This window comes from Salvia splendens, unplaced genomic scaffold, assembly GCF_004379255.2.
Source record: "Salvia splendens isolate huo1 unplaced genomic scaffold, SspV2 ctg1061, whole genome shotgun sequence".
NCBI classification, from domain to species: domain Eukaryota; kingdom Viridiplantae; phylum Streptophyta; class Magnoliopsida; order Lamiales; family Lamiaceae; genus Salvia; species Salvia splendens.
The window spans coordinates 1-58,167 of NW_024598605.1; the positions used below are offsets into that span (position 1 = coordinate 1).

At 41.1% G+C, this 58,167-nt stretch overlaps 5 protein-coding genes and 2 pseudogenes across 7 annotated transcripts; 5 read left to right on the forward strand and 2 right to left on the reverse strand.

Annotated features, from left to right (window-relative positions):
- Positions 1–131: 131 nt before the first annotated feature.
- LOC121788504 lies at positions 132–1,087 on the reverse strand (the record flags this gene model as incomplete). Its single annotated transcript, XM_042187161.1, has 2 exons — positions 845–1,087; positions 132–803 (listed from the first exon to the last, which is right to left on the reverse strand). Coding segments are annotated over exons 1-2 (915 nt in total), but the record flags the coding sequence as incomplete, so codon positions are not given.
- A 7,441-nt stretch (positions 1,088–8,528) lies between these two features.
- Positions 8,529–11,232, forward strand: LOC121788505 (uncharacterized protein At1g01500-like). 2 transcript variants are annotated; one of them, XM_042187163.1, is made up of 3 exons: positions 8,529–8,647; positions 9,234–10,008; positions 10,768–11,232. In XM_042187163.1, exons 2-3 carry the CDS (start codon positions 9,286–9,288, stop codon positions 10,993–10,995), a joined length of 951 nt encoding a protein of 316 aa, XP_042043097.1. In that variant the 5' UTR covers positions 8,529–8,647; positions 9,234–9,285; the 3' UTR covers positions 10,996–11,232. The 2 variants fall into 2 exon arrangements, with proteins under 2 accessions (XP_042043097.1, XP_042043096.1); XM_042187162.1 differs by lacking the exon at positions 8,529–8,647 and adding an exon at positions 8,725–8,863.
- A 1,032-nt stretch (positions 11,233–12,264) lies between these two features.
- Positions 12,265–18,365, forward strand: LOC121788509 (probable receptor-like serine/threonine-protein kinase At4g34500). Its single transcript, XM_042187166.1, has 8 exons — positions 12,265–13,083; positions 15,366–15,470; positions 15,551–15,673; positions 16,793–16,963; positions 17,047–17,176; positions 17,312–17,521; positions 17,796–17,945; positions 18,089–18,365. The coding sequence occupies exons 1-7, from the start codon at positions 12,536–12,538 to the stop codon at positions 17,916–17,918; spliced, it is 1,410 nt and encodes a 469-aa protein (XP_042043100.1). The 5' UTR covers positions 12,265–12,535; the 3' UTR covers positions 17,919–17,945; positions 18,089–18,365.
- A 798-nt stretch (positions 18,366–19,163) lies between these two features.
- LOC121788508 lies at positions 19,164–22,709 on the forward strand (annotated as a pseudogene).
- A 2,429-nt stretch (positions 22,710–25,138) lies between these two features.
- Positions 25,139–27,984, forward strand: LOC121788506 (glucan endo-1,3-beta-D-glucosidase-like). Of its 2 annotated transcripts, none has more exons than XM_042187164.1 (7): positions 25,139–25,358; positions 25,662–26,036; positions 26,129–26,412; positions 26,778–27,101; positions 27,330–27,480; positions 27,654–27,712; positions 27,781–27,984. In XM_042187164.1, the coding sequence occupies exons 1-7, from the start codon at positions 25,292–25,294 to the stop codon at positions 27,883–27,885; spliced, it is 1,365 nt and encodes a 454-aa protein (XP_042043098.1). In that variant the 5' UTR covers positions 25,139–25,291; the 3' UTR covers positions 27,886–27,984. The 2 variants fall into 2 exon arrangements, with proteins under 2 accessions (XP_042043098.1, XP_042043099.1); XM_042187165.1 differs by having other exon boundaries at positions 27,657–27,712.
- A 9,684-nt stretch (positions 27,985–37,668) lies between these two features.
- Positions 37,669–40,666, forward strand: LOC121788511 (guanine nucleotide-binding protein subunit beta-2). The gene is made up of 6 exons (XM_042187168.1): positions 37,669–38,014; positions 38,146–38,240; positions 39,179–39,603; positions 39,710–40,067; positions 40,168–40,281; positions 40,441–40,666. Exons 1-6 carry the CDS (start codon positions 37,909–37,911, stop codon positions 40,474–40,476), a joined length of 1,134 nt encoding a protein of 377 aa, XP_042043102.1. The 5' UTR covers positions 37,669–37,908; the 3' UTR covers positions 40,477–40,666.
- A 212-nt stretch (positions 40,667–40,878) lies between these two features.
- On the reverse strand, positions 40,879–44,163 carry LOC121788510 (annotated as a pseudogene).
- Positions 44,164–58,167: the final 14,004 nt, after the last annotated feature.

Here is a 58,167-nt window from a genome sequence, read left to right on the forward strand (position 1 = left end):
ATGGATGGCCATACATCCTTTCGAATTCTCATTTGGCTGGCTTGGGAACTGCCCAGGCTTGTGGTTCATACTCACAGCCTGAGCAATCTGGCTCAGCTGTGTGTCTACGAACTTCAGATGGGTGACTATACTTGCACATCTTTCTCAACTTTCTCCATCCTTTGATTGTTCTGCTCCATGAGCTTGTTGGACTGTAGCATGAAAGACTTGAGTATGTCTTCCGTGGTCATCTTCTTCGGATCATTAACCACTCCATCAGTAACTGTGAACCCTGGGGGTGGTTGCAGAGCATTATTGGGGTTCTCATAAGAGAGATTGGGATGCCCCGTGTTCCCGTACTGATTATATCCTCCACCATGAAAGTTGGGGCGTGGATTATTGTAGTACCTATTGTTGCCCCCTTGATTCATATAGTTCACGTCCTCCATACTTCCTTGGGGCTCTTGAGAAGGTTTCCCCATTATCATGCAATCAAATTTCATGGTCAAAGCATCCAACTTGTTGGATAGGGCACTCATAGGATTATGATCTGTAGTAGAAGCCACTCTATGCACCTTACTCCTTTCGTTGCTCCATCCTTCGTCATTAGATGCGAGCTCCTCAATCACTTCCATGGCTTCATTCACTCCTTTCTTGAGAAAATTACCGCCTGAGCTCAAGTTCAACTCCCGTTGTGCTTCAGGCACGCATCCCTTAAAAAATGTAATGACTTGAACTGTCGGGGTTAACCCATGGTTGGGACATCGCTTCATCAAGGTTTTGAATCTCCCCCATGCTTCTCTGATATTCTCCGCAGGGTTCATCTGAAAGGCAATGATCTCATGTTGCCTCTTAATCGCCTCACTGGGGGATAAAACTTTTCTAAAAACTTCTCTTCCATAACATCCCATGTTCTAATCGATCCTGGCTCCAAACTCTCCAACCAATCCTTTGCTGAATCCTCTAATGAGAAAGGAAACAGCCTTAGTCGAACCTGCTCATCTGTAACTCCATTCATCTTTGTTGTGTTGCAAATCTGGATGAACTTGGTGATATGCTTGTTAGGGTCGTCAGTGGATTTGCCCCTAAAAGCAATGTTCTCTGCCATCTGGATTAGTCATCTTTTCAGCTCAAAAGTATTAGCCGCGATGTTGCTATGGACAGTCGGGTTCGTCTGGCCTTGGTATACATATTGATTCTGCACAGGCACAGGTGGTCCGCGGTTAACCTGTTGACGCAACTCCTCCAGCTGTCGTAGAAGCTCAGCATAATTGGGAGGAGGTGGACCGTTGTTACCCTCTTCGTACTCCATCAGAATAGGAGGAACGGGATCAAACAGAAGATGGTCCTGAACTGGTGATCGGATGGGTGAAAGGTCCCTCTGAACTGAGGATGCTCCTATGCGGTTAGGCGAAGAAGCTTGAATTTTCTGTGTGAGTCTCCTATAGGCGTTCCTCTTCCGGTTTGTTGCTTCGATCTCCGGATTGAAAGGTTCTAGAGGCAAGCCTTTAGAACGCGTGTGCATACACCTGAACAAGAAACAAAAATGTGAGAACTAAAAAAAAATTAAAAGAAAAATAAAGCAATAAAATCTGAAGTAGTAATCTTGATTATTATCACGATATCAAGTTATGTAACACAAAAATTGTCCCCGGCAACGGCGCCAAAAACTTGACTCAACTTTATTTTACCCAATTAATACCCGCAAGTTTACGGGGTTATTGTAGCATTTAGCAAGCAAGAGTATATCGTATCCCACAGAGACAATTAAGTGTAAACCTAAGTACCACGAACAAACTTCAACTACTATCCAGACAATCAGGAATTTTGGTTTTGAAACTAACAACTAATGAAAACATGTAATGCAAAGATTAAAATAGAACACTTAAACAAGAAAGCAAGGAAGCAAGTTGTGTAAGATGATGGAGAAATATGCAGAATTCAAGGATCCGATGCACAACTCATAGCCTAACCCAATTAAAACCAATTTACCATTTAAAGTCTCTAGAATTGTTGAATAAATCACAAAGGTGGATTAAACCCCCTCCCGAGGTGAGAAATATGTAGATTAGGTGTAATAAGTGAAGTCCCCTTCTAAATCTTAGACCTAACTCCCAAAGGTTTGATTAGATTAAAGATCCCACTCATAATCTCAACTCTCCCGAGTTTTATTGAATTAAGGTGTGAATTATTCTTCTTTCAAGATTAATTAATTCATCTCCCGATTACTCTAAGAAATCCTAACACTCCCAATTGGTGATCAAGCAATTGATAGGAAAAAGCACAAGAATAATTCAAACAATTACAAGAGCAAGATAAAAACGAACTTAATTGGATTAAAACTATGAATCAATGCATCTTCACCAAGAATTCCACATAAAGGGTTTAGTTACTCATGTTCATGGCGGAAATCAGACAAAAACTAAGAAAAACAAGAGAAACCATGATACGAATTACAATTGGCGGAGGAATCGAAGCTTGAATCTTCAATCTTCTTCCAAGAGTTCTTCATAGAGAAGGAACGTGTGTTTTGCGGCTGGTAGAGAATGCTTTTTCGTTGCCCTAGCTTCTCTCTCTTATTTTTCCCTTCAGAAAAATCGCGTCTGGGCTAAAAAACGTCAGTCAGACGGACCCGGCCGGGTGGAATTATTGCACATAAAATCCACCCGGTCGGGTAGAAGTCTCTGGACTCTTTATGAACAAAATTGGCCACCCGGCCGGGTGGAATTATTGCACATAAAATTCACCCGGCCGGGTAGCTCCCGGCAGTCCGCGCGGCTTTCGTAGATCGGCCATATCTCTCTCATCCGAACTCCGATTGGGGCGTGTGAGGTACCCACGCGAAGCTCTTTCGATGATGAAGACAATGATACTCTCAAAATAGGATTCGAACCCCATATTGATAGGCAGATTAACGTTTGAAGCAGACCCCAGTCATGGCTTGGCTCATTTTAACCCTTTTTTACCTATTTTAACTTCAAACACTTGATAACTCATCAAAGCACCTTTATAGTGAAATATGAACGTAAACTCAAGTAATATGCATTTAAAAACCAATTATCACCACGTTTAACGCCCAATAAAACAGTTAAAATACGAGTTTATCAAAGGGGGACGAAATTGGGGATAGAGAAAAATAGAGTTAATATTAGAGAAAGAGAGGAGGAAGAAGTTCCGGTCAACATCCTGACGATCCGTCTCCAAATCTCGAGTCCACTCAACGAGAGCTCGAATCCTACGGTTTTTATTGCATATTTCACAATGTTTTTAGGCTAAGCTCTCTATGTTGCTCCAAGTTGTAATTTAGGATTTGTAAAGATGTTTTTACACCATTGAAATCATTTGTTTGATACCAACAAGATGTTTAATGTTTGTCACTATGTTTTTGGCTAATAACGTAATGATGTTAATTCCTTTGCTATTGTCTCTTTAACATAGTTTGGGAGTGATTGATTGTTGGTATGCTATAAAATTAGAATTGTTCAGAGGATAATTTAATAGTGGATTAGGTAAGTTCGCATAGTAGATGATCTTTAATTCCCGCGCTTCCGCAGGAATTTAATATCTTCGAAAATTAATTCATGGAACAAGTGTTCAGCTGACTGTGAATTATACGTCGCAAACATGTTCAGTGCACGCGATTAGGTTGATTAATTAATCCCAAATATGTGCTTTTAATATAGGTGTAGAACAATACAAGCCTAGTAAGCAACTTGGAGTGACATATTTCCCCATTCAAAGAGTCCGTCTTTCGTTAACTTGTAGCTTTAGATCATCATTAATTTGTAGAAATCAGAACCTTCGAATCAAGATCATTTTTAGTATGCTTTTCCTTTGTTTTGGAGTTAGATATCCTACGCCTCCCTGTGGATCGGCACTCGAAGTACTACAATCGGCTCTGTATTCTTGCAGATTCGTTGTAATATTAGAGTCAATTTATTAAACTTGATTGATCTTGCATATAATATAAAAGCTCTAAAATTACACATCAAGTTTTGGCGCCGTTGCCGGGGAGGCAACTGGTTATTTAATTAGGATTCTTTTTGGTTTTATTTTTGTATAGTTTTCTAACATTTTAATTTTTTGTTTCAGAGTTGTAGCTAGAAGACTAAGTCGAGCCAACGACTTTAAACAAAGGCGCTAGTTGGGAGGCAACCCAATGAGTTTTTAGTTTTCTTTATTTTCTCTTAATAAATCGAGGGTTTTGTTCGCTCAATTCTTTCCTTCGATGTATTTTTATGAATTGAGTATTTTTGTTTTCTTTTTGTTGTTTTAATTTTTCTTTTTGTAGGAGCAACATGGAGATAGGATTCACATTCGAGCTTAGAAGGAAGCACACCTACAAAGGATTTTTACACCCACCCTCCCACCCGAATGTACTATTGATGTCATGACAAGTTTGGGGGAGTCTTCTTTCCCTTTACTTTTTATGTTCTCTTTTGCATACATTGAGGACAATGAAGCATTCAAGTTTGGGGGATTGTGAATGATTTTTAATGCATGTTTTTGGGTGTATTGCATGATAAAGGTGTTTTGAATCATGTAATTGACGGATGCATGCGAGATCTTCGGCTTTCTGGTTGGGAATTCCTGCTTGATTTTACTTGATCTTTGAAGCTTATGATGGATGGAATTTGTGCATGATTTATTTGAAAGAGCATGTTGTGATTACATCCGATTTCTTGAGTTGAGGAGAGTATGAAAGTCACATGTCTTGTGGAAATTACCTTGGATTGATTTGCTTTATCGAGTTGCGTGCTTGCATTCATTTGTCTTAATGATATGGGAGGATAAGGCACTAGGATGAACTTCATGGCCAAATGATCACATGCCTAGTCCTATACATGATCCCCTAGAAGCCACGTTGAGCTTAATTTCCTATCATTTGTGTAAACACTTAGCCAATCACTTAGCTACTTAAATAAGCCTCATTTTAGCCTCATCGATAGACCTTGCTACTATTTGGGTGCTAAATACAAGTTTGAGCTTTGTGGTTTGAGTTTGAGTGTTGGGTGGTGAATTGTAAAGTGTAGACATTTTTAGACATGATGTAATGTACAGGTGAAAAGAATGAAGTTCTTAGAGAAAAAAAAAGAAACAAAAAGAAAGAAAAAGACGACCTCCAAATTTGCAAGAGTCGAGGTCTTATTTAGAAAAGAAAAAAAAAGGAAATGAAAGAAAAAAAAAGTTGTGAAATAAAGTAAGAGCTTCTATTTGTGTAATATGTAATCTTGTCTAGATTTGATCTCAAGTTTGGGGGAGTGAGAATTTGGTTGTAATATTTTGTTGTTTAATCTTTGGAAGGAAGTTGTAGGAGGGAAGAATTTGGCACTCAAATGTGTAGCTTTTGAGCTCACTATCCATATTTATCCTACCTCATCCCTAGCCCCATTACAACCTTTAATAAAGACCTTGGACCTTATTGTTGATGCACTGTGGATGTTTTGTAAATAGCTTGGTATAGTTAAAGAAGTTTGATTTGAAATCCGCGAGTCTATGTGATAAGTAATGCTTGACGAGCCAATGATGACGGTTTGAGTTGTATGATCACATGCTTGGACTTACTTTGAAATGCACCTTGACTTGAAGTTCTTGGTTGATAAGTGATGGTTCATGATAGTGGGAAATCTTGATTGGAAATGTTGGGGGTTTAGATTTTGTCATTCACGTCCCTATATGATTCGCTCTTATGAAAACATTTGGAAAAACTTTTGTGAGTTGAGCTTTAAAGTTTTGTGTTTTATGTGATCTTGCTCGAGGACGAGCAAGCAAATAAGTTTGGGGGTATTTGATGCGAATCATATTGAACATTTTTATTCCTCTAACTTTACATGATTTATATAGTTTGATGCTTGCAAAAGTATGTTTTATGGTGTAGGAAGAGGAATGAATGGTGAAACGAAACAAAGAATGAAGCTCGGATGGTGAAAAAGTTGTGCAAAATTCCTGCCCGGAAAGCTCTCAAAATGAGGCACCCGGCCGGGTGTATTTTATGCCTAATAATTCTACCCGGCCGGGTATGATGTTTAGAACACGAAAATTCCAGCAATTCCTCAAAATTGGTCACCCGGCCGGGTGAATTTTATGCCCAATAATCCACCCGGCCGGGTGGATCAATTATAACTGCAATATCAGTTAAAGGCGGCAGTTTCCTTTCCCAAGAAGAGAAAAGGCAGAATGAGATTGAGAAAAAGGGGGGAAGAGAGAGAGTGATGTGACGTTATTTTTGGGGAGATTGAAAAAAGGTGATGGGACGGTTTCTGAAGAAAAAGGGGGACGAAATTGGAGATAGAGAAAAATAGAGTTAATATTAGAGAAAGAGAGGAGGAAGAAGTTCCGGTCAACATTCTGACGATCCGTCTCTAAATCTCGAGTCCACTCAATGAGAGCTCGAATCCTACGGTTTTTATTGCATATTTCACAATGTTTTTAGGCTAAGCTCTCTATGTTGCTCCAAGTTGTAATCTAGGATTTGTAAAGATGTTTTTACACCATTGAAATCATTTGTTTGATACCAACAAGATGTTTAATGTTTGTCACTATGTTTTTGGCTAATAACGTAATGATGTTAATTCCTTTGCTATTGTCTCTTTAACATAGTTTAGGAGTGATTGATTGTTGGTATGCTATAAAATTAGAATTGTTCAGAGGATAATTTAATAGTGGATTAGGTAAGTTCGCATAGTAGATGATCTTTAATTCCCGCGCTTCCGCAGGAATTTAATATCTTCGAAAATTAATTCTTGGAACAAGTGTTCAGCTGACTGTGAATTATACGTCGCAAACATGTTCAGTGCACGCGATTAGGTTGATTAGTTAATCCCAAATATGTGCTTTTAATATAGGTGTAGAACAATACAAGCCTAGTAAGCAACTTGGAGTGACATATTTCCCCATTCAAAGAGTCCGTCTTTCGTTAACTTGTAGCTTTAGATTATCATTAATTTGTAGAAATCAGAACCTTCAAATCAAGATCATTTTTAGTATGCTTTTCCTTTGTTTTGGAGTTAAATAGCCTACGCCTCCCTGTGGATCGACACTCGAAGTACTATAATCGGCTCTGTATTCTTGCAGATTCGTTGTAATATTAGAGTCAATTTATTAAACTTGATTGATCTTGCATATAATATAAAGCTTTAAAATTACACATCAATAAACCACGCGATTTCAAGCACCTATGCATTCACTTTCTTTTCAATTCATCACTCACCTTTTTAGCTCATTTTTTCATTTCTTAATCCCAAATTTTGGCTTATTTTCATCCAAACATTCAAAAAATTGATAATCCATGTGTTATGGCCAAATGTTTGGCCTCAATCCGCTGTGTACTAGACGAAATCGAAGCTGATAATCTAAATTCCCTTGAGAAAAAGTTTAGAAAATAGATTTATAGAACAATGAAGTTTCAACCAGTTTCCCCCCTAAAGATTTTCAGTGTTGAAACTTGAAAATCATATTTTCGCAGGAGCGAGTAATAGATGGCAACTGCTTGTGGAATTACCGCAATGATAAATTTGGGTTTGGCTCAACTCCCTCTTAAAAAAACCTACGTCCTTTTTTATATCCATCATCAGTTGAAGCTCCAACCTTGTTTTGTGAAAATCCTTATTCAGTAGAAGCAGCAATTCTCGAGGTATTCAAAAATCGAAAATAATACCAAAAAAAAAATCAGATTCCCAAAAATATAGCCATTTTATTACATTTTTTTTATTTTTTTAAATTTTTTTAAAAAAATTAATCCCAAAATCATCTATAAATACACACATTCATCATCCATTTAGACGAAATTCGGCCACTTATGAATTTAATTATATAATTTTAAATTTTTAGGATTTAAATTATGAAATTTTTAATTTTTAAGACTTTAATTATGAAAATTTTAATTTTAGGATTTTAATTATGTAATTTTTAATTTTTTAGTAATTAGTAATAGTATTTTGGGTATTTTTAATGCATTTTAATATTGTGGAAATGTTTTTATTTAAATTGAATAATAGAATGGTGAGACCCTTGAGCATGTCATTGCGGAAGAGCACGGATGTGGGTGTTGTGCTCCTGCCTAAGAGTAGGGAGTAAAAGTGGGTCCGGGCCCACATACGTGCTCGTTGGCAAGAGCACAGATATGGATGCTGTGACTTATCATTCATATATAGCGTAAATCATTACGTTTACAAGTCTAATCTTTGAGGAAAGCCTGCAAAACTATCGAACACATTGTTCGCATCCTTTGAAACATATTTATTTATCATAGTAATTTACCTTTTCTCAAATTAATATTGTTTTGTCAAATTCACTTTATTTGATTGGATTTCAATGTAAAATTAAATTCATCAATTCTATGATGATGTTAGAATAAATGTTAAAACAATCAAGTACGGAGTATGTGTATTGTATTGTCAACGTATGCACTTTGTAGCGCTAAATCGTGCTACTACACTATTTATGTTGTCATGATTCGGGTGTTTGTTTTCTTCCCCAATTAGATATTCGGCGGTATGAATTTAATCTCTTGCAAAGGCCATACCCAATTAAAAATTAAAAATAAAATATCCATCGTCTATTTAATTTGCATGGTACTGATAATGGATATGACTCCGGGTGTATCTCCTGAGCGTGGAGGTGGGGGGCAGAATTTGTCTCTTTAGGCATCAATCAATCACAATATTATGTATTTTACTCATTCATATACTCGTTTTTTTCTTCTTTGTTTGCGTATTAATTTCTGTTTTTTCGTTCCCTCGCTGCCGAGGTCCAATCTCAATTTTTGCTGCTTTTTATTCCATTCCTCCTCCATCACCGTCTCATGCTCATCAATTTTCTAGTATTCATTTTTTAACTCTAGTTTCAGCTTAATAAAGCCAACCGCGCACCAATTATTCAACTCGTAATTTTCACTCTCAATTTTTTTATTTTGCTATCGTTATTTATGTGTTGGTTTCTTAATCCGGATAATGTAGTGCACTGCAATCCATGTCCTATTATCTCGATTTTCTTTTCCAATTGATTATCATTGCATAACTTGCACTGTTTTATTGATAGAATTTGCTCAACTTTTCATTTCTTTACCCTAATTTGGTTGTGCTTCCTTGTATTTGTTGCCTAATTTCTTAAGTTTTTCCATTTTGTAGGAGTAATTGCTGGTTTTATTCTCTATTTGATTGAAATTTCTTTTCTTTTCTGGTGTGTGTGTTCTTGAAATGTGTGGAACTCTTCTTGTGGATCGCTTTCACACTGCCGTTCTGTCATGTTTTCAGGTTTATCTCACTGATATAGCCCATCACTTTCCATAACTTCACTATCTAAATCATGGATGTCAATGGAGAGGAGATGCTGATTTCTCTTAGAGAAATGGGGGATTCCTATGAGGAGCTACATGAAAACGGCCACCACACCGTCACGAGGCACCCCTCCTACCAGCATAGTAGTGTGCAGTGGCTTGATTTGAGAGTGTTCTATGTTAGAGTGAGCAAATGTGTTGTTGATGATGACTCAACGCCCGAGCACCTCACGCTAAATCACGTCCCGTTGAATCGCGACACTCTCCTAGAGGTGAATGGTGTGAGGACTAGCATATACTCTGATGGTGTGTCCACCCTGTTGAAAAGGGACAGGCTGGATAAGCAGTCCGAAATGATCACGTTTGTGAGCACGGACAGCATTAGGGTGACGGGGAGTGTGAAGTTTGAGGTCTTCCGTGAGAATGTGCTCGTGCTAATGGGTAGGTTAGAGCTTTGCCATAGCAATGGATCTTTAGGGGAGCATAGGCATCAGGGGCAGATTTGGAGCATGAGTTGTGAGTCGGATTTAGTTGCAGGCACTGGATTTCTCAAAGGGAACCAGAATGCGTGTGCACCGGCTGTTGAAGTTTATGTGGCCGGTAGCTTCTCGGGTAGTCCTATAATACTGACTCAGACTTTGCACTTCAGCCACCACAGGAGGAAGCAGATGAGGAAAGGGATGCTGGAAGCTATACCAGAATATGAGATGGCGTTTAGCCATAAAGAGGGTCCGTCCACGCTCACAATGCCGGTATTGATCTTCTCATTTTTTACCTTAGCACTTTGTGATGCATCCATCTGTTTGATTGCTACATTAAAATGGGGTGCTGTTGTTGACTTGCATAAATTTTGGCAATATATTAAACCATATCCTGGATTGCTAGAGGCTGGCACAGGTTTCTATGCACTCTGTGTGTGACCACTTCTTTATATATAGCGTGAGATGTTGCAAAATTCAAGAGGACCAGAAGTGGATAATAGCATATTCTGATTCATTAATCATTAGATGAACACATTTTTTGAACTTAAGCACCTTATCGACTTTGTCTTATCCTCTGGTTTCCTCCTCCAATTCCCCGAATCCATAGGAACTTAGAGCTCGCCTAGTGCGGTTAAGAGGGTGAAGAGTGCAGAGAAATGCACGGCCGAATTGAATTTTTAAATATCTCTGTGACACATAACTCTGCTAAAAAGAATCAAAACTCCTTCTACCTATCTGATTCTCATCATCTTGATTCAAGAAAGCTTTCTATGCATGATCCATGACTTAGAAGTATTTCCACATGATAGACTTCCCCACACTTAATGCAGAAGGTTTTAGAATCCTCAAACTCCATTGGCCAAATCTACTCAACGTTTAGCAAGTGAGACGAAGAAGGAAAATGCCAACCTCTGTACGGAGTAATTTGATATTCATCTCCCTATAATGATGAAACCCAAAGCGAATGAATGTTTATTCAACTCTTTGTGAATTGTGTGTGATCTCTTTTTCTTTGCAATAATTCTTCAGCTGAGGAACTTTCAAGATTATAGGCAAGAAGAGGAAGGGCACAGCAACGCCTATTATGGTATGGAATATTTAGAGGGCGAAGATGGGGAGTTATCGTGGTTCAATGCCGGTGTAAGGGTAGGAGTTGGAATCGGCCTTGGGATCTGCCTCGGAGTTGGGGTGGGAGTGGGGTTGCTGGTTCGGACATACCACGGGACTACAAGAAACTTCACGAGGCGCCTTCTGTAATGAGTTGCTGCAGAATGACTAATCTTACCGCGTTTTTTTCTATGAATAACTGCTGTGGATATTTGCACTCGGGTCTAGCCTAGACTGATGCAGATGCGCACCGTGTTGGTGAATTCTCAACAAAATTAAGTCGATGGCACGAAGTTGGTGCAGTTTTTGAGCAGTTGTTTGCGTTTGATCTAATGCTTGTATGTTGTTTTATGAAATGAGATGTGTAAACTTTGGCTGATGCGTTAATCTTACTTGCTACTTTCATTGAAGCTGTAGAAATTGCACGAGCATCAAAGTTATGTTTATAAATTGAATGCATAAATGCAAGGGCAGAGCCAGGATATGCTGTTGGGACCAAGAAGAAACGTAATAGACTTGTCAAAATTCAATAGTATTTAATTAAATGAGTGTTTACTTTTATTCAGCATTGGATCCCATAAAAATTGAGAATTGATGCATACTGCATTTGTTGTTCTTATGCAGTTAGCACTCGTGAATTAAAGCGAGCAATTAATTTAATCATTTAGCAATTACATTTGGAACTATGTCAAAACTTATCTAGTCTTGTTTTATTTGGTGGTCGCAATCGTATACATCATTTGTATATATGTCTACAATAATAATCCAAACATAAGATATATGAATTTAATTCACACAAGATGACACGCCTATAACAGCCATATTTATTATGGTGTAAAAAGGGAAAGTCACTTGAATATAAAAAAATAGTCTATCTGTCCACTAAAAATTACTCATCATTTAGTTTGTCACCTAATATTTGTCATTATATATTTTTAAATTACTACTCACATTAAATTTTGTGACAATTTTTTTATAAAAGAGTATTTGACTCCCTAACCTAAATATAACTCATCGATTGTTTTGATATGTGCTTTGAAGTGTTTGAACTACTCCATTACCATATAACTCTCTTGTGGATTTATACCCAACTTTTAAAAAATACTACTAATGCATCTTATAAAATAATTCGATCATTTATCCAATGGAGTTTTGAATCAACACTATTTATTTGAATAATTTTATTAACTCAAAAGGTAATATAAATTCTAGTATAAGTAGAATACCATTCAAACGTGTCTAAATAAGAAAATAAATAAACAACTCTATTATCATCATAGTAATTGATTCAACAGAACACGGGGACAGATATGTCATTTCACAGGCGAACGGTCGGCAGCACGCTCCTCTCTCTCACTATAGCGTGCACTCTATTTCCCTCCATTGCTCACTCACAGTGGCAATTCCGTAAAATTTTCAATCTCTTAAGCCCAAATTCAAACTCACTAAATTCAATATTTCATCACCATCATCTCCCTGCACTCGCTCATTTTCATCCTATATCCGTTGTGGTTGAATGCTACCAATCCCTATCAACTAATATGCATATAAATCACTGTTTTGATATCCCAATTATCATTTACACCTCCATTTTTTCAATTAAAATTTAGTCTCGCATTGAATTCAGCCTTTGTGGTATGCACTGACGTCGTCTTCCACACACGCAACAAACTCCGCATTGCCGCGATCTATGGCGGATTCCGGTGACTCCGACGGCGGGAGCGCTTTCACCGCCAAAACTCCAATTCTCCACCAGAAGCTCTACGTAGTCATAATCGTTACCGTCCTGCTCGCGCTGGCGGTTTTCATTCTGGTTTTCATCTTCCTCCGCCGCCGGAGCTGCACGCGCCGCCGTACTGGCGCAAAACGCGGTGCCGGACTCATTCCCCTGGTTAATGAGCCGGATCAACGTGCAGCAGATGAAATTTCGAATGTCGTCGAGAAGAAGGTGTTTGTCGTGGAGAACGTGGTGAAGGCGGAGCAGATTGAGTCGGAGAGTAAAAAGGCGAGCTCGGTGAGCTACGAGTCGAGTACGACTCGAAGCGAGTCGTCGTCGGTGTCAACCGACGGTTTGGGGAGCTTTGGGTGGGGGAAGTGTTACAGCTTACGGGAGCTTCAGACGGCATCGAATCAGTTCTCCGATGAGAATGTAATCGGAGAAGGAGGATACGGCGTCGTTTACTGTGGGGTTTTGCACGACGGATCTGTGGTTGCTATAAAAAATTTATCAAATAAGAGGTAAAATCCACCGACACAATTACTCTTTCATTTAAACCTTGGAATTCTTTGCATTTATTTCCTTGAAAGCTTAAATTATCTTAAAAAAACCGTGTCGCACTGCAACAAATTGTGCATATCGACATAAAAATCAATAGTTACAGTTTTAGTTGCTGTTGCAGATTAATCTGTTACGCTTTGAGTATGCATATGACATCCCTTCTATGCCTGGTTATTCGGCCGGTTCCGATTCTACCCGGTCCGGTTGACCGGGTACCCGGTTACAAATTATCATGAATCTCGGAATCGGAACCGGAACCAGTCGAGTAAGAACCGGTCGGTTCCGATTCTGAACCGGAACTGATTTATAGTTTTAATTTTAATTTATTTGAATAATTCAATATCTAGAAATATAACCATGCCTACAAAATTTAAATAAACACACAAAAATACAAATCAAAATATTGAAAATCTTAAATATTACAGTAACTTTTAACATGAGGTAAAAATATAGTTCTTGACCACTAATTATGTGATTTATGCCCAACTACGTCTCAAAAGTGGTATACAAATTAAGCCTAGTCCACAGATTATGGAATTTCAATTCTTTAATATCTTTATTACATTATTATTCGTATTCACTCAGCAAAATACCTTCCAACAAATAAAACAATAAGAAGGAAAAATGAGTCATGAAATTGATTACTTCAATGATTGAGATATTCACAAAACTAGTAGTTTTATTATTTTTAATTTTCTATATGCTAGCCTATTTTCACCCACGTATATGTATATAGTCTGTGTATATAAAGCTTATAAATCAATATAATTTCAAAGTAGTAGTATTTGATTTTGTCGTATACTACTATTTCTTAACGATATAGATGTGTATCAAAATATACACTATATATGTTCGAAAAAAATTGGATAAACTCTACAATATGTTAGTAATTAAAAGCATATAAAACGAATTTATATTTGAAGCACATTCTTTTGATGTATTTCTAACTCAATTGAATACACAAAAATGAGGAGACATCAAATGAAAAATATGTACTCCATAGTTGCTGGCTCCTTAGGAAGTTAGGATTAATTTTAATTTAAGTAAAAAAACTAAATTTTATTAAAACTAAAATTAAAAATATGAAATTAATATATTATCCGGTTCCGAAATTTTTTAAAAAATATTAGAACCGGTACGGGAACCGGAACCGGTTCTCCGGTTCCTCAATTACCCGGCCGGTTCCGATTCCGGGTACCCGAGAACGGGAGAACCGGTTAAGCTGGCCTAATCCCTTCTATGATTATTTCGTAGTTATATTATCAGTATATAATGTAGCATAAATCATGTCATTGTAAATTGAAAAATGATTTGAAATTGCTATGAAGATTAAAACATTTACTACTACTACTACTATTATGCAATAAATGGTGATGATGTATATAAGTTGGTGTGGATTCTTATAGACCTACTAGGTGATTTTTATCTTATTAATAAATTATAGCAAATATTGTAATTATTGCTTGTCGAAGAGAAACATGTGTTTGGTAGGGATTCTTTGATAGAATTGCATGAAATCACAGCTTTGTGAATTATGTTGAATTGAGTGTGTGGGGAACATAATCTTTTTGTCTTTGTTGACTATGGATTACCGAAAAACAAAGTAATCACTAATCACTAGCTTTCGCTTCTTTTAATTTAATTTAATTTAATTTAATTTAATTTAATTTAATTTAATTTAATTTAATTTAATTCTATTCTTATTTATCTTATGCGGGGCCAACTTTGACTTTACACTTTTCCAAGCGGTCAGTATTATCTATAGATTGTTGAATTGCTTTATCTCATTCTGATTAACTTATCTATATGATCTTTTTTCTCAATCAAGCACCGATTAATTGTGCTTCTTCTTTCTGATTAGTTTTTTTTTAATCTTTACCGTGTTTTATTATATGCTCACATTGTGTTCTGCTCTTGTTCTACTTCTACATTTCATCATTCATGTTATTCACGGGACTTTGGACAAAGTACAATGTTATAGAATGATAGGAGTATGAGAATTGAGATGAGGTGATATATTTGGTTGGTTTTATGTTACCAGTACATATTAGCTTAATGGCATGTGTGTATAATTCTGTAGATATAAAAGTATTTTTATCTTATGCATATTATTGAACAGTAAAGGTTATTAATGGGTATATCCAAATTTGTGAATGTACGCAGTTCTAAACAGCAGTAGAATAGTTAGATAATCAAGAATTGAAAACTTGATATACCATATGTTTTCATCGTTCCCCGTCAGGGGCCACGCAGAGAAAGAATTTAAGGTGGAAGTTGAAGCCATTCGGAAAGTAAGACACAAGAACCTTGTGGGTTTGATAGGTTACTGCGCGGAAGGCACTGAAAGGTCCGTCTGTTCAGCCACTTGTTACCCCTTTTTTTCAGCATGCTTTTATTAAATAAACTAATTTAGTGCTTCCCTTTCAGGTTGCTTGTCTACGAGTACATTGATAATGGCAATTTGGAGCAGTGGTTGCATGGTGATGTAGGCCCTGTCAGCCCTCTAACATGGGGGGTCAGGATGAAAATTGCAGTAGGAGCAGCCAGAGGGTGAGTGAATTTCTACATGCTGCATGCTAAAATCTAAATTCTGCGAGTTACCATAATTGTGCGACATATCTTATTTCCTTCTTGTGGCTATTTCACTACTTGTTTCTGTTTCTAGTCTTCTATTCGTGTTGAATGCACATGTGTTCAATTCTTTCTGCTGTTTCTAACCAATGTACATAACTCCAAGTTAAGTTCTAAGATCCATTATCTTAAACAGACAAGTGATGGGAGCTACCAATGGCTTTTATTTACGTTATTAGGTTTGCAAAGAAAGCTATTTAAAGTGGCAGTTGGTTTCTGTCAATCAACGTTTACAATCTACTGTGCTGTATATCGATAGATACTACGATCTAGTTGTGAGGGCTTCCTAAGATAAAAAACAAGTATTTTCTGTGAAACGTAATTTGTTAAATTGCTCCTATTGTCATTCACGTGTCGACCTCTTTATATGCTTGAACATGTAATATTATTGTGTGCTTAATCCTTGGGTATTTAGTCTTCTATTCTTGTTGAATGCACATGTGTTCAATTCTTTCTGCTGTTTCTAAACCAATATACTACATAACTCCGAGTTGAGTTCTAAGATCCATTATCTGAAACAGAGAAGTGATGGGAGCTACGGCTACCAATGGCTTTTATTTACGTTATTAGGTTTGCAGAGAAAGCTATTGAAAGTGGCGGTTGGTTTCTATCAATCTAACTTTACAATCTGCTGTGCTGTATATCGATAGATACTACGATCTAGTTGCGAGGGCTTCCTAAGATAAAAAAGCAAGTATTTTCTGTGAAACCTAACTTGTTATATTGCTCCTATTGTCATTCATGTGTCGACCTCTTTATATGCTTGAACATGTAATATGATTGTGTGCTTATAATCCTTTGGTATATAGTAGTTGCTTATGTCTAACTAATCAGCATTTTCTGTCTTGGGTTGCATATTGCCATGTTAAAATCTTACATTGGAAGTCAATAATTGTGCATGTCTTTTCTACTAGACAATGTCTTTTTCAAAATAGCTGCTCAAGTTCTACTGTTAAATGTACTAGTATTTACTTTAGTATAATCATGTCTGTGTTACTCTTTGGTACTGTACTAGCTAATTTCTTAAAATTTTGCCAGACTCGCGTACTTGCATGAAGGACTGGAACCAAAAGTTGTTCATCGTGATGTAAAATCAAGCAACATACTTTTGGATAGGAAATGGAATACAAAAGTATCAGATTTTGGACTTGCCAAATTATTGGAATCTGATGCTAGCCATGTCACCACTCGTGTGATGGGAACATTTGGGTTTGTTTCCCTCTGAACCTCACCTGTTAGGAAACAAACAATAACCTTCTTTTGCCTCACAAATGTTTCTTTAATCACCGCAGATATGTCTGCCCTGACTATGCAAGTACCGGCATGCTTAATGAAACGAATGATGTCTACAGCTTTGGAGTTCTACTCATGGAAATAATCACTGGCAGGAGCCCGGTAGACTATTCCAGACCACCTGGAGAGGTGAAACAATTCATCCGTCATTGAAAAATGAACTACGGCTGTAGCTCAATTTATTTTGCTTGATTCCTACAAACTGGCATATTAAACAAGTAAAAGCAATTACATTTTCTTCATTATTTTCCTTCCTTATTTCAGACGAACTTGATCGACTGGTTCAAAGCGATGATAGCAAGTCATCGTGTCGAAGAGTTAGTGGATCCGCAGATCAGTGTTCCTCCTCCCCCAAGAGCTTTAAAGAGAGTATTACTACTTTGCCTGCGCTGTATAGACATTGATGCCCAGAAACGGCCAAAGATGGGGCAAGTTGTGCACATGCTCGAGGCAGATGAATTCTCTTACCGTGCTGTGAGCTACACACCTCTTGTTTTTCTTTGGATTCTTTAATTCTAGCATATTTCGACTATGAGACTGTATTTAATTAAGTATGCATGCCTGGTACCTTTCCCCTTCCTCATTAATATCTGAAGAACATGCTGAAGTGGATATAACATATAAGTGCCATTCATACATGCAAAAAGACTTATATTTGGTACCCGTTAGTCGCTTGTTGAGGAGTTAGATTTGAATTTGGCATTAGGTGGTTCTTTTTCATCAAGATATCAGCTATTTTACTCTACAGGGAACCCGATTTGCTCGTGATACAGCTCCGTTACATCATCTCCAAGCCAGTAGCAGAAATGAAATTCCGTCTGCACAAACGAAAGTGGTGAATGATGGTGGAGAAAGACCAACGGGGAGCTAGATGATCGTATTAAAGATGCATAAAAAGGTATCTAGTTTTCCTCTTGCATTAATGCACGATGCATACGAGTATATATATGAATTCCAAAATTCAACACTGTTTAGACGTAGAACGATATTTTGTCATGCTTAGCTTAGGCAAGTCAGCATTTTCATGGAAGATATTTGCAGGTTTTTTCTGCCAACACCCAATCGTGAAGAAATTTCATTTCGACTCTAAACAAGATAAGTTGGAGAATTTTCTTTTTTAACTTTTCTTCTCCTGCGTCGGCATTTAAAGGTTAATGTGGATATATATATAGTGTGATATTTGTGATCCATGTATTTTCTTCATAATACTCCCCTCCCCCTTTATAGGTGATATATACGCGAGATATAGAAACAATGTACTGTATTTGACAAAACTTTGATTTATTTATATTGTTTTCACAGATTTTGAACTAGTCTATTTTCTGTGTTTTACTTTACTTGCTTTGACAACCTTCTCCTGTGAAAGCTCAAGTTGTAGGAAGGATCCAGAGGCAGCAGTGGGGATTCTTGAAATTTTTTACAAGTATTTTAAATTTCATAATTAGCAATGATAAATAAAAATAATCAAGATTAGCATTATAATTTCAGAATTGAAATGTGATACGGGGGTCTCATCTCATCTCATCTCATCTAGTTAAAGGGGTAATGTTTAGTACTAGTATATTATGATTTCAGTGAGATTCAAGCAAGTTCTCACACATGTATTTTATTTGTTGCTGCCTTGATTCAAACAAGAACGATCTCCTATGTCACACCCTTTTCTTGACATTTATTTCTCATTGCTTTCGATATCCTTCAACTGCTTTTATAATTAATTCTTTCCAACATTATCAAAATCATGATCCCCTCAAATTGTCTTTTAACCTGTCGACAACTATAAAGGTGGCCTTATTTAGATGTCAATTCGAACTAACACTCTTCTCCCTCAGTCCCCGAACATCTGGATTGTAGTAAAACTTAATTAGGCAATATTCACAACTTCAAACATATTACAAACAATTTACAATTTTGATACTTATGCAAATGCAATCGGTCGAATCCAAGCATTCAAGATTTCTACCTTAGGCTTTTGCCACAGGTGCTCCACAACACTGACCTCACCAATAAACAACCGACACGTATATCCCCACATTCCCTCCACTCAATTACACAGAAATAAAAATTAAATAAATCAGATATACTTATATCTTTTCCGGAAAAAAATAATTATCTGTGATTTCCGCAACTCAGACCATAAACGTACCAGTTGGACTTCACCTCCTCACCTCACCTCACCTTTTGGCGAAAAAGAAACAAATAAAATTCCTTGAAAAATTCGACGAAATTTGTGGAAGACACACACACACCAACGAACTCGTGCGCGCACCAGATCCGTTGTGTATGACTTGTGCTGATTGAAGATTTTTGAATTGACCGACTATTGAAAGCTGTAATGGACGAGAGTTTGGTGAAGAGGCTCGAAGCCGCGGTGGTGCGGCTGGAGTCGCTTTCGATCGGAGGATCCCGGCAGGTTACTGCGCCGGAGGATGGCGGAGATGCGGCTGCGACGGATCCGTCGATTGTGGCGTTTGATGATCTGATTTCGCAGTATGTTGCCAGAGTTACCAGCGCTGCGGAGAAGATCGGAGGAAAGGTTCTAGATGTGTCTAAGGCTATTGCAGAGGCGTTTAGTGTGGAGCGGGAGCTACTTGTTAAATCAAGCAAACTCAGGTTAGTTGCTACCTATCGGTTATATCGCTTTAGATGCTTGATTTTGGAGGCTCCGAAGTGTTTAATTTACCGTAAGATTGGAAGCTGATAAGATTTTGATTGACGCATTTAATTTCCGCTTATTTCTCTGTGTAGCTATTTTGAAGTCATGAAGAACGCGATAACAGTCACTCGTTTATTTCATAAATTACTTGATAATTAGTAGTGAAATCAGTAGACCTAATGCTTGAGATTGAATGTGACTCTGTTTAGTTCCCTCTTTTTGATGAGGGGTGCAATCAGGCCAACTTAGTAGAAAGTAGGAGACGATCCCTGATTGGGATGCTGAGAGGCCTGATTGGTATTATGATGAATGCATCGTAGTTTTGAATACTGCTTCAAGATCTTAGGTGTCAATGTGGTATAGAGCTCTATGATTGTGGAGCATCCCTATTTCTGGTGGATGCTGGTTGTGATGAGATAAACATCCTTGGATCGCTACCCTTTTTATTTTTATTTTTTGGGGGTAATTTTGAGGTGCTTCATGTTGACATAAGTAATAATATAGCTAGAATGTCCTAGAATAGATGCTTCAGTATCCAGACTTGATGCCAGCCTAACCTCTCTCGCTATGTGTGTGATTTGTGCAGAAACCTGATATGGCAGGTCTGATTGAATTCCTTAAGCCATTGAACGAGGCGATTGGCAAAGCATCTGCATTGGCTGAGGGAAGGCGATCTGATTTTTCGCACCACTTGAAGACTGGTGCCGATAGTCTGTCTGCTCTGGCATGGATTGCATACACAGGAAAAGATTGTGGTAAGAGAACCTTACCTGCATAATTCATTCCATTGCCTTTGTATAAAAAACTACAACTAATATGCTATCTCGCTGTAGGTATGAGCATGCCTATAGCACATGTAGAAGAAAGCTGGCAAATGGCTGAGTTTTATTGCAATAAGGTACTAATACTTATGAGCCTTCCATGTTCAAGAACATAAAGAAAAGATGAGCTAATGGTTTATTCATAGGAACTTTTTCTATTGTGTGATTTGTATTTTCATTATCTTAAGTTGATCTTCCTCTTATGTCCTACTTAAATCAGCAGCAATTGTTCTGTTGTGCTAATAAGATTAGCCACAATTATCTGACGGAAAGTTCAAATTCTTTTTTATTTTGTTCAGGTCCTTGTGGAATACAGAAACAAAGATGTAAACCATGTCGAGTGGGCTAAGGCTTTAAAAGAACTTTATTTGCCAGGGTTGAGGGATTACGTGAAGGCTCATTACCCACTTGGGCCTGTATGGAACGCCACGGGTAAGATTGCAGCCGCTGCCCCAGCAAAAGCAGCTCCGACCCGTGGCGCTCCTGCTCCTGCTCCTCCACCCCCTCCACCTGCTTCACTTTTCAGTTCTGAAACAGCTCAACCTTCTTCTACAGCCCCCAAGGAAGGAATGTCTGCTGTCTTTGCAGAACTGAATTCTGGAAAGCCAGTTACTTCAGGTAATTATCAGTTTCCAATCTCTAAATCCATACTCGTGGAAATTTTTGTTTATTCTTCGTTTTTATGTGGGATTTTTTTGTACTGGAGGTTTGAAGAAAGTCACAGCTGATATGAAAACCAAGAATCGTGCAGACAGAAGTGGCATTGTCACTGCTCCTGAGAAGGGAACTCGTGCTGGTTCATCTTCTTTCTCAAAGTCAGGACCTCCAAAATTAGAGCTTCAAATGGGTCGTAAGTGAGTAAAAGTTTATGCTTACCCAAAGGCATATTTCCTGCTTTTGAGATATTTGACAACTAACTGTCGTGATGTGCACAGATGGGTTGTTGAGAATCAAATTGGAAGAAATAATCTAGTAATTGATGATTGTGATTCAAAGCAGACAGTCTATGTGTTTGGCTGCAAAAATTCAGTTCTGCAGATTCAAGGTAAGTAACGATTGGCATTCATTTTAAGTTCAGCTCTTTTGTTGCAAGTCATCAAAGGCTTAATCCAGAATACCCGCAGGCAAAGTAAACAACATTACAGTTGATAACTGCACTAAAATGGGGGTGGTCTTCAAGGTTGGTGAAGGAATTGTATCAATCCTGCTGCTTATTTAGCTCTCTTTAAGCTTTAGCCAGTAAGGTCAAACTGACTCGTTTTCTTAAATTTGGGGAATAGGATGTTGTGGCAGCTTGTGAGATCGTCAATTGCAGCGGCGTAGAGGTGCAATGTCAGGTAAAAACACTAACATTCTTTTAGGTGTCTACTTGTGAGTCGTGGCTACTAATGACACACGCCTGACTTCCTAGAATGTAAAATGAGCCATCTACAATTCCTTGTGTAGGGTTCAGCTCCAACAATTTCAGTAGACAATACTGCAGGTTGCCAGTTGTACCTGAGCAAAGACGCATTGGGTGCTTCTATTACGTCAGCAAAGTCGAGTGAAATCAATGTATTGGTGCCTGGTTCTGAACCAGACGGCGATTGGGTATGTTTCGATGCTTTTCTGTAGCTGCCTAGCACCAAACTACTCTACTAAAGCTGGATCAATCCTCCAAAAACACCATTTTATTACTAAAAACTAGTACTCCGTATAACACTATCTTGAAATATGCACAATAGAGTTCCAGATAATAATAATATCCTACTCCGTATAAATTATTGTATCATAAAAATTACTTAACTGTGTAGAATCAATCAAAAAGCTACGTGTTCTCTTTGCAGGGTGAGCATGCTTTACCACAACAGTATATCCATGTTTACAAAGATGGCCAATTTGTGACAACTCCCGTCTCCCACTCTGGTGGCTGAAAAGACCATCGAGCATCGCTGAAGCTGCCTTCTCCGTCACCCTTTCTTTTTAAAGGTTGGGGAATTTTCAAGTGTTCTTCTTCGGTTGATTGCCCTGCCATACCCATTCAATATTTGTTTGATTATCATTGTTGTTTTGTGCTATTATGCTCTGCCCTCTAGTTTGCTTCTTCTTGAAGAAGCTCCGTTTTCTTTTTCGGGGCACTAACAATTTTTTCTTGTTTGTTTGGTGTTTGATTCCTTTAGTGAAAATTCATTTCCAGAATTTGGTTTTACTTACCGTTGTTCTCCTCTAATTTAAAGATTTTTTTTAATTTTGAATGTGTATTTGTCGGTTGTCCAATATTTTATGTTAGTGTGAAAGCAGACATGGATTAGATTAATGATCATAATAGAGTTACATTATCAGACAAATGAATTGACAATAAAATAACTCAACACACGTGTTAACATGATGATCAGTTGGTCTTCATTATTATATTATTGAGATAATTATGGTTTTTGCCCTTTGGGTGAATCACAGTTGAACTTAGTCGTGCAGCATCTTGCCATCCCACCACGTAGTTATGGATTCTAGTGGTTAACTGTAATAAAATAATTAGTGAATACTTAATACTACTAATAAATGTATTTAGATGTAGAGTTAGACCATCTTCAATTATACTCCAAAAATAAGTTTTGGTGTAGGAATCTTCTCCAACCATACATCAAACTAAAATCTGTTTTTGGTGTTTTTTGTGAAACAATACTAAATATGGTGTTACTGCAAAAATTTTGTGAGACAAAAACTTAAAATGGTGTAAATTTTAAATTTGGTGTAAATGGTTGGAGTAAAATTACTTTTTGGTGTGACGTATACTCAAAAGTAGATTTGAGTTTGATGTAAATGATTGTATTTTTGTGAGACAAAAACTTAAAATGGTGTAAATGGTTGGAGTAAAATTACTTTTTGGTGTGACGTATACTCAAAAGTAGATTTGAGTTTGATGTAAATAATTGGAGAAGTATCGCAACTGCTTGTCATCCCTAGCTTCGATGGTGGGCTTCTTTGTCATTTTTCTGTACTTGATTACTCCTCCAGCACCTTTACATATTTACAGGTGATTCAGATTCCTTGTCCAATTTGAAACCTAAATGTATAAACATTAATAAAGTTAAGATTCAAATTTTGCTTCCAACTTTACTAAAAATATTTAATGTTAATGCCATTCATCAACTCTTTTAAAAAAAATTCAAATTGCAATATACTTAGTACTATCAGAGGATAGTGTTCGAAAATTTTGAAGTATGTTTTTTAATAATTACCTAGCATTAAATGATGCCCAAAACATGGCCTAACCTTTTGTTTGATTTTTGAATTTTGGTCTGTCGAAACTTTCAATATCTGCCACTGCCTTATGTTTGTACTCATTTTTCAGACTGTGTATTCATTTTTCTGCCCAATCTGACGTAATAAAGATATTAGGTACACTCGAACCAACTTTCTTTTCTTGGCAAATTTAGTTCAGGGTCTACATTAAGCTTTCTTTCAAACAATAAAGGAGGAAAACACTGTTCCTTTTAAAGAAGAATAAATATTGAAGATTTAAAATCCATAAGATAGATAGCATATTCAAATTCGAAAAACATAAGATGGTGTTTAGAATCAATTTATTGAAAGATATGATAAAAGAATATTCGAAAACCTAAATGCAAAAGTTTCTTATAAATACTCCTAGAATCTAATGGTATATCTTTAACTTAGGATAGTGAATGATTAAATTCATTCAATTTATGGTTGAATGGAAAAAGCTTATAGTAGCCCTACTCTAATTATGTTGATAAAGTGAGTCCTCAAAAAAGATAGATAAAGAAGATCGTTTACTTAGTGTCCAAGTGCAACGACTTCAACTTGGCTCATTATTTGCTGTAAATGTGTTCAAATAATTTATAGCCAAACATACTACCACTCCACAAACAACATCCAAATAATTAACTAAATCGCAACACTACCTATTAAAATGCCTCTTTAATCTTATTTGTTCCTTTTATATTCCATTTTCATTCTCACATAAGTACAACAAAGTTACAAATCAATGCCATTTAAAATTGCTTTTATTTTATTCCGGTACTTAAAGAAAGGGTTTGAATGTGTTCCATAAAGCAAATCCAATTAAAGTAGTCATTAATTTCCTTAGATGAGAAGTATTTGAAAGAACAAAAATACTTTTCTCCATTGCTTCAACTTTCCAATTCTACCCCTCTTTCTTCCACCTAGAGATGCCCAAGGTTTTCGGTTCCGGCGGTTAACGGCAGAATCGTACCGCCGGTTCCGGTTCAGGTTCCGGTTCTGAACCGGAACCGTGACTTTTTTCTTGAATCGGAACCGCCATATTTTGAACTGCGGGCAGATTCATGTTCCAAATTTTATGAACCGAAATCGTGCCGGAACCGCCGATTCTGGACGGTTCCAAATCGGAACCGTGAAAAACCTCGGAAAACCGTGAAATCTAGCCGGAACCGCGAAAAACTGCTGGAAATCGGCGGTTCGGAACCATGAAAAAAAACCGCCGGAGAACCGGCGATTTGGAACCGGAACCCCCGGTTTTCAAACCGAAACCGTGAAATAGCCTCACGGTTTGGTTCCGGTTCCACATTTCTCGAAATCGGAACCGCCAGTTTACGAACCGGGGGCATGTCTACTTCCACCATGTTAACTACCCAATCTTCCACGTTTCTATTTTCCAAACCCCCTCTCTCACTCCAAATTTATGCTGCACTTCTCTTACTACAATACACACACCTCTTCTTCTTCCTCTCATCTTTGTCCTCATTCCCATCCCCTCAAAATAAACACATAGTCATTACACAAACACCCATGGCGTCAGAGGTCCAGACATATTCTGCAGTTTTCTGTTTTTTACTGCTTTCATTTCACTCTGCAAGTAAGTCTAACTCTCTCTCTCAGCTGAACTTCAATGGTGTTTCTTTCATTCTTGAATGAACTTGTCAAGATTCCTTTTTTAACACCGCCCATTTTCTTGAATGAGATAATATTTTATAATTTCAAATTTCCATCATGTTTGAATCAAGAAACTGTTCATCTTTCTCCCAAAAATTCCTTGCCATCTTGTAAAGCATAAGCAGCGTTTCATGTAATTTATTTATCAGTAAAAGAAAGTTTCTATTTTTATGCAATTAAAGAAGACTTGTTTTTTACCAAATTTAAAATTCATTTATTTGTGAAGATTCGGAGTCGTTCATCGGAGTAAATTACGGGCAGGTGGCGGACAACCTGCCGCCGCTGGAGGCGACGGTGAAGCTCCTGCAGTCGACGAGCATCGAGAAGGTCCGCCTGTACGGCGCGGACCCGGCGATCATCAAGGCGCTCGCCAACACCGGCATCGGAATAGTCATCGGCGCCGCCAACGGCGACATTCCGGCACTCGCCTCCGACCCCAATTTCGCCGGCAATTGGGTCAATTCCAACGTCCTGGCCTTCTACCCGGCCAGCAAGATCATCGTCGTCACCGTCGGCAACGAGGTCGTCACCCTCACCGATCAGTCTCTGGCGGCGCAGCTCGTGCCCGCCATGCAAAATGTCCAAAATGCCCTCAATGCTGGTATTCATCACCACCACATTCAAATTTGATCAAATTAATTCGAGTTTTATTGTAACAGAGTTGGAATTTTTGATGATCTCACAAAATGGCAGCATCATTGGGTGGGAAGATCAAGGTGTCGACGGTCCATTCGATGGCGGTGCTAAGCGCGTCGGAGCCCCCGTCTGGAGGGGCTTTCGGATACGGAGACACGATGAAAGGGTTGCTGCAATTCCTCAGCACGAACGGCGCCCCCTTGATGATCAATCCTTACCCCTTCTTTGCATACCGGGACGACCCCAGGCCCGAGACGAAGGCCTTCTGTTTGTTCCAACCGAATGCTGGCCGACCGGACGCGAACACCGGCATCAAGTACATGAACATGTGGGATGCTCAGGTAAATTTCTTGGATTTTTATCATATATCTATGTTTTTATCACCTAAATCTGGTGTTGGATTTCATGATGTTGTGATGAATCATGAATGTGTTTCTTGGAATATCTATCTTGTTATAAATGTGAGCTCACATATTTTTGTTACCATGATTTTCCCCTACAATAGTTTTTACTCAAAATATCTTCATTCATGTAGAGATATGCCATCAAAATTTATTTCAAGATTGATATGCAGCTTTGAACTTTTCTTCTTGTACTACTCTGTTCCATATGAATTTGCTTTTGTTTCGTGTGAACCAACACCACACCTTTCTTTCGAACTTCTCCTCCTCCTCGGCTAAATTGTACTATCTTCTGTTGATCTTAGCTTGATGCGATTTACTCGGCCTTGAAGTCGTCGGGGTTCAAAGATGTCGAGATTGTGGTTGCCGAGACAGGTTGGCCTTATAAAGGAGACTCCAACGAAGTTGGTACTACTTTGGAAAACGCGAAAGCCTACAATGGGAACTTGATAAACCACCTAAGGTCGAAGGTCGGGACACCCCTTATGCCTGGAAAATCCGTGGATACCTACATATTTGCGCTCTATGACGAGGATTTGAAACCCGGCCCTGCCTCTGAGCGCTCGTTCGGACTCTTCATGCCCGACCTTTCAGCGACCTATGATGTTGGACTCGCTAAGAGTACACAGGTGAGGCATATCTTTCTTGTTATAGTGATTTTTACTTTGAATGATATAAACTGATGTGTTACATGCTTTTAGGGATATTTTATCATGAGGTTTCTTTATATATATTCAATCCTATGAACCAATGTAATTTCTTAATTTCCGTGCTGAAAAGAAACTTCTCAACTAAGTTGGGACGGAGGGAGTAGTATGTATTGTCAATCTGATATAGTATTGGTTGATTTTGGTCAGACTCCGGCCCCGACCTCGTCAACTCCGGCTACGACTCCGGCACCAACGACAAGTCCTAAGACTCCGGCTCCGACGACGCCGGTGGCGACCCCGGTGAATCCGGCTCCGACGACTCCGACGATCAATCCAGTACCGAGCCCGGTTATAGCAGGTTGGTGCATGCCTAGGCCGGGTATAACCGATGCTCAGCTGCAAGCGAATCTCGATTATGCTTGCGGTTGAGGCATCGATTGTGGGGTCGATTGGGCCCGGTGGTGCATGTTTTGAACCTGCAAATGTTGCATCACACGCTCTTATGCTATGAATTTTTTATCAATCTTATAGCAGGAGTTCCGGCGACTGCGGCTTCAAGCAGACGGCGGCCGTCACCGCTATTAATCCTAGTGAGTTAGCTAAACTCTCTCCCTTAGATATATGTATAATGTGATGTGATGATTTGTGTGTTTTGCAGGCTATGGTTCTTGCGGCTACCCTTCTCGGAGCGCACGAACACGAACACGATACGAAATTATTTCGGAGCTCGATTGAGGTAATTAATTCTATTGTGGCAAAATAGTACTTTTAAGAGGTGTGTATATGTTATTTGGGGGATTGAATACTCTATCCATGTAATTGTTGATGTTTTTTTATATTAATTTTTTGTTTTTGTAGTAAATTTAGTTTTAATTTTTTGTTGTTTTGGCTGATTAGGGAAAACTGGTCCAAGTATTTGTTTTTAAAGTTGCAATGATTGAAATATAAAACAGAGTGTGGTAATGATGAAGTAAAGAACCACATAAATATAATTTGATCATAGATAGTATCTAGTACCAGTAGATTGTTGGAAAATAGAGTAAAAATTAAAGAGTTCCGTTAGAATTATAATTTCTAATTACTTTTAAATTATACCATTACCAACCATCGTACCTTGACAACTTAATGTCTAGTACTTTATTTGTTTGTTTATTTATTTCAGTCCAACTACTCTCAAATCAGATTATTTTCAAGTTAAGGCCCTCCGCAACGCTGTCTCTTATCCGTCTCTTAATCGTCTCATCCCTTCACTATTCATGTGCTCCACTGTACTTTTCATCTCATCTTTTAACTAAGAGACAACACCTGCAACCTTCTATCTCTTAACCATCTCATCCCTTAACTATTCATTCAATTTCATTTTTTATTTTTTATTTCCAACAAATTCAATTAATAAAAACACACTTCATTAAATAAAATAAAATTACAACTTAAAATTAAAAAAATAAAAAAAGCACATAATTAAAGTCGTAAAAAAAAATAAAAATTACATAATTTAAAATACAATTTTATAGAAATTGAGTATAACTACTCTGCCGGCGAATCATCCCCCGAAGGCGGTGGCGGTGCACTCAAGCTACCTGGAGGCGGAATACCAATTTGTCTTGCCATATACTCAATTCCGGCAAGATGGGCTTGATATTGAGGAGGCGTCATGCAGGAAGTGTCAGCCATCGTGGCGGTCAAGTACATGGACAATAGGGTGTTCGAGCCTGAGACCGAGCCCGTCTGGCTTGATTCGCCTCAGCCCCTCCTCCCTCTAGCCGCCTTTGCCACCTTGGTCCCTTGCGGCCGACGATGCCCACGAGAGGAGCCCCCGGCATCGGTGGTCGTGCCCTCAACCTCTTGTGAGGCGTTGCCTGACCCGCTCTCATTAGACGAGTATTGGCCACCCGCCGCGTGCTTCGTGCGTTTCGAACTCGAGCCCGTGCTGGACTGGACACCACCGGCCCACCTTTCAACGCCTTTGACGGCCTCCCAAACATCGACATGTTTGAATTTTTTGCCGTTGTCGTAAAAAATGACTCGCATAGCCGCTCTCATAATGTCGGCTTCACTGGCTCCGCTTTGGTATTGAGCCTCTTCATTCTTGTAGATGCCGCAAAAATTTTAGACATCTCTGTCGACTCGGTCAAAATGACTGCGGAGCATCTTCATGGTGCGGCGGCGGGACCGAGACTGCTTGTTCTCGTTATAGGCATCGGTGACCTTTTCCCAAAAACACTTGCGGGTTTGTTGATTCCCGATGATGGGATCGTACGAGACGCTGACCCAAGCGTTGAACAGAGTCATCGTGTCATTGCGGCTGTATGGATGACGACCTATATCCTCCTCCTCCTCCTCGACCGCCTCCTCCTCTTCCTCCACGGAGTCGAATGCGCGACCCCTGGAGCTTCCACCGCCTCGTCCTCCTTCCGGATTGGGTTCATCTGGAAAATCCTCCCTAATTTGGGATAATCCCTGCAATTGCCCATACCTCGGGGCGGAGGGACGAGAGTATGCATCCACATCAAAATAGGGTGGTTGGTACGCCGCCTGCCCACCGGCGTCGACGAGCCTTGGGTGCCCGGCGTCGACGAATCGGAACCGGCAGCACCCAAGACATTGTACATGCCCCCCAGACGCCAATTGTGTTCAAGCCATATCCGCCGGAGCCGCCCTCGTTTCCGTTGCCGGACATTTTGAGATGAAAATTTGAGAGGTGAGATGAAAATTGGAGAGGAAAGAGAGATGATTTGAAAGAATAGATGTGTGTTTGTGTGTATAATGAGGATGAAAGGGGAGTATTTATAGAGTAAAAAAAGAAAAAATAAATAAATAATAAAAAATACCATTGAAAAAAGTAAAAAAACGGTAACATTACCGTTTTTTTTAAATTAAAATAAAAATGACGACGCCCACTCGCGGGCTGGCGAGTGGGCGTCACGCCTAGTGCCAGAGCGCGCCACGTGGCGCTGGCGCGTGGCGAGCTGTGGCGCCAGCCGTCCCTACGGGACGAGACACCCGCCGAGACGTATCCCTGCAACGCCGTCTCGCTGCCGTCTCGTCTCTCCGAGATGAGATAGAGACAGCAACGAGACGCGTTGCGGATGCTCTAAAGAACTATCATCATTTAAGCTTTTGAATTGAGAGATTAAAGACTTGATTTTAATGAGGCTTACTAACATTTTAACATATGAATTGATGTTCAATATTAATTGAATGTTAGTACTCCCCCCGTCCCGGCTAAGATGTCACATTCCCTAGCCGACACGGGATTTTAAGAGTTATTGGTGAATGCGTTTAATTGGAGAGAAAAAATGTTGGTGAAAGTATTAAAATAGAGAGAGAAAGAAAGATGAATATTTTAATAGGGGTGGAAAAAAGTGGTTGAATATATTAATTAGAGAGAGTAAGGTTCCAAAAAAGGGGATGCGTCATCTTAGTTGGGACAAATTAAAAAGAAAAACATGTCATTTTAAGTGGGACGGAGGGAGTAGTAATTACTAGTACTAATTGAATATTCATATCTTGCAAGTGTGGTGGTTGCCATTGAAAATGTTGTTGCTTGAAAGTGTGGTGGTTGCCATTGAATATGTTGCAGCTCTCAATAATCGAAATGATTCACCGATTGTAAATAGCAGAGCATATATAATTCGTAAACAATAATTTTGTTAAATTGGTAGTTTGAAACTTCAAATGACGCCATGGATGCAATTTAGCTTTAAAAGTTGTGCCTTCAAATGTAACTAATCCAAAATTATACTCCATTTAAAATGTGGAAATTATTGTTGAAATGATCAAATGAATGTCCATTTAACAGTGTTTGATGGATAAGTGTAGAATGAATTTTACCTCTTGGTAAAGTAAAACGATTAATCGGTCTTGAAATAAAGTTAAATGGATGTGTCCAAAATGAAATTAACAGTGTTTGATGGATAAGTGTAGAATGAATTTTACCTCTTGGTAAAGTAAAACGATTAATATGTCTTGAAATAAAGTTAAATGGATGTGTCCAAAATGAAATTATGTGGTTTTGCAGTTTTATCTTTTAAAAATGATTTGAGTTTAAGAGCATCCGCAGCGGTGCTTGCTGGGACGGACAGCATCCATGCCGCTGGCGCGGCACAGCTGTCGCCGCTGCTGCACTCTCGCCGCTGGCACGGCGCTGCTCGATGCATCGAGCACATCCGTGCCGCTGAACATGCTACGTGGCGCGTTTCTATTGGACAACGGATTATCCGTTGGAAATTCATTTTTTTAATCGAAAAATAATAGCAAAAATTAAAAAAAAATATTTTCAGATTCCCAAAAATGTGGCCGTTTTATTACCGTTTTCTGAATTTTTTTTATTTTTTATTCCCAAAATCATCTATAATACACACATTCATCATCCATTTTTCACATCAAATCATCTCTCATTCATATTTTTTCATACAACTTATCTACATCTTCCTTTCTCACTCAAACCCTCTCAAATGGATTTCACCGATATCATGGCAGAAGCGGAGCGCGAAGAACAAGAATACTATGAACAATATCGTGCCGTATATGAAGCCTATGTCGCCGCCACTACCCCCGCCCCTCCTCCTCGACCAACTAGATCAATTCGCCGCTACATCCCCCGTGACCGGGAGGGAGCCAACGAAAGGCTAGTTGCCGACTATTTTTCCGACCAGCCGCAGTTTCCGGAAGATTACTTTCGGCGCCGTTTTCACATGTTAAAACGGTTGTTTATGCGTATTGTCAACACATTGTCCGCTCGTGTTGAATACTTTCAATCAAGTAGAGACGCAACTGGTCTGCAAAGTCTCTCGGCGTTGCAGAAGTGTACTTGTGCCATCCGACAACTTGCTACTGGGCAAACAGCTGACCTCTTCGACGAGTATTTGCATGTCGGTGAGTCAACTGGAATCCTATGCCTTAAAATTTTTTGCGACGACGTTCGTTCTGCTTTCGGTGAGGAATTCCTTCGGGCACCCACCACCGATGATTGTCAACGGTTGCTTCGTCTTCACGAAACAGTCCACGGTTTTCCCAGTATGCGTGGCAGCATTGACTGCATGCATTGGAAGTGGAAGAATTGCCCGACTACTTGGAGGGGGCAACACTTAAGCGACCACAAAGGCGGCGGCCCAACACTTATCCTTGAAGAACGACAGTATGCTTTGGCATGCATATTTCGGTATTGCTGGATCCAACAACGACTTGAACGTGTTCTATTCTTCACCACTATTCAATGATGTTTTGAATGGTGTAGCACCGGCGATCGACTTCACCATCAACGAAAATGCATACCACATGGGTTACTATCTCGCCGATGGTATCTACCCAAGGTGGTTGACTTTCGTGAAGACGTTCAGCAATCCTCAAGACCCAAGACAGGTTCTTTTTGCGCAGCGTCAAGAGTCTGCTCGGAAAGACGTCGAAAGAGCTTTTGGGGTCCTTCAAGGCCGATTCAACATTGTGAAGGCCCCGTCTCGGCTGTGATACGTTAAGAATATCGCTGACATCATGTACACGTGTATTATCTTGCACAACATGATTATAGCTAACGAAGGACCGAGGGCGGCTAACTTTTACGACGAAGATGAAGCCGGAAGCTCAACCGCGAAGTCTCCCCCACGTCGAGGTGTGCATACGACGATGGGCGAGAGGATCGAAACAAGAAACACAATGCGTGATACCCGAACTCACACTGAGCTACAAGAAGACCTAATCAAACACATTTGGGCGAAATTCGGCCACGAGTAGTGGATTTTTTAAATTTTATGAATTTAATTATATAATTTTAATTTTTAGGATTTTAATTATGTAATTTTTAATTTTTAGGATTTTAATTATGTAATTTTTAAATTTTTTATAATTTGTAATAGTATTCCAGGTATTTTTAATGCATTTAATATTATGGAAATGTTTTTATTTAAATTGAATAATAGAATTGTGGGACCCTTGAGCATGTCTTTGCGGAAGAGCATGGATGTGATGTTGTGCTCTTACCTAAAAGTAGAGAGTAAAAAAATAATAAAAGTGGGTCCGGACCCTCAAAATTCGATGCCATCCAAATCAATTGTCCCAAAGCAGTTCAAGTGATGTTACGCAAAAGATTCGATACAATAGTGTATTCCAAAAAAAGAATTTTATAAGTATAGCATTATCATCGATATAAAATGCAATTTATATTCCTTTCATTTCATTAATGCATTTCATTTATATTTTATTAATATAAAGTTAATATAGTCTATATAAAAATGAAATTTATATTCCTTTTATTTTTTATTCACATTTCTTAAAATGCTGGAAAAAAGTAGGATTCTTAATGCTAATCGGATTGTCGAAAAAAATCATGATATTAAGTTAAATTTTAGCTTATCTCACAAATTTGAAGATTAATTTGAAAAATTATGAAATTTGGATTTGTTCAAAATTATGTGTGATGATATTTTTGGTGAAATTAGTACTCCATCTGATATGCCAACCGAAAAATTATACTACTCCATACTAAGTCGAATGTCACCGACAGTGAGTTAATCAATATTGTATATTTATAAACAAAATAACATCATTTCGTTGAAAAATAAAAATAGTATTATAAGTGACAACAATTCAAAAAGAATTTATCTCGATTGCTTTTCAAGATTTTAAACATTTCGCATGTTTGCCCACCTTTATCAATGAACTTTTAGAGCATCTCCAATGGTTTTAGGCTAGCCATAGGCTAGCCACAACTTCTTCTGCCACATCATCAGCACTAAAAACTCATCCTGTCACATCATCAAGACAAGCAACTGAACAAACAATAGACTAACCACAATAAACAAAATTATAAAAAATAAATAATTAACAATCACACAAAATACGGAATTAAATTTACGACACAAATACGAGAAAATTCAATAATAATATTTAAATTAAAGAAAAGTACATTAATTAAAAAAATTTAACGACGTGCAGTCCTCCGCGCCCACAACTCTTCAATTAAATCATTTTGGAGTCGAATATGAGCATCCACTTGGCGCATGTCGGCATGTGCCTTGAGGCGGCAGACTTCATCGTGAGGTACCCCCCATTCGTACGTTGGGGGCGGCCACGCCGTGGCTTGGGCTGGCTTCATTAGCATCGTCATTGGCCCAACTAGTCAGTTGTACATCTTCATCTTCGACAATCATGTTGTGCAGGATAATACAGCGTACATTATATCAGCAATGCAGTCGGCATGCCACAAACGCGTTGGACCCCTAATTGCCCCCCATCGAGACTGGAGCACACCAAATGTCCACGTCCTTGCGCGCCGACTCCTACTGTTCCGCAAAGTAGGCCTTCCTCTCATCTGATGCGCATCTGATCGTCTTCACAAAGACGGGCCACCTAGGGTATATCCCATCCGCCAAGTAGTAGCCCATATCATGCTAGTTCCCGTTGGCGATAAAACTGATGGCCAGACCGACGCCCTGGCACTGCTCGTTGAAAATGGGCGACGAGTTGAGGTCGTTGTTCGACCCGGCTACCCCAAAATATGATGCCAAATCCGCAATCGGTAATCAGCTACGGTCGAGGATCATCGTGAGATTCTTTCCCTTGTAGCCGGTCGTGTAGAACCCTTTCCAGGCAGCGGGGCAGTTATTGCACTCCCAATGCATACAATCTATGCTGCCCAACATCCCGGGGAACCCATGCTTCTCCCTGTGCATCTGCATCAGATCCTGGCACTCTTCAGGGGTAGGGCTTCGAAGATACTGATCACGGAATATTTCAATGACGCCCTGACAAAAATACTTCAGACAATCCAGGGCAGTCATCTCACCGATGTGGAGGTACTCGTCCTACATGTCTGCCGCGCCTCCGTACGCCAACTGCCTGATTGCCGCAGTGCACTTTTGTATAGGTGTGTGGCCGGGTCTGCCAGCCGCATCTTACCTGAACCGGAAATACAAATATCGACGCTCCAAAGCATCAACGATACACATAAACACTGTCCTACGCATCCTAAAACGCCGCATGCAAAGAGGCGCCCCAAACCGTGGCTCCTCCCCAAAGTAGTCTTCATATAGCCGCTGATGTGCATCTACGTGATCTCGATCAATCACTGCTCGTCGGTGGACAACGGGTGGAGGCTGAGGTACCGCCGGCTGCAAGGCCCTTTGTAGCAACCAGATTATTTTGCGGGACGTATAGGCCTACAACTCTTCGTTCATTTGCCGTTCGTACTCATCATCATCCCCATCACTACCAACACTACTACCACCCGCGTTAATCATTTCACGTTGTTGCTCTTGTACAGAAATTAAGTGAGAGAGAAAAATCGTTAAAATAAGCGGTGCAAATGAAAATGACGTGCAAATCGCGTATATATAGTGTTTCGGAAAAAAAAAAAAGTGCTAGCCGATCGCCCGCCTACAATGGCGGCCAGCCGACCGGTGAGCGGATCGGCCAACGCCCGAGAATCGGCGTCCGCTCACCGATTTTTTCACCGATTTGGCGCTATCCGACTCCAATGGTTCGGCGAGCGGACCGGCCAGCGCCGGGAATCGGCTAGCCGGTCCGCTAGCCGCCATTGAAGATGCTCTTAGAGCATCCACAATAAGAATAGCCCAGCCATAACCTAGCCACAAACTCCTTCTGCCACATCATCAGCTCTAAAAATCCTCCTGTCACATCGTCAAAACAAGCAAATAGCCCAGCAATAGCCTAACCACATCACTCAAAATTATATAAAACAAATAATTAACAATCACACAAAATACGGAATTAAATTTACGACACAGATACGGGAAAATTCAATTATATTATTAAAATTTAAAAAGTAAATTAATTAAAAAAATTACATTAATTTTAAAAAATTACATTAATTAAAAAAAACCGCCTCCGTCTCACTCCTCGTCGCCTCCGTCGCCGTCGCCCCCCAACCATGCCGCGGCGGCATTCAAATCGGCTCGCATGCTCACGAGCATTGCGTGAAGAAAACTCTTCTCCTCGGGGTCAGTTGGCGTCTTCCAATCGGCTAAGGTCTTGGCCATCTGAGCCCGCGTTTGTTGACCCGCGAAGAAGGCGAGATCGGCTGTCGACTGGCCAACAGGGGGATGCCTCCTGGACCTCCTGGGACCCCCCTCGATTCCTGCTGCGCCCGCCTTTGACCAGCCGGGCGAGTTCGGCGAGCGAACGATGGAGGGGACGGGAGCTCCTGAGCACCCTCGGGGAGGTCGTGGGAACCGCCGCTGTAATCACCGGTATAATTCAGTCGCTGCTTCTTCGGCCAGCCAGCGTCGACACCTGCCCGGAACTTCTCGGAGTCTGTCAGCACCTCATAGCAGTTCCAGTAGATGAACTCCTTATAGAGCCCGGACACGGGGAAGGCTTTCTCCGCTATCCTCCTGTAGTCCTCATCAGTTTGGCCACTGCTCTGCATGCGGAGGGCGTTGGCGTACAAGCCCGAAAATTGGGAGACCCCAGCCCTGATTCGGTCCCACGCCTTCCGGCACTCCTCCCCGTTGCGTGGCCTCCCCTCCGGGAAAAATGCCTTGTAAGTTGCTGCTATTTTGGCCGACAAGTTGACGATCCTCTGATTGTTCAAAGTGGGGGGATCATCGCAAACACTCACCCACGCCTTGGACAGCGCGACGTTCTCCGCATCCTTCCACTTCCTCCGTACCTGGTTGTCGTCATCAACCGGCTGCCACGACTCGCCGACCCTTTTGCCCTTCTTCTTTGGGCCGCCCCGACCCCGCCCTACTCCCCCGTTTGAACGGGAGTTTCCGGAACCCCGAGAAGATCAAACCCCAACTCCTCTAAGGAGAAAGTCTCAAATTGCGTGAACTGCGTCTCCGATGGGGTCGATGTGTGCGAAGAAGCTGTCGAAAAATCAAAACTAGGGCGATAGACGTTGCCCCCCCCGGCGTCCCCTGCGTCACGGGCTGCATCGCCGGTACACCCCCGACATCATCTGCATCCCGGGTGCCCACCCCGACATCATCTGCATACCGGGATGCATTCCCGGTACTCCCTGCCATCCCGGCATACCGCTTGCCATCCCGGGCATACTACCCTCGGCTGCCATCCCGGGCATCATCTGCTGCCACGGGTACATGTTGTAGTACCCGGGCATCGGACCCCATCCACCTCCCACGGGTACCGAGAGAGTTTGAGACTCGCTTGTCACTGGAGTACCTTCGTTGTTGTTATCCATTTCGCGTGGTTGCTCTTGTACAGAAATTAAGATAGAGAGAATACTCGTTAAAACAAGCGGTGCAAATAAAAATGACGTGCATATCGCGTATATATAGTGTTTCAAAAATTAAATAAAAAAAATCCGCTCGCCGATTTTTTCACCAAAATTCGGCTAGCCGGTTACAATGGTTCGGCGAGCGGGGATGCTCTTACGGTTAGAAAGATCTTGTATCCACGTCAGCGAGAAAGTGGGCCCCGCGGCTTCAGTTAATAACCCAACGTCTTCCAGTAGCCGGTCCGCTCGCCGCCATTGTGCATGCTCTTCCGGTTGGAAAGATCTTGTATCCACGTTAGCGAGAAAGTGGGCCCCGCGGCTTCAGTGAATAACCCAACGTCTCTCTCTCTACTCTGTAAAGTCTTTGCAGTCCAACTCATTTCTCACCTCCTCCATCACCGGCATCTTCCACGCCCAAACCTCGTTCAATTCCCTCAACCCAATTACACGATTCCATCCTCAATTCTGCCTAAATGTCAAACCTAGGCTTCAATTCAAGCTATTAATTCATTTCTTCTTCTTCTTCTTCTTCTTCTTCTTCTTCTTCTTCTTCTTCTGCTTCCAATTCATTTCTCGCTCACAAACAACATGTCCGTCGCTGAGCTCAAGGAGCGCCACTTGGCCGCTGCGGAAACCGTTAATTCTCTCAAGGACAGATTGAAGCAGAAGCGGCTCCTGCTTCTCGACACCGATGGTTTGCTATTCTCTCGGTTTTAGCTCTTACTGATTACGCTAAGCAGATCCAATTGCTCTTCTGCTAACTATCATCTTACTATTGATCTATCTAACCATTCCAATTTCCATCCAACTTTCTCTCTGTTGCAGTCGCCGGCTACGCCAGGTCGCAGGGACAAACTCGGGTGAGTTTTGGACCCACTGATCTTGTTTGTTGCCGGACTCTTCAGGGCCACACCGGAAAGGTAATCCTTTGTTTTCTATATTTTCGATTGCTTCAAATGTACCACTTTTTTCTCTTCGACATTTTGCCCAATTTTAATGACCTAATTTGCGTAACTTTTCGTCTCCAGCATTTTCCCAGTTTCAGTTACCTAATTTGTTATCATTGGTTTGTTTTTCTCTTGTGAGGGAAATTGAAATCATTCATAATCATTGGTAATGAATACAATAATTGTTCCATTACACTGGTTGTTCATCTATTTGTAAATTCTGGTCTGTGAGATATGAATAAAACATTCGGCATGTCATGCTTGAGATAATTGTATTGTTTACCAGACTAGATTATCAAAAGAATGATATATTTGTATCAAAAGATATACTACAAAAATATCATTTATTTATACTACCTATTTGATCAAAATTGTAAATTAATAAGTTAATTTGTAGACCATTCTGTATGCTGCCTTGGATGAGGTTGGTTCAGTATTATTTTGATAAGCAACCTCTCTTTATTGCAAAGATAAGAGGTTATAGATGTGCATTCCCTGCCTCTCTTTATTGTCATGATTTTTTGTCTTTTCTTAAGGTCTTGTTCGAGTCCCAGGTGAATTATCTGGAATTGTTTCTTACAGTATATTGTATATCATGATTCATGACCATGAATAGATGTTAAACTAGAGGCATAAATTTATCCAAGAATTTACCTAGTCAATTGAGGTCTCGCTGCAAGGTTCTGCGTAGCACTAGATTGAATGTGACAAAGCCTTACTGTTGGGCAATCCCACATATGTCAGCTGTAAATCAATCCCATTATCACTTTTGACTTTCTTAGCTGTGATAGAAATAATTCAAATTTGATGCATCCACTAAAAAAGAAACTGTCTGCCCTAAGAGATGTTTTTGACAAGTTTTTTTCGTATCCTGAGTTCATTTTAGTAAGCAAATCTGAAATGGTTCTTAGGTGTATTCGCTGGATTGGACTCCAGAAAGGAATCGTATAGTCAGTGCATCTCAAGATGGACGATTAATAGTTTGGAATGCTCTCACAAGCCAGAAGACTCACGCAATTAAGCTACCTTGTGCATGGGTAATGACTTGTGCTTTCTCACCCAGTGGGCAATCTGTTGCCTGTGGTGGCCTAGATAGTATGTGCTCTATCTTTAATCTGAACTCTCAAACCGACAAGGATGGAAATCTTCCAGTATCAAGAATGCTTAGTGGGCACAAGGGTTATGTATCATCATGCCAGTATGTTCCAGATGAGGATACACACCTTATAACTGCTTCTGGTGACCAAACATGTGTCCTATGGGATATTACCACTGGCCTAAGGACGTCCGTGTTTGGAGGTGAATTCCAGTCTGGGCATACTGCTGACGTTCTAAGGCATGCTCGTTATCTTTCTAGCGCACACATGAAATTTTTTGCATTAGCGCTTATCTGTTTTTATTGTCAATGACTTTAATAATCCTTTTTTTTCTTTCTGGTTCAGTGTCTCTATAAATGGATCCAACTCTAGAATGTTCATATCTGGCTCCTGTGATTCAACAGTCCGTCTGTGGGATACCCGTGTTGCTAGTCGAGCATCTCGTACTTTTCATGGCCACGAGGGAGATGTTAATTCAGTGAAGTTCTTTCCTGATGGGTATAGATTTGGAACGGGTTCAGATGATGGAACTTGCAGATTGTTTGACATTAGAACAGGCCACCAGCTACAAGAGTACAATCAACAACATGTTGATAATGAGGCTCCTCATGTAACTTCAATTGCATTCTCCACTTCTGGCCGTCTCCTCTTTGCTGGATACACCAACGGAGATTGCTACGTCTGGGACACTCTATTGGCCGAGGTATAAATATTTTTGCTTTAGTATGCTGAGTCTGTATTGTTATGGTTTAATAGAAAATTAGATATGCTGCTCAATTTCAACCCGTCTGCCCTGTTAATAGGTTGTATTGGACTTGGGAAAACTTCAAAATTCTCACGGTAGTCGGATCAGCTGTTTGGGACTGTCTGCTGATGGTAGTGCCCTATGTACAGGAAGTTGGGACTCAAACCTCAAGGTTAGTCTTATTTTATCGCCCATAACCATTATGCATTCAAACTCCTTTTAGCTAACAAGATGGCTTTCCTGCTTAGGAATATTCTAAAATACACCAACAAAAACATACTATGTATAGACATGAATTGTGAATCTCATTACTAATTTTATACCCTGACAGATCTGGGCTTTTGGAGGGCATAGAAGAGTCAACTGAAGTTGGAGACCGATTCTTGTGGAAAATGAGTGTCGTCATATCTCCATCCAAATTTCTAGATTTCGTATGTCCAAGCTATGGGTTGTGATACCATTATTGGTTGTATTTTTTTCTTGTAATCTTTGAGATGCCTAACAGACAGTTTGAGTAGATAAATGAAAATTTTTATGCAATAGTATTTGAGCTGAAACACTCAAACCTGCTCACATTACCAAAACCAAAATAATTCACTTGTTACAAGAATCTTCATATCATGAAATTAATCATCATATCAATTTTACAAAGCTAGTAGTGAAAATGTGAAATTGTCTGCAAGCAGCAGAGGTTCTACAACAACTGCTTTTTTCACAAGGCTATTATTAAGGAATATGTAAACAACATGAATACAAAGAGTCACTAACAGATAGAAAACCAAATTATATGACTCGTGAATTGTGACTAAGTATTCTGCAGAATTTTGCAAACAAGTATTCTACCATTCATTCATGGAGGCAAAAGTCAAAATTCTAGTTCCAGTGATCTAACTCCAGCAGAACGCATAAAAACAAAAAGCAGAACAAGAACACTGAGGTTTCGTGATGAGGGGATACATATACTTGTAAAGGAACTAGTCTCTAGCGTCTCTTGCTTTTGAGTGTGCTCCGTTGCTTGATGATATATGCTATACCTTCTTTCAGGGTTGCTCTTCTCTGCTCTTTGTTATGCCACAGCTCGCTGGTTACATACCTACCACTTGGATTATACTCGTTCATCTCCAGCAAAGCTGTTGTAACTGCTTGGTAGGCTTCTTCACCTAACTTAATCCTCAGCTGTGCCAGTTCCTCATCTTCTTCATTTAGTATTGCCTAACAGTACAATGACAGGGAAGAAAATAGCACCCATCATTTTCGGATTTTAAAGCATCAAAAAAGGCCATTTAGGCAAAGTCTGTCAATATACTTCAAGAAATACGCTATAAAATTCAACTTCCAGCTAATAGCAAACATTCATTTTGCAACACAAACTCACATATCAAATTCACATGCATAAAAAATGCTTTTCCATGTTTGAGAGCTAATTGTCCACACATGGCAAACCTGTATTTTTTTTCTGTTAATGGGGATGGTATGTGTAGAAGTTATGCAAACTAGGAAACAATGTTTCATACCTCAGTTTTAGAAACACATACCTTCACACTTTTACCACCTTCAGTTTGGATGATCTTGAGAGGGTGCCAATTAGAATCCATTATGCGACTCTCCCATTTCGTACATAGCTCAACAGCTCTGAGCTCTGTCTTGCTATCCGAATACATCCTTTTAGCTGCTGGTAAAACGTCTTTACTACTTAACCCTCCCATTCTCTTGACCCCAATGATGGCCCGAGCAGACTGGTCCTTCATAAACTAGCAGAAAGCATTCTTGTATTGTTTAAAAATTGACAGAAATTAAATGCAGAGATAGTGTAGATGCTACTACAGTTTGCATTCTCTGGTTCAAAAATAATCACGGAATGCATTATATATTCTGTTCTAATCACCATATACAACCCTTTTTACTTATTTCCTAAAGGAGACATCAATAGCAAGTACATAAACAATGCAGATACTTTCAATTTTGTAATGTAGCAGCAAAAAAGAAGCAAAGTTAGCATATACCTAGATGTTAAATCAAATAAGAATGAAAATGTTGATTTCTTACATTTATTAGTTCCTTCCGAGCTTCTTGCAATTCATCATTGCATTTCCGTTCTTTGACAATAAGAGCTTGACTGAGTTGATCAAGATCTTGAAGTTCTTCTTCCTTCTCTTCTAGTTCTTTCTGTATGGCACTAAATTTTTCCGACATGTCCTTGTCACCATCATCTCCCATGTGCTTTACTACTTGCAGACTCCCTGCGAGACGTCGTATCTCCAACTCCAGTGCTTGCTTTTCGTCAAGTTCCCTTTCTAAGTCAATCATTTTTCTCTGAAGATTCTCTTTCTCTTTCTAAGAGAATCAATTAAGTTAAATTATAGATATAAACCATAAATTCATTTGCTCGAGTTATATAATTAAATAGCAGCACCTTATGTTCTTCTGCCAAGAGTAACATCTTTTCATCTGCCCTCTTTAATTTCAAGATTGCCATTTCATTCTACATTAAAAAAATGAAGTATTATCAACACTTATGCAGTAAATAAGTCACATCTATAACATCTTGAAAATTCTACACACTTGAGCATTGGTAATGAGCATGACCAACATAGATTTAAGCGACCACCGACACAACCAGCCTTACCATGATCAGATATGAGCCATTGATATAAATCTAGCTGAGATGAGTCCTGTTTTCCAATGAATGTGACATGGAGGATGGTATATTACCTGTTTCTTCTCATGGTTGAGCCGTAAATTCTCATTTTCATTTTGAGCTTCACGTTCCTTCAACTCTTGCTCCTCTTCCTCCAGCTTCTTCCTCTGAACTTCCAATTGCATGTTGATTCTACCATGTTCTTGGAGAACTTTTTCTAGTTGACCACTAGCACTTTGCTGCAGTTTTCTTCTTTCTAATAGATGTTGCAAAAGTAAGATTTACGTGAGCTCTATTTCAAGACTAAAAAAAGGGAAGACCAGAGAATATTAGAAAGACAAGAACAAGAGAAATATATTGATAGAGAACTATAATCAACACCAAAAAATGTATTTACCTTCATTGAAAGCTTGGATCATCTTATCCTTTTCGCCGATCACATTGATAAGGGATATGGAAGTTTCTTTGCATTTGTTTTCCATTTCTTTCAGGTTCCTATTTTGTGCATCTAATGTATTTTCCAATTGGGAGAGTAGTTTGCTATTTTTAATCTTCTCCTCATTTTGACGTTGTGCTATTGACTTCAGATCTCCATGCTTCTGTAGATAGTCACCAACAACATTGTCTGTGTGGAAATCACCCTCTCGAGCCACCCAACCATATAGCTTGTCCACATTCTCTTCATCCCAAAAATAGTCCCTCTTTCCTTGATGCCGAGCCTCATATGCCTTCTCGAACCTTAAGGCATCATAGAGTCCGAGCCACTCACATTTAAACTCTATTATTGCATACCCAGAGTGACCTTTAAAATTCCACAAAGAGATTACCCTCACAGGATTAAACCTTTCATTTCTTAGCATATCCCTAAGTTTTGAGCCACTTGGTCCAACATTACGCCCATTTTTCCACTGAACAGGAACATTTGCCACAATTCCCATCCATGGACATACATAGAGTTCATTCTTGTCACAGCTCTCATGAAGAGCTCTGTTATCCACTTCACTCGCTGATGAATTTTTTACAGCATTTATTTCTTGAATATACTTCTTCAGGCCTAAATGTCTTCCCCTGTCCTTCGCATTCCTCTTACTTGATCCCTGGCTTATCCCAGCAGCATGCTGCAGTAGATCCTTAAAGCGAAATATCTGCTGCGTTTTGTGAGTGCAGTAAGGGCACTTGTATTCATCATCTGACACTCTAATAATGTGTGGCTCGATTCCTTCAAACGGAGAAAGCATGAATCGGCATACTCTTCTAACTCAGAATCACTTATATCAGTAGTATCCTCTTCCGATAAGTTAGACCTTCACCAACAGTCAATACCTGCAGTAGAGTTGATGCATAAAAAAGCTTGAACAAAGAAATGACACCACTAGTAACAGTTTAGTTGAAAACAAGAAATGATAACATTGGCATTTTCTGATTTCACTATTTTCATGTCAATAGCATCATAGATAGCAGCTTCGTTGAAATGATAACAATTGAGATTTTCTGCTTTCATTATTTTCAGGTCAATAGCACCACAGAGGAGCTATAGTTCAAATCCAAACACCAAAAACTCTAACCTCCTCTATTCATTGCTATTTTCTTAGTGTAACAGTCTTAAAACAGTAACATATTATACCAGCAAGCAGGTAAAACACAGAAATTCGACTACAAAAGTTCTTTCCACCGATTTCCAACATTATAGTTTTCCTATTAGGAATTAGGATTGCAAGAGGAAAAAAAAACATCCAGGGGGAGAAAACAAACAACAACGAGAACAAGTCATGCGAAATTGTTTTTATATATATAAAAAAACCATCCCTGTGAAAATCGAAACACCATCTCGAAGTCTCGAAAAAATATGAAAGTATACAAGTATCCACAGTTTGAAATTCACACCAAGCTAAAAACCAAAAAACAGTTCGAATGGAATGTGTTTTTATTTGAACAGAAGAAGAAAAACAGAGCGTCGTCAATAACACCATATTAACCAGCAAGCGGTAAAACACATCACGTCAACCAATTTCCAGTCTCCAAAACTCTTTCTACCAACCGATTTCCATCCTTATTTTCTTCTCGATGAAAAGGCAAAAAAACAAATATACAAAAATTTATTGAAAAATACAGGAGCAAAATAGAAAAAACGCATCCTCCCAGTCAAAATTAAACTATCAACAACATAACTATCCACAAACTTAAAATCAGAGGATAGCTAAAACGAAGTCATAGCGAAGCATATAGCACCATCTCTAAACACAGAAGCACCGGAATTCGAAGAGGCTAACTGAAAATGTACGCAGCCGAGAGGAGAAACTTAGTGCAGAAGCGACTCTAGGGTTTTAGAGGTGAGGGTGAGACAGAAAATGTGTATTTTTGCAGAGGCAGAGAGAGAAAGAGGAGCACTGCATGGATGATGGCGTGAGGGTGTGTCTGCAACTTTTGATCGTCGTATTATGCCTTTCATTTTCAATTTTCCTTTTTTAGTAATGTGGATCGACACGTGTAGGCTCACGATTGAGTAGCTGTAGCCTGTTGAATATGTATTGTGATGAGTCGGCGAATTTCTGAAGTTAGTAAATGCTGGTAGAGAATAAAGACTACGACACAATGAATTTACGTGGTTCGATTTACTGAAGTAATCTACGTCCACGGGAAGAAGGGAGGGCAAGATTGTATTGCTTGATCTGGGATTACAGCTTACAACACAGACTTGCTATATGATATTTTATCTCTAGAGAGCTTAACCTCCGTCTATCAGATCTAAGTTCTATTTATATATTGAACTAAGATCGTGGCTTGCATCACCACCCTAAGTCGTGGATGTCGTGTAGGTCATGGCCTAAGATCGTGGATGTAGCGTAGGTCATGGCCTACGATCGTGGCCTGAGTTGACACCACGTGGTAGTGGGTGTGTTGGAAGTTGTGGAAATCCTGTATGGGTCCACTAACTCCTTGTTCGGTCGAATACTGAGACCGAACTGCTTTGGTTGCCGATCTGAGAGTAGAGCTTGATGCCGACCTGAGAGCAGAGCTTGATTGGTTGGCTTTTACCGAGCTGTAGGCTGAGGCCGAACTCTTTGGTAATGCCGAACTCATACTCTTCCTTGGGCTTTGGGCTGATGGGCCGTCATTGCTGTTGGGCTTGTTTAGTACGCACCCCATCACTACCCCCCCCGAAGGGCGAAGTGAATCACTTCGGCGAAGTGAGTCACTTCGGCATTCTGGATAAAGGCAAGGGGGAGGCTGATGTCAGGGGACGTGCCTTGCACGTGACTGCATTAAATGCGACAGTAAAATCCGGCCGTTGAATCCTGAAAAGGTGGGATTCGAAACGGTGCGACGATTTTGAAATCTTCGCCGAATCTGATAAATACCTCCTTTCTTCATCATTGAAGCACTTTTGCGACTGCTTCTTCTGCACTCTCTCTTTTTTGCGAAAATTCTCTCTCCGCTTTCAAGAATTTCTTCAGACTTTCTTCACCTTCAAAAAGTAAGAAAAATGTCTTCTTCTTCTTCTTCGGAGTCGGGTAGCGGTAGGAGAGGCGGTAAGGGGTCTTCTGGCCGGAAAGAGTCCGGGGAGAAGACCGTAGAGTATTTCCATAGTATTTTGAGTAAGGATACTGTGATATCCCTACCCGAAAAATACTTTTTTCCTGGGGGGAAGGCGGTGGTACCTGACGGTGATCATAGGGCTGACTCCCCGCCGGAGGGTTACGCCACCGTGTACGAGGCCTGCTTAGAATGCGGGCTTCGTTTCCCCCTCCCTTCTGCCTTTATAGATTTACTAGATTTTTTTCAGCTTCCTTTAGGCCAGGTGACTCCGAACTCTTGGAGGCACTTGTCGGCCTTCGCTGCCGAACTCCGTAAGTTAGGAAGGGATTTGTCTTTGAAGGCGATCCTTAAATTCTTTCAATTTAAGAGGAAGGGGTCTTGGTTTTACTTGATCCCTGTACAGCCCTTTAGGGCCTTTTGTAAAACGAAGTGGCCGAAGTGGCAAAACCGCTTCTTCTACTATGATAGGACCGCGGCTCCTAGTTTTCCCTGGAGAGGGCCGAAGTCCGTTATCCGTCATCCTCGGCCTGAACCGTTGGACGAGCTCGATGGCGAGCTCAACAAGATTCCCATAGTTAGGAAACAATACACGGAGTCTGAGCTCGTCAAGGGCGACGTCGTGTTCGACATCTCGTCTTCGGACGAAGAGGCCGAGGGTGAGGATTTCTCTTTATCTTTATGCTCTACTGCTTTAACCGAAGAAAAATCTGACTTTGTTGTTTTTTTTTTTTGTTTTTTGACAGTGAACTTGCTGAATAAGGCTATCCGAAAGTCCTCCGAGCTTGTGGAGCCGGAGAGGCAGAGAGCCCCTCGCTCGGCGTCTGAAGCCGAGAAGAATCCGAAGAGGCAAAAAACCTCTTCTTCGGATCCGAAAGAGCCGGAGCCGTGTTCGGCTAAAGGGAAGGGGAAATTTCATGAGTCCCCAAGAGTGCCGGGGAAAGACCTGGTCATCTCCGAGGTGGTTGCAGACATCCCGGAACACGTCCCTGAGCCTTTTCAATGGCCGACGAATTTTGTGGAGGTAAGCTTTCTGACTTGGCTTCTTTTCCACATTTTTGATGGCCATTCTGTTGAGTTTTTTCCTTGTTCATCTTCAGAGAGCCAAGCTCGTCTCCGTGGAGCTCTCCAAAGCATCCCACGACTACGAGGAGATGCAGAAGAAGTGCATCTTGCTCGTAGTCTGGCCGAACAGGCTGAGGCCAAATTTGAGAGGGCCCGAGCTGCTAGGATCTCGGCTCAGGATGAAGCCCGGTCAGCCAAAAACCAGCTCATCATCCTGCAAGAGCAGACGAAGCACCGGGAGGCTCAGAAGGAGGCTGCCGCCGTGGCTGCCCAGGGGGAGGCTCTCCGTGTTTACACGGAGAAACTCTTTTTGAGCGGCCAGTTCTCGGCCTTTGGTCGGTAGTCTGGTAAGGCTAATTACCGATAAGGGCGAGCAGGGGGCCGACGTCGTGCTGCCTCTGTACAGCCGAGAGATAGCAGCTCGGCTTCAGAATCTGCCGCTCCTTGAGGAGCTCGCTTCATCCTCGGTCCTGCTTTCTGCAGACCGAGTCCGGAGTTGTCGAGCTGATCGGGACGAGAACCTGGAGGCTATCTTTGCCTCCGTGGACCCGTTTCACCCGCTTCGACTTACAACGGAGAGGGTGAGGCCGAGCCGCTGGAGCAGGAGGCCGAAGTCGAGCGGGCCGGGCATCCGGAGAAGGAAGCCGATCAGGAGGCGGAGGCGAGGCCGGCAGGATGCGAGGCCGAGGCTGAGGTAGCTCAGGAGAAAGAAGCTGAACCAGACCGAGGAGCCGGAGACGAAGCTGGCGGAGTATGATTTCGTCTCCCTTCTCTTAGTCTAGTTTCTTCCTTGTAAAATGGCCTTGAAGCCCCCCTAGTGTAAAAAATTTTCCTTGTGAATGAAAAATTCTCTACACTTGTCTTCGTATAGCTTTTCGTACTCGCCTTTATTCCTGTTGTATTTTACTATCTGCTCGGTACAGCTGCCGAACTAATATAGCTGCTTTGTACTGAAGGAGATGGAGATACTTCACTGGAAACGGCTGTACTCTTCGGCTTTAGACGAAGCTGAGAAAAGAGCTATAGCCGATCAGACGAAGAATGACGAGCTTCTGGCTCGTTTAGTGAAGCTGGAGGCCGATAATAAGGACTTAGAGTCCGATAAGAAGGATCTGGAGGCCGAGCTGAATACGACCATTGCTGAGAGGACTGCGTACGAGGATTACATCCGTGTGCGCGGGGGGAGTGACCATATCAGATGTTCAGAGTCGAGTTGACGAACTGTGGGAGGAATATCATGTACTCCGGAGGAACAATGCGCTGGAGAGCTCGGCTTGCCAACAAGTTGTGAAATCATTACGGCGCTGGGCTTCTCGGTACGACATCATTCTTTCCCGGCGTCCCTCAATCGAGAGATTCCTTAGGCATTTCCCGCCAACAGATGCTCGCACTCCAGATCAAGCCTCTGGTTCCCTTGTTCAAAATCCTACTCCAAGTCAACAACGAACTCCGGAACAGCCGGAAACGTCAAGACGAGAACGGGCTCAGGAGCAACCGGAATCGTCAAGACAGGGACGGACTGAAATTCGCCGAGGAGTTGTGACTATGAGCGAGCAAGATCAGCAGATGCTTATTGCAGAGACTCTTCATCGCCGAGGGGTTAGAGCTTCTGGGGCTCGCGGAAGAGGTGTTGGGTCGAGGATAGCATCTCGTCGACCTGCTTATTCTTCATCTGCTCGGAACAACCGAACTCGGCTTCCAGAGGATTTTGCAGATAGGTGGCTTAACTTTAGCAACCGAGGACAGTAGAATAGTCCTTTGTAATGGCGTAATGCCTTCTCGTAGGGGAGCTGAATTGTCTGCCGAACGAGATTTAATAAATGAAATTTTTTCCTTTCGCTTTTATCACTGCTTACTTACAGCTCTGCGAAACAATTTCATCGTGCTCGTCATCGGTCTTATGAAGTGAGCTTCTTTGATCGGACTCGTATTTGGACTTTGAAGTAAGCTTCTTTGACCGGACTCGTCTTTGATCTTATGAAGGAAACTTCTTTGACCGGACTTGGTTTGTGTTCTAATTTGGCGATTTTTGTCGCCGGGATCGAACTTTCCCTTGTCCTAATTCGGCGAGTTTTATCGCGTGGATCGGACTTTCCCAGTTAACCGAAGTGGTCTTATGCAGTAAACCTCTTTGACTAGACATGGTCGTCCTCGGTCTTATGAGGGTAAACTTCTTTGACCGAACTTGGTCGTCCTAATTCGGCGAGGTTTATCGCGTGGATCGGACTTTCCCTTATTGCAGTTCGTTTCAGACGAAGTGCTTGTTAAGCTGAATTGTGGTCTTGTATCCTCCTTGGAAGCTTGGACTCACAGTCGTTGGCTTGTTGCAGTTCGTTTCAGACGGACTGCTTGTTAAGCTGAATTGTGGTCTTGTATCCTCCTTAGAAGCTTGGACTCACAATAGTCTTTAATAATCGATCTAAAAAGGGGATCAGTCTTTAAAGAACGATATACCTTGGTACCATTTGTAAGAGACGACAAGCACATAGAGACAAAACACATAGAGAAAAAATGAAAAAGATGAAAGAAAAAAAACTTTAAACTTTTTTTTAAAAAACGACAAGTAAAAGGTACAAGTAAGAAACAAACAAATAAAAACATATACCCCTATGACCGAACTAGACACGAGACGGACTGACCGGACTTTTGTCTCTTACAAGTGGAACTTCTTGAGGTTGGAGACGTGCCATGTTCGGGGTACTTGTTCTCCTGACATGTGAGTCAATTTATAAGACCCTTTGCCGAGGACTTCTGACACCCGATATGGACCCTCCCATGTGGGTTCGAGTTTGCCCAGCTTTTCTGCTCGGCTTACTTCGTTGTTTCTCAAGACGAGATCTCCCACTTGAAATTGAAGCTTTTTCACCCTTTGGTTATAATACCGGGCTACTTGCTCCTTATACTTGGCTGCTTTTATGCACGCCAATTCTCTTCTTTCTTCGGCGAGATCTAGTTCTGCTCTCAGTCCGTCGTCATTCATTTCTGAGGAGAAATTTAGAGTTCGGGGACTGGGTACGCCGATCTCCACCGGAATTACGGCTTCAGTGCCGTACACCAGACTATACGGAGTTTCACCGTTGGAGGTTTTGGGTGTAGTTCGGTAGGACCATAGGACTTGAGGGAGATTTTCTACCCATTGTCCTTTGGCTTGTTCTAACCGAGCTTTTAACCCTTTCACCAGAATCCGGTTCGTTACTTCCGTTTGTCCGTTTGCTTGGGGATGGGAGACCGAAGTGAACCGCTGTTGAATGTTCAGCTCTTGGCACCAATTCTTGAACGTCTTGTCGGTGAACTGAGTCCCATTATCCGAGATGAGGATGTGGGGTATGCCAAATCGGCACACTATGTTCTTCCAGACGAAGTCCAATGCCTTTGAGCTCGTTATCGTAGCTAATGGTTCAGCCTCCACCCACTTCGTGAAGTAGTCCACGGCAACGATAAGGAATTTCATTTGCCGAGGAGCTTGAGGAAGTGGTCCCACTATGTCTATGCCCCATTGCATGAAAGGCCAAGGGCTTTGCATAGTGTATAGATCGGTCTGCGGCATCCTTGGGACATTTGCATGAATTTGGCACTTCGTACACTTCTTGACGAGCTGCACTGCCTCTTGTACCATGGTTGGCCAATAATATCCCCATCTCAGAACTTTTTTAGCTAAAGCTCTGGCTCCGATGTGGCTACCGCACGATCCTTCATGAACTTCTCTGAGGATGTAGTCCGTCTCTTCTGGTCCTACGCACCGCAATAACGGCTGGAGGTAAGACTTTCTAAAGAGGACTCCTTCATGAAGTTCGTACCGAAGTGCTCGGCACGTGATCTTCCGAGCTTCTCTCTTATCCTCGGGCAATTGTCCTTGATCCAGATACTGCAAGATCGGCGTCATCCAGTTCGGCGAGCTGGATACTGAATGTACCTCGGCTTCATCAATGCTTCGATGCATTAATTCTTCCGCCTTTGAGCTCGGATCTGAGGCCAACTTACTTAAGGTATCTGCTCGGCTATTTTCCGCTCTGGGAATGCGGATTATCCGAAAATAGGAGAAACTTCGGCTGATGCTTTGCGCTTTGTCCAAATACTTCTTCATTCTCTCGTCACGAGCTTCACTTGTACCCAACATGTGATTTACTATGACTTGTGAATCACAATGGACTTTGAGAGATTTGACGAGCAGACTTTGCGCTAACTGGAGTCCGGCCAGGAGGGCTTCGTACTCGGCTTCATTATTAGTAGTGGGGAATAGGAACCGAAGTGAGTAGGTTACCTCGTGTCCGTCGGGAGCGACAAGTAAAATACCAGCTCCACTTCCCATCTTGTTTGAAGCTCCATCTACGAATCCGCTCCAGCAGTCCGGCGGCTCTACTTCGGATTCCAAGGGCTGTGCTTGTTCGGCATTGGCAGAATTCTTCTGTTCGGCAATAACAGGAATTGCTTGATCGAACTTTGCTTCTGCAAGAAAATCTGCCAAGGCTTGTCCCTTGATGGCTTTCCGAGGTAGATATTCAATTGTGTGCTCTCCCAACTCTATAGCCCACTTGGCGATTCTGCCTGATGCTTCTGGTTTGGTCAACACTTGCCGAAGTGGCAGATCAGTTAAAGACGCATACCTTGTGAGCATAGAAGTATGGCCGCAGTCTCCTTGCTGCATTTACTAATGCCAGAGCAATCTTTTCCAGAGGTTGATACCTGGTTTCTGGACCTCTTAATGCTCGGCTTGTAAAATAGATGGGAAGCTGCTTTAGGCCTTCTTCTCGTACAAGCACCGCGCTGATGGTTTGATCCGATGCCGCTAAGTATAAGAATATTACTTCGGCTTCGGTTGGAGCAGAGAGAATAGGAAGCTCGGCTAGATAACTTTTGAGCTCGTCAAAGGCCTTTTTCTGCTCGGCTCCCCACTCGAACTTTGGTGCCTTTTTCAACACCTTGAAGAACGGCAGTTGCTTTTCGGCTGCTTGGGAAAGGAATCGATTCAGTGCGGCTAGACATCCGGTTAGCCTTTGCACGTCATGTATGGACTTCGGCATTGCCATGTTCTGAACGACTTGAACTTTTGAGGGGTTTGCCTTGAGTCCGTCCTTTGAAACCCAACAACCCAGAAACTTTCCCGAATCTACCAAAAAGGTACACTTTTGGGGATTAAGTTTGAGGTTGGCTTTCTTGAGCACGTTGAGAGTGGACTTGAGGTTGTGCTCGTACTCCGAAGTGCTTTTGCTTTTGACGACTATATCGTCAACATACACTTCGACCTCCTTTCCAATCAGGTGCCGAAAAAGCTTGTCTACCATCCTTTGATAAGTGGCTCCGGCATTCTTTAAACCGAATGGCATCTTTTTATAAGCGAAAATGCCGAAATCAGTAATGAAGGCCGTTTTTGAAGCGTCAATCTCATCCATTAAAACTTGATGGTATCCTTTGTACAGATCAAGAAAACAAAAAATTTCAAAGCCTATCAAAGCTTCTACTTTTTTATCTATGTTCGGAAGGGGATAGCAATCTTTGGGACAGTGCTTATTTAGATCGGTGAAATCTATGCACATCCGCCATCCTCCTTCCTTTTTCTTGATCATGACAGGATTGGCCACCCACGAAGGATACTTCACTTCGAATAACACATCCGCCTTCAATAATTGACGGACTTCGTCATGGATGACTTGACTTCGTTCTGCCGCAAAGAGTCTTTGCTTCTGTTTTATCGGCCGGACCGAAGGATCAATATTTAACCGATGAGTGATTACCTCGGGGGGCACTCCGGTCATGTCCAACGGAGACCATGCAAAGACGTCTTTATACTCCTTGAGGAGCTGGATGGTTTTTTCCCAAAGTAGAGGCGTTCCCGCGAAGCCGATCTTAACCGTTCTGGATGGATCGTCTTCGTACAGCTGAACTGTCATCGAATTCGGCTCCGGTATGACTTCGGTCATTGCCTCTGACTCCGGCTGCTGTGATTGCTATGCTTGGTGGTGCCGATCTGACTGCTCGGCACTTCTAAGCGCAATTTGCAGACATTCCTTTGCTCTCTTTTGGTCACCTCGGATGACCGCTATCCCTCCTTTAGTAGGGATCTTGATGGTGAGGTGATAAGTGGAGCAAACGGCCCGAACTGTGTTGAGCCAGTCTCTTCCCAGGATGACGTTGTACGGGGACCGAGCTTTCACCACGAAAAACTCAATCATCGTACTGGAGTGATGCGAAGCATATTTCTTATATTTTTCCCCCTAAACTACACACTTTCCATGTACTTGTCACTCATCAAAGTGTATTTGTAGGGAAGTTTAGGAGAGTGAAAGCTGGAAGTTCGCAGGTGAAATGGGCAAAGCATGAGAACGCCCGGTCGGGCGATTCTGAGCTTCACAACGCCCGGTCGGGCGTTACGCATAAGGATTCCAGAAAGTTCGCCCGGTCGGGCGGTTAGTGACGACACAAAACGCCCGGTCGGGCGTTTCACCGCGATACCCCTAGAAGCCTTTCGCCCGGTCGGGCGTTTCGTTCGTTAAATTCGCCCGGTCGGGCGTATTTGCCGAGTAACTTCTAAATGGCAGTTATTTCAGAAAAGGAGGGGATAAGTTAGAGGAAAGAAGAGGAGAAAGGTGACGAATTTGACAGAGAAAAAAAGACAGAACGGAGAAGAAGGAAGAAGAGAAGAGAAGGAGGAAAATCTACCCGACACTCCGACGATTCGACTCCACCATCCAATTCTACTCCGAAAGAGCATGCCTTCTACGGTTTTAATCAGTGAATTTATCATGTATCAAGGCTAGGCTCATTTGTTGCTCCAAGTTGTGAATTAGACTCGTTAGAATGCTTCTACACTTTTGAACTCATGTTTGATATCATTGATTGTGTTTAATGCGTAATTCTATTACTTTAGAGGCATCTTTTGTGATAGATATCTAATCCTTGTTTATTGTCTCTTTAACATGGACATGGATGGATTAATCAATTGTTATGCTATCAAATTAAAATTGTTCAGAGGATAATTTGATAGTGGATTAGGTAAGCTCGTATAGTAGATGATGTTAGATTCCCGCGCTTCCGCAGGAGTTGAATGCCTTCGAAAATTAATTCATGGAACAAGTGTTCAGCTGACTGTGAATTATACGTCGCAAACATGTTCAGTGCAAGCGATTAGGTTGATAAGTTAATCCCAATTTTGTGTGTGATAAATGTGTAGAATGATTCGAGTCTAAGGAGCAACTTGGAGTGACCTGTTTTTCTCGTGTTTAAAATCCTTGCGTTGTTAGTTTGTTAACTTAGTGTCATTAATCATCAAAACCAAAAATCGAACCTTTTTATGCTTTGTTTAGTGTTAAGTTTTAATAATCATTCCCTTCCCTGTGGATCGACACCTAAAATACTACACACGAAGCTGTATTCTTGCAGTTAGTGATAATATTTGGGTAATTAATTAGAACTTGCGTGCGAAATTGATCTGTTTTACAAACCAGTATTATCCACATCAAGTTTTGGCGCCGTTGCCGGGGAAGGCAATCGATTATTTAGCTTATAGTTTTTGTTTGTTTTTATTTTGTTTGTTTTTTCTTTTTGAGTTTTATAGGTACATTGTTCGTGTTCTACGGTGTGATAGCCATCTACCACGTCCGGACTTGAAGACGAAGGAGTGTATTATTTTAGGTAATTTTTAGCTAACTCTTAGTTTAGTTTTAGGTAGTTTTGTTTGCACTCTAGCACACACTTTTTATAGTACTTACCCCGAAGTTGTCGAGAGGTCTCGCTTTCGGTAATAGGAAATATTTTGTGCTTGTGCTTGGTGTATTTTCTGTTGTGTAGGTATTAAAAAAAAAAAAAAAAAGAAAGAAAAGTGAATGCACACACGATCACAGGGTACACCACCGTTTGGATTACTCTGTTATCAAAGAAGAAGGGTTAGAGGTACTTCAGTTGAGATCTTTCCGGACTATCCGAGTCCAATCAGAAATAACCGGCTTTTTGGTGAAGAAAGGGAGGATAGACAAGAGTCAGACGGTGAATCAATGGCTGAGAACAATGAGATTCCACCACCTGTGGTGAGGTTTGGCGACACTCTGAGATCGGGAATTGAGTACCCAGGGGAGTGTGCCTACGCAAATGACAACGTCAACATTCCACCTCACTACATCAGTTTGGTGAATGGAGGAAATCTTTTTCATGGACGGGATGATGAAGATCCGGTGAGCCATTTGAATGCCTTCTACGAGCTGACAAACTCTCATAGACCTCCAAATGTGGAGCATCATCGAATTAAGAGGGCCCTATTTCCGTTCTCATTGAGGGAGAAAGCAAGAGGGTGGTATGACTCATTACCGGGTTACAACATAGCAACATTCCAAGAGCTGAAGACATTGTTTCTTTTGGAATATAACTCCCCAATGAAGATCGAGAAGTTGAGAGAGGAGATCACATCTTTCCGACAGAAATATGACGAGTCTTTGCAGAAGCTTGGAAGAGATTCACGGAAATGATAAGGAAATGCCCAAGTCACGGACTAGCTCCGGGGCATGACCTTTTGAAATTCTACAAGGGACTCAACAGTGAAGGCACGGGACTAGTCACTGCAGGTTCAAATGGGAACCTAGATGATTTAACTCACGATGAGGTTAGAGCCTTGTTTCAAAGGTTGGCCAATAATCAAAGGAATTGGCATAATCCAAGAAGAGCAGCTGAGAAGGTAGGAGATACATTTGGTGCTACCAAAGATGCAGAAAGAGTGACAGCCATTGAGGCTCAATTGGCGGACATAAGCACTCAAATGTCATCAATGACAAAGGCAGTTAAGTCTCTTCAATTGACTCCTCAACCCCAAGCTGTGACTGTGATGAGATGTGGATTGTGTCAAGGAGGGCATCATACTGATCAGTGCCCAAGTCTTCAAGGACCTCCCGTGGAGGATGTGAACTATATTGGCAACAATCGCCAAGGGTTCAATCAAGGCAACCAATACAACAATCAGCAAAATTGGAGGCCTCAACAAGCAAGTTGGAATCAAGCCGGTCCTAGCAACAACTCGGGTAACCAATGGAGGAACAATACTCAACCCCCGGGTTATGAGAAGAAGCCATCAGTCGAAGATCAGTTGGGGCAGATTCTCTCTTTCATGACTAAGAGTCAAAAGGAGAACGAAAATTTCAAGGAAAGGACGGTGGAAAAGTTTGGGCAGATGGATGCGACAATGAGGAATCTTGAGACGCAGATAGGGCAGCTTGCCACGGCATCACACACGAGGATTCCTAACACCATCCCGAGCAATACCGTACCTAATCCTAGAGGCAATGAACAGTGTAAGGCAGTGGTCTTGAGAAGTGGTCGTGAGTTTGGATTCGACACCATCAATGGACGGCCAAGGTACTTCCGGCATCTCACACGCAGGGGCGGATGAGATGTTAGGCTTGCATTCCTCGCACGCAGGGGCGGACGAGGCATGTAAGGGAAGTCCCGCGTTGGTGCAGGGTGCCCAACATGGTCAAGAACAGGCTGCATCCGCAGCAAGGAAAATGGTGTAGAAGCCGAGTTAAGTGAGAAGTTTTTGGCAGAAAAAGAAGGGAAAGCAGAAAGTAGAGATGGGATCAAATGGACAGCTGATGACAAGTCCGGCATTAGACCCGAAAAGCAAGTTCAACTTCCCTGATCACATTCCTCCTCCACCATATCCACCGAAGAGGAAGAAGAGAGCTCCAAAGGAGAAAAGCTTCGAGTGGATGATGAACGTGATTCGAAAAGTGAATGTGGATGTATCGTTGGTGGACCTCTTCACTAATTTCCCCAAGTTTCTCCAAGTTCTTTAGGACATGATGGCAAATAAGGAGAAACTTCAAGATGAGGGGATAGTGGCATTGAGCATGAATTGCTCACAATTGATTTCGGGAATGATGCCAATGAAGAAGAGGGATCCCGGAAGTTGTGTGATTCCTTGTGAGATCGGGAATACAATCTTCACAAAATGCCTATTAGATCAAGGATCGGGGATCTCACTTATGGCTTTGAAAACTGCTAGAGCCATTGGATTAGAGAAGAGGATGGAACCCATCGACATTGCTCTACAATTGGCTGATCACTCCATTGTGAAGCCCACTGGAATAGTAGAGGATGTCTTGGTCAAGGTAGACAAATTCATCATCCCTGTTGATTTCATAGTCTTGGACATGCCCGAGGACAAAGAGGTACCAATTTTGTTTGGTAGACCGTTTCTTGCCACGGGAGATGTGTTGCTAGGAGCAAAGGACAACTCAGTCACGTTTAGAATTAATGGTGAGTAAGTGACCATTAATGTGGAGAAAGCGATGAAGCATCCTAGTGATGCAAAAGCGTGCTTTAGAGTTGATGTCCTCGACAAGTGTATCTTTGACAAGATGCGTTGCTCGGCAAGTATAGAAGGAAGCGTTTATGATAGGGGAGCTTGGAAGAGACTTTGGTTCGACAATTAAGTTGATTTTGATTTTGATGAAAGTGAGGATGCTCAAATTGATCAACCAAGTCTCGAGAATGAATGTGTGGTGGATAGTTTCGTGGCGGATGTACAGCCTTCAATTGAAGTACCACCAAAGCTAGAATTGAAGCCACTCCCGACAAATCTGAAATACGCATTCCTTGGTGAGGATGAATCTTTACCGGTTGTGATATCGGCGATGTTGAATGATGAAGAAGAATTAAAGTTGATAGAGCTACTGAAGTCACACAAGAAAGCTCTAGGTTGGTCCATAGCCGATATCAAAGGGATTAGCCCCGCAAATGCATGCATAAATCTTGATGGAAGATGGAGCTAAGCCGGTAAGGAGAGACAAAGAAGGGTTGAACCCACTCATGCAAGAAGTGGTGGGAAAAAGAGGTGAA

Bases quoted from the DNA above. Each gene is read 5' to 3' on its own strand.
- LOC121788509 (XM_042187166.1), top strand. From the start codon at position 12,536: ATGGCGGATTCCGGTGACTCCGACGGCGGGAGCGCTTTCACCGCCAAA. The intron at 15,674-16,792 runs GTGAGTGAATTT...AAATTTTGCCAG, and splicing joins GCAGTAGGAGCAGCCAGAGG to ACTCGCGTACTTGCATGAAG. The intron at 16,964-17,046 runs GTTTGTTTCCCT...TAATCACCGCAG, and splicing joins CGTGTGATGGGAACATTTGG to ATATGTCTGCCCTGACTATG.
- LOC121788505 (XM_042187163.1), top strand. From the start codon at position 9,286: ATGGATGTCAATGGAGAGGAGATGCTGATTTCTCTTAGAGAAATGGGG. The intron at 10,009-10,767 runs GTATTGATCTTC...ATAATTCTTCAG, and splicing joins CGTCCACGCTCACAATGCCG to CTGAGGAACTTTCAAGATTA.
- LOC121788511 (XM_042187168.1), top strand. From the start codon at position 37,909: ATGTCCGTCGCTGAGCTCAAGGAGCGCCACTTGGCCGCTGCGGAAACC. The intron at 38,241-39,178 runs GTAATCCTTTGT...AATGGTTCTTAG, and splicing joins TTCAGGGCCACACCGGAAAG to GTGTATTCGCTGGATTGGAC. The intron at 39,604-39,709 runs GCATGCTCGTTA...TTTCTGGTTCAG, and splicing joins CATACTGCTGACGTTCTAAG to TGTCTCTATAAATGGATCCA.
- LOC121788506 (XM_042187164.1), top strand. From the start codon at position 25,292: ATGGCGTCAGAGGTCCAGACATATTCTGCAGTTTTCTGTTTTTTACTG. The intron at 26,037-26,128 runs GTATTCATCACC...ACAAAATGGCAG, and splicing joins CCAAAATGCCCTCAATGCTG to CATCATTGGGTGGGAAGATC. The intron at 26,413-26,777 runs GTAAATTTCTTG...TGTTGATCTTAG, and splicing joins TGAACATGTGGGATGCTCAG to CTTGATGCGATTTACTCGGC.